The sequence below is a fragment of the Peromyscus maniculatus genome, chromosome 9 (assembly GCF_049852395.1).
Source record: "Peromyscus maniculatus bairdii isolate BWxNUB_F1_BW_parent chromosome 9, HU_Pman_BW_mat_3.1, whole genome shotgun sequence".
NCBI classification, from domain to species: Eukaryota; Metazoa; Chordata; class Mammalia; order Rodentia; family Cricetidae; genus Peromyscus; species Peromyscus maniculatus.
This window is the reverse complement of record NC_134860.1, coordinates 67,062,296-67,134,384: the sequence shown is the minus strand read 5'-3', so window position 1 is coordinate 67,134,384 and position 72,089 is coordinate 67,062,296. Positions and strand designations below refer to the sequence as shown.

General features: G+C 42.2%; 3 long non-coding RNA genes across 4 annotated transcripts in view; 1 reads left to right on the top strand and 2 right to left on the bottom strand.

The window, feature by feature from the left end:
- LOC121832339 (uncharacterized) overlaps positions 1 to 1,280 on the bottom strand; it is a 13,562-nt gene extending 12,282 nt beyond the window's left edge. Inside the window, exons 1-2 of one of the 2 annotated variants that reach the window (XR_006075986.2) lie at positions 1,074 to 1,280; positions 1 to 169 (exon numbers count right to left, since the gene is read on the bottom strand). The exon at positions 1 to 169 is cut by the window's left edge and continues 35 nt beyond it. This is a non-coding gene — a long non-coding RNA (uncharacterized LOC121832339). Of the gene's footprint in view, positions 216 to 1,073 lie in introns of those variants that run through there. The other variant, XR_013042506.1, reaches the window with a different exon arrangement.
- A 29,717-nt stretch (positions 1,281 to 30,997) lies between these two features.
- On the top strand, positions 30,998 to 49,241 carry LOC143267413 (uncharacterized). Its single transcript, XR_013042503.1, has 3 exons — positions 30,998 to 31,141; positions 48,107 to 48,188; positions 48,711 to 49,241. It is a non-coding gene; the product is annotated as an uncharacterized LOC143267413 (long non-coding RNA).
- Positions 46,666 to 58,046, bottom strand: LOC143267414 (uncharacterized). Its single transcript, XR_013042504.1, has 3 exons — positions 56,995 to 58,046; positions 48,140 to 48,244; positions 46,666 to 47,632 (listed from the first exon to the last, which is right to left on the bottom strand). It is a non-coding gene; the product is annotated as an uncharacterized LOC143267414 (long non-coding RNA).
- Between the last annotated feature and the right edge of the window lie 14,043 nt (positions 58,047 to 72,089).

Here is a 72,089-nt window from a genome sequence, read left to right as displayed (position 1 = left end):
AGAAGGTGAGGTTGTGAATGGCCGAAGGGTAAAACACGGATCCATGGAAGCTGCTCCACTGAAGACATCTCTTTGTTTGTGGGCTAGTGTTCTTGCTTTTATCAGCTGAGTGGTTTGTTGACCAAACATGACATCACAGACATTTCAGGTTCTCCTTGCTTGTTTTCATCTGCAAGATGAAGAGAGAGAGAGACCGGTTACCACCTTTTGTATTTCCTAGGACCATGGAATTCTGGAGTGTTCACTAGCTCAGTGGTCACAATTGCAGGTGACTCATGTGGAATTTTGAACTCCTCGGGGGTAACAGTTCAACAACTTTTGGTGGCTGACAGAGAGAGAGAGAGAGAGGAGAGAGAGAGAGAGAGAGAGAGAGAGAGAGAGAGAGAGAGAGAGAGAGAGAGAGAGAGAGAACCTCGTTGTAGATCAAGTGAGTTGCTCATGAGGCATGAGGGCAGTTTTATTGAAGCCAAGGCCTTTGCTGGTTGGGGTGTAATGTATACTGGGCTTCAGGTTGACCAAGGGTGGAAAAGCTTGGCTTCCATTCTCAGCTCTGCTAAGAGTGTCATCTTTGATTAGTCACATTCTTGTCCCCTTACATAGAAGTTAATGATGCTAAGAATGAGGGCTGTAGCCTAGATAGACATGGCTACACAAATATGTAAAAATTTCATGTGTTTTCAAATTTTCTTGCAGCCGTTTTTATAAAAATCAAAAGAAATAAGTAAAATGGTAGCCTTGTATGCCTCCCCACACATCTCAAATTATTTGTGTGTGTTAGGTGTTTAGATATTCCATCGACCTGGAAATGACTTATTAAGTGTATGTTGAGTGTACTTTTACTTGAAATGTTGGTGGTTAGAATAATAAAGATGTCAGTGTTTTGGATCTTGGAATATCTGTCTATATGTAATATGACACCTTGGGGATGGAACCCAGGTTTAAACATGAAATTAATGTATATTTACTATGTACTTTCCATATAGCTTGACGTCAACTTTATACAATATTTTTAGTGTGTCCAAGTTTTGACTGAGACTCGCTACGTGAGGTCAAATGTGGGATTATCTACTTACTGCAATCATGTAGGTGATCGAGAGGTTTTGGATTCCCAAATGTTTTGTATTTCAGGTTTTTCAGATTAGGGATGGCCTCCATAAATTTTTACATTCTTTCCTGTACGAACTCTGGTCTGGAATGGTGTTAAGCTTGTGATAAATCTTAAAGCGCACCTGTATGTTCAAGAGCTCAGTGGCTCTTCATTGCTGTGGTACCCCACACAGAAGCCCTAGATGGTGTCTGATGTTCACTCAGTTCTGACATCATATGATTCTATCACAGGCTACCCTAGAGACTGCTGCCATGTACTCAGTGATCCTACAGTTGTCCTCCCCATGCTCAAGGCCTCATGTGCCAATCTGGGCACTCATGAAGAAATAATTTGTGGCTAGGATTTCCTATTCTAGATAGGCACTAGGCCTTCCAGGAACCAAGCAATTAGCTCTCCTACTTGCCTTGGGAAACTGCTTTGAGATCTTGTGTGAAAGGAGATAGTGACTACATATGCACAGTAATTGGTCCATGAACATTTCTTCTTACGTAGGCACCTACGTAAGCTCCGCTGCAATACCCGTTTCTGCCCCAAGCCTTCAGAAGCCTAATTAATGATCTCTCGTAAAACCCTGCAAGATGCTGCAGATGAAAGGTGGCCACTGCCAGGCAAACATCCTCCCTCCCCAGCAGCATCTGATTGCACCCCTCTGCTGCTGCACCATTACCTCCCCGACTGACGTCACTTGCTGCAGTTAGCAGTCCTTCTGCCCCAGGAAAAGACAGGTGGGAGAGGCAGGCCCCACAAAGTGATTCATCAAAAAGAGCATCCCCAGATCTCTTGCTGTGGGGCCCTTGCCTGGTGGCAGGTTCTAGGAAGTCAGGTCCTGTATTCTGTAAATTGCACTTGGTGACTGTGCTCTGCTCATGCTGAAGTCAGCCCGTAGTGGATGAGTCAGAAGCAGCCGTGTGGGTTCTTTTGCTCTGAATGAAGCTGTTATTTTTCTTTGTTGAACTGAGTCAGTCTTGAAGAGGAGCTGTGGAGTTCAGGCGCCAAGACCCCAAGCCTTTCAATTTGGCTATGTGAGTGGGGGTTATTCAAATACCTGTTTATCCATCCATCCATCCATCCATCCATCCATCCATCCATCCATCCATCCATCCATTCATCCATCCGTGTATTCATACATTTCTCTCTCTCTCTCTCTCTCTCTCTCTCTCTCTCTCTCTATATATATATATATATATATATATATATATATATATATATATACACATATACATATACATATACATATACATATACATATACATATACATACACACATATGTACATGTATGTTTGCACACATACAAAATTTTCACTTCTGGAAGTTCTACTCACAATCCTTTTGACTCCATGATGGAATAAAAGTAAGACACATTCATGAGAAGCTATTCTTCTGGTTTTAGCTTTTTATATTATCCTAGGCTGAGCACAAGGGGATGCCTGTGGCACTTTTCTTGTGATGCTAGGCAGTGACATCAAGCTGTAGCTCCAGCTTGAGAACATGAGGGAAACAACTGGTACATCAAACTGACCCATGTTGCTAAGTTATGATGTTTGCTAAGCCTGGTATGGTTGATGCATTTTGATTTATTATGTTTTTACTTACTTTGGAATTATTGGGATATAATACCATTGTTAGTTGAGGAATATATTTCCCCTTCCTGAATGTGGGGTGTGTGTGTGTGTGTGTGTGTGTGTGTGTGTGTGTCTGTGTGATTTCCTCATTATTACAAAGTTTGAGAGAAATTATAATATGCCATTTGCAAACTGAAGAACAAGGAAAAAGGGTTGAGGAGGAGGTGCAAGTATAAATCCTACTTGGATTTCAAAGGCTGATGTCCAGGGTAAGGAGACAATGGACATTCTAGCCCTAATAAAGATAATGCGATGACTCCTCCACCACACTTTTGTTCTGTTTGGTCCTCCATAGCTTAGGCCTAGATGCCCGTATCACTGTTGAGCTCCCTTATTTATTCTGTTGGTTCAGATGCTATTCTATTCTAGATATACCTCGTGCTCTGAGAACCACTCAGTCCATTGAGACTGACATAAAATAGCCGTCACCCTGGCATCTCACACCAGTCCTGCCAGCACCACATCAGACCCTAGAGACATTTATTTCCTCTCTCATCTAATGGACGGCTATCTCATAGCTGGCATCTTATAATTTTGCCACAATCATTTTCTCAGTACTGGAAGCCATAATGCTTTCTTCTTCAGCCATTTCTATGTCATATTCCTCATTTAACAACTGGTTATTGCATCTTAATGACCAGTGTGTGGGAGGTCGTGAGTGGTGCTTTTCTTTCAATGATTCTTTGTTCTGCCTATCCCTTAAATCCTGACATCTCCTTGGGTTCCATATTTAGACTAAAATCCTCCCCATTCATTCATAGAACATTCCCTTCACTCCATAAGTTCTCCCTAGGGCTACTGCCTTGGAATGTGAAGGTTGTCAACTGCACAAGTTCAGGGAACTTGAGTGTGGAGTTGAGTGATGAGATGATGGCTTCTACTTTGCCTGAGAAGTGCTACCACTGCACTGCTAAGCAGAGTCCAGATCTGTGTCACCAGGGTCTCTCTCAGTCTTGAACACTAGACACAGTCTTGCTATCCTTCCCTCCCTTCCCTCCTGTTCTTTTCTTAGCTCTCTTCTCTCTTTCCTTTTTTATTGAGGTAGTACTTACATTTACATACAAGAAAGTATGTCAAGAGCATTGCCATCATCACTTTAGGCTGCCATAACAACATCATTGACAAGGTTGGTACTTTAAGTGATGCACTTTTTTTTTTTTTTTTTTTTTTTTTTTTTTATAACTCTGGAGACTGGGAACTATAAGATCAAGGTATTGGCTGATTCAGCTTGAGGTGAGTGCCCATTTATTGGATTGCAGATGGCTGTCCTCCTTATATGGAGATGAGAAAGGAAGACTAAGGACCAACTTCATCCTAATGGCCTCAACTCCCAAAGGTCCCATCTTCAAGTGGCATCATCCTGGAGATTGGGGTTTTGACATGGGAAAAACGGATGACATACACACACACACACACACACACACACACACACACACACACACACACATACACACACACACACACACACACACACACACACACACACACACACACACACTTTCAGTCTACAGCCCAAACAATCTTACATGTATAGAACTCTGCATTTCCTGTGCATGTATTTGTGTGTATTCTTGATCCTGCTCAAGAGAGAGACTGTGTCTAGAACATTATTAAGTCCTCTTTGTTTCTTCTCTGAGGTTGTCATCTCTGGGAGGTAACCATTTTTCTGACTTAAAAAAAATCTTTTTATTGATTCTTTGTGGATGTCATATCATGCATCCCGATCCCACTCATCTCCCTGTCCCCTTGCTTCTGCCCTTTGCCTTTGCAAGCTCCCCTTAAAACAAAACAAAATTTAAAAATAAAACTAGAAAACAACAGAAAACAAAAACAAAAAAAAAAAGAAAAAAAATTCTGCACGGAAGCTGTAGTGTGGCCCATTGAGTTACACAGTTTACACTTTAGTCCCTATATCTTTACTTTTAAGTATTTACTGCAGTGAGTCATTGGTCAGGTTCAAGGCTTCTGACTTCTGCTAAACTATCAATACTGGGCCCTTACTGGGCCCTGTGTCATGGAGGTCCTACAGCTTTGGATCTGCAGGTCTGGCCCCTTCACATGCTCCAGCAGATCATAGATGAGGTGAATGTTGGAGTGGACTAACTCACAGCCTTGGTTTTTGGTCTGGGTGGCAGCTGGGTTGGTCAGCCCACACCAACTTTCCCTCATCATCACCACCTGAGTGAGATCTCAAGCACTACCCTGCCTAGCTCACCCAATTCAGCAGGCAGCAAGGAGTGGGGCCAGTTCTTCTTCTTTCATGCCCTTGGGTTTGACTCACCTGCACTCACACCATTAGGGCCCACTTTACTATTTTTCCCAGGAGAGGTGCAGGCCTGGCTCTCCTGATTGGTGCAGTTGGTGAGGGGCAGGGCCACATCTTCCATTCTCAAGCCCCCAAGGCTGGCTCTCCTGCCTGCCACAGGTGGCAAGGGGCAAGGTGAGGAGGGCATCTTTCCCTCACCCATGCTACCACACAGCAGATGGGGGGGTCAGCTCTCCTGCTATCTTGCCCCCAGGGCCAGCTCTCCTGTGCCCCCGCCAACAGGGTCAGTTCTACTGTGCTGCCCTGGGTAAGGTGCCAGTGAGGGGACAGTGCCAATTCTCCCACTCTCAGGACCTCATGGCCAGTTTTCACACCTGCCATAGGCAGTGAGGGGTGGGAGAGGGGGGAACTCATCTCTTCCTCACCCATTCCACACTGCATGGCAGACGAGGGGTAGGGCCAGATAGCCCGTGCACATGTGTGGGGCCAGGTCGCCTGCATTCCTGTCAACATGGTCAGCTCTACTATGATGCTTGAGCAACATGTAGGGCTTGTTCTCCTGAGTGCTGCAGCTGGGGAAGGGCAGGGTTAGCTTTCCCACTCTTGTGACCTCGGTACCAGCTTTTCCCACCTGCAGTAAGTGGCAAAGGAGGCATCTCTCCCTTGCCCACACTACCACATGGAAGACAGTGGGACTTGCCCTCCCACTTTCACAACGTCAGGGAAGGCTCCCCTGTAACTACCCTGTAGCTGGAGAGCTTCTCTCCAGGTCCTACCAAGCCCCCCGCAGTCCCACAATCCACGTATAAAATAATTACTCAGATGCTTATATTACTTATAAACTGTATGGCCATGGCAGGCTTTTTGTTATCTACTTCTTCTATCTTAAATAAACCCATTTCTATTCATCTATAAGTTGCCACGTGGCTCGTGGCTTACCGGTACCTTACATCTCACTTGTCATGGCGGCGGTTAGCAGGTTTCTCCCTCTCAGCCGTCTACTTCCCCCAATTCTCTTTTCTTTGTCCCGCCTATACTTCCTGCCTGGCTACTGGCCAATCAGTGTTTTATTTATTACCCAATCAGAGCAACACGCGTAACATACAGAACATCCCACAGCACCACCTCCCAGCCTCCAACAGGAACAGCTTTACTGTGCTGCCCAGATGAGGTGCAGGACCTGCTTTCCTGAGTTCAACAGTTAGTGAGGGGCAGAGCCAGTTCTCCCTAATACTGTAGTCAGTGAGAAGCAGGGCCAACACTGTGAAGTCCTATTCTCACTGCTTTTGGTGATAATAGGAGCCACAGACATTAACACAGACCCTGGCTGTGGCAGGGCCATGTACCCAGACATGACCCTGGCCATAGCTTGGGCTCATATGACATCTTGGCCCCTGCAGGCAGTGCATGTCACTCAGGTCTGTATGGGCTTGGCAGTGGCACAACCCTCAGAAACAGTGACCACAGGTAGTAGCCCAGATCCTGGGCATCCATGTGGCCTTTGGTGGCAACATGGGCCAGGGACCCAGACATGGTCCTTAATAGCAGCCAGGGTCTGGATGTCATCATAGTCCTAGTTGATGTTGTAGGTTGCCCAGATCAGCATGGTCCCAGTGGTGGTATGGTCCTTGAAAGCCAACATGTCCCCAGAGGGCAGCCCAGACCCCAGGTATCTGCTTGGTCTTTGATGATAGCAGGAACCATGGACATCAATGCAGACCCTGGATGCTACAGGACAGGCCACCCAGGTTTGTATGGCCCCAGTGGCAACTTCAACCTCAAAGACCAACATGGCCTCAGATGTCAGCTCAGACTGTGGGCCTCTGTACATCCCTCAGTGGCAAGAGGAGTCACAAATGTCAACTGAGAGCCTGGTTGCAGCAGTCAACTTAGAGCCTGGCTGCAGCAGGACCAAGGACGCAGACATGGCCCCTGGCAGCAGTCTGGGCCCAGAGGTCTCTATGGTCCTGAGTGGCAGTGTAGGCCTCTGAGATAAGCATGGCCCCTGTCAGGGCACACCTTTGGGACACCAACATGGCAGGTGGTGGTCCAGACTCCAGACATCCTCAGGGCCCTCAGTGGTAATAAGATCTATGGGCATCAACACAGACCACCCCTCTGTGGCTGTGTTAGGGCCACAGACTAAGACATGGCACTGGGCGGCAGCCCAGGCCATACTAATATGGCTTTTTTGTGTTTCGTTATCCCTCCCCACATCCCTCTGCTACTCTTTCTTCCCATCGCCACCCCATTTAGTCCTTCCTTTCCCGTTATTCCCTTTCACCCTTTATATCACCCCATTCTCTGTCCCTTCCTTGTGTTCATTTTGTTTGGCTGGTTTTTGTTTTGTTTTGAGACAGGGTTTTCTCTGGTTGTCCTGGAATTCTCTATGTAGACCAGACTGAACTCACAGGGTTCCTCCTGCCTCTACCACCTGAGTGCTGGGATTAAAGGCATACTCCGCTATGTCTGACTTGGTTGGCTGTTTTTATTATGAAAAAGTAGCGGAGACATTTATCCTTGTATCTTGTATCAGTGTTTAGGCCTGCATTGCTAGTGGGAAATTCCTTTTTGTGCATCCTAATAGGGAACCCAATGTCACATATCCACCACAATAACACATGCCATTTGTTTTTGTAAATGGGGATTGAACTCAGTGCCTTATTCATGCCAGGCAAGCACTATAGCACTGAACTATATCCCAGCTTATTCCCTTTACTTTGAATTGTGAAAAAGGGTCCCTTTATGATAAAAATAATTGTTTTTATTAAGAAATTTTTTATTCATTTTATATAACAATCACAGATCCCCCTCTTCCCACCTCCTTCCCCTCCAGCCTCTTCCCCCAACCCAACCCCCATGCCCTCCTACAAGAAGGTAAGGCCTCACATGGGGAGTTAATGGCCATAAAGAGTTACTGGAATATTTAAATGAGAAATATATATGAAATTTCCAGTATTGTGCTCAAATAAATAAAAAAAGTTATTCAGTCTAGAATATAGGTGACAGAATGGAGAGCAAGAAAATACTTGGGTTAAAGGTTTAAGTGGGAATACAGATTTAGGGAGAGAAGAGGATGAGGGTGGTCTAGACAGAGTGAAGGAGGCATGAAAAAGCCTTTGGAAATCACTAGTTTGTAGGCTAATTTAAAAATTACACACACACACACACACACACACACACACACACACACAAGTTTGAACAGAAATGCTTTGCATGAATTAATGACATGGGTAATTTAAGGAAAAATCTCAGTGCCAGGCATGGAATACCTCTCTATGAGTTATTGGTTAAGGAGCCCCCAGGGACACCCAGAACAACATAGGCTATTGCCACTACTCTTGGTTTTCTACTCTAACTAGATGGTAAAACCATATTGCTGAAGACACCACTCAGTTTGGACACAGAATACTGAGAAATCAATTTAGAATGAGCATACATTAATTTTTTGGAACTACAGAACAGGCTTTGTTAGTGACTTAATGAAATCTGCAGTATGGGAAACATGACCCAAGTGTTTTGTCATCCTGAATTGTAAGAATTATATTTTTAACTCATTGAACCTTAATATAAATAAATAGAGGGGACACTCCTATATGTATCCTTCATCCCAAGCAAATGTCAGACTTACAATACCATGCAATGGGTACATAGTTTACGTTTTGTAAGATATAGATCACACTCTATGATCCTCCCCAAAGCTCTGCCCAGTATTCTAAACATCAAGACAACAGAAAAAGAAGGAAACAAAATTCTGGGAGTTGGGGACATAGAATTAAGAGTCTCCCATTATGGAAAACAGAACTAGGACCTGGGAACACAATGAATGGAAAAATGTATGGAGTCAGAAAAGAGATGTATGCTGTTGTCTTGGAATTCTATACAGTGAAGATGAATCCCAGATGGGAACGCCAGTCCCATTCATCTTTGACACAGTAGGCGTAGCCCTTGCAGCTTGCCTGCAACAGCACACACTTCCCTTGCCATTTAAAAGGCAAAATTTCCACTTCTTACACTCATCATGGTCAATTTAGCCTAACATGAAACTGTTATTGTAAGAGAGTGTTGCAGCTCTGGGGGAAGGTATCCTGACTCCTGGGGTGGGGGGATCAGGTGACACCTTGAGCTGCTAGGACACCTCTGGCCACTGGAGCTGCAACGGGACAGCTCAGCTCTGGACGGAAAGGTATCCTGACTGCTCAGGGGAGTCAGGAGATACCTGGAGTTAGGGTGCGGTGGGGGATGGTCTCCCTGCAGGATATAGCTATCCTGCTCCTCTCCTGGAGAGCCTATAACTGAGCTTTGCTCCACCTCAACTTAAGGGGGCTTCCCAGCAGATCTCTGCTTCTTCCCTGGCCCAAGATGTTGCTTCTTTTGCTTCACTCTGCTAAAGGGGAAACCCCTGCAGAAATGTAACAATCTCCTCTGGCTCCCGCAATAAGTTGTTATTTTTCCTGCTCCACCTTGCTGAATCCCCTAAGGGACATCTCAGCAAGGTTCTTCTGTTCTGTTCTTCCTTGCTCAGCCCCACTAAGGGAAAGTCTCTGAAGGTTTTTTTCTGCCCAGTCCCCTAAGAGACATCTTAGCAAGGTTCTTCTCTTCCTTTGCCTGAGAAGGAAGATCTTCACACCCAAGTCTCTTTAGAGAAAAATAGTTATTTGGGAAGGAGGAGTCCAGGTGAGTGGCTCCTCTACCAGGGTGGGAAAGAACAGCCCACAACTGAACAGGCAGGTGGTTTATATAGGATTTCTTAGGGGCAGAGTTTCTCCAGGAAGAAGACTTTCTGTCCTGGGGTTGGTTAGTTTTTTCTTTTCAGGGATTGGTTAGTTTTGTTGGTCAGGGGCAGAGATGGCTCTGATTTCAGAGCCAAACTGTGTTTCTTTCACTGGCCTTTCTTAGCTTTTAGATTCTAATTCTAAGGCAGGGCATATTTCTTTCACTGGTTGTGATTCTAGGGACAAAGAGTGTTTCTTTGGCACTGGTATCAGAGTCAGGGCATGTTTCTTTGGTTCTGGGTTCAGGAATAAAGTGTTTCTTACACTGGGTCAGGTTCCAGATCCAGGCTGTGCTTCTTTCACTGGTTCTGGGCTCCAGGGTCAGGGTGCTCAGGGATTGGTTGGTTTCCTGCTCTGTGATTGGTTGGTTTCACTGATCAGTTGGTCAGGGGCAGACAAGGTTCTGATTTCATAGCCATACTGTGTTTCTTTCACTGGCCTTTCTTAGCTTTTTGGCTCTAATTCTAAGGCCAGGCTCTGAATTTAGGGGCAAAGTATGTTTCTTTGGCACTAATTTCAGAGTTAGGGCATGTTTCTTTGGTTTTGGGTTCAGGGACAAAGTGTTTCTTTCCCTGGTTCTGGGCTCCAGAGTCAGGATGGGTTTCTTTAGCTACCCTCTTTTCCCTATAGTTATAGTAATTACACATTTAAAAAGTGAGAACAATAAGGAAATAAGCTTAACTCTACACTGACAAGGTTGCCAACATACTTAGGGGTCACATTCTAAAGACTATCTACAGGGAAAGGAAAACCCAATCTCTTTTTCTCCACATGTCCCATTTCTCAGCCACTTGCTTTTCTGTAAGTGCAACGAATAGACTATTGGGGTGACGCAGAGGAGAGTCCTCTAGTGGCCAAGTGGACCTGTTGGCTGCTGAGGCTCCAAGATAGCCATGGATCATCTGAATGTCAACAGTGATCAGGGAGGCAGGGTTCTCTTGAGCAGAGGCTGTCTGCAGGGACCCTCAGGACAATGAGAAAGAACCACTCCTCAACAAGACAATGAACAGAAAATGGGGTGAGGAATTATGCTGACCTCTGTGCCTCCTCCTCCTTCTTCAATTTCATGGTATTAATGTTATCATCCTCATTAGCTACTTTATTGTTAATTCATTGGATACATTTATGCTTATTTGGTGTAGGATGCTCTACTAGGTTGAACGACACAAACATGAGCCTAACATGGCAACTCTTATGTTATTAATGCTTTTGGAACCATGATGATGACTCATTCTTGAGAAGTGTTGGCTTGAAGATAAGCAAACCAAACTGAAGGCTTTGGGTAGTGGCTTATTGCTCAAAGATCAAAAAAGGAGAATGGGTGGTGAGAGAGACACTTGACTTGATCCTGGCAGAATGACTACAAATTAGGGTTGAATCCCAGGTGCGTGCCTTAACAGCCTATGGTCATGGCTGGGCACCCTTCGAGCTTCCTTTATGACTCAGATATATAATACACTGACTTCCTAGGACTGAGATCAAGATGAGGTGATACACTGAGAAAGCAGAGGAGAGGACAGGAAATGAGAACACTATCTTTATTTACCAGCCATTCTTCCAAGGATTCCACCCTCCCTTGCTTCACCATCCCCACCCCCACCCCACTTATTTCATGCTTGAGCCAAGGGTAAAGCAGAGAACAGGCAGTCTCCCCACAGAGTCTGCAATAGGGTACAACATGGCTCTTCTGGTGTTGTAAGAGTAGCTCTCATATGTCTTTGTGTTTTGAGGCCAGATCTTCCATGAAAAGAAGGTTGAAGAAGGCAGACCCTGTCAAGAATCGTCCTGAGTTGCTTCCCATGAGTTGGCCTCTGTGTTTCATCATTCATCCTTCGTTATCACCCTCCTATGAATGGAGAAAAACTGGTAGAGAGGGGACAAGACTGTTAGGTTGTTCACTTCGCACTGGTGTTCCCACAAAGAACATCATTAGTACTGGGGGACGTCTTTATGTCTAGATTAAATTCTAGTGTTTGGAGGAGCTTTATTTGATAAGTAACATGCAACTAAAAACAATAAACCCCAACCAAGAATATTGTTTTAGACCTACTGGGATGGTGGTGCGATATACATGCTCTGTCAGCCTTTAGCCTGTATGAACAATTGCCCCTTCCTTAATGCGTCATGTCTGCTAAGGTTATTCCTCTGGGACTTTCAACTCGGGCTGTTCAGCTGCAGTTGTAGATAAACTCAGGGTGAGAAGGTCAAGTCCCCCATAGCCCTGTCCCTTTTCAGGCTCCCAACAGCCACTCAGGCTCTCCCAGATGTTTCAAATTCCAAGAATATTTTCATTGATTAAATATTCTATTTTTTGCTTGTTTCTCCATTCTAGACCTTGAAAATGTCATTTGTACTTTTATTACTTGATATCAGGGCTATTTCTGGAAGGTGTGGGGTTCAAGGAAGAAAAAAAAACATTTTTTTTATTTGTGTGTGCAATTTTTCTCCTCTAGAGTTCTCTTCTTTTCACAAGGTGAGAGATAAAGTTACTTTAAGCACAGCTGAGGGTCCTGGAGACTCGCAGAGCACCAATGCTTGAAGGATTCTGCTGAAATGTTTCTTGAGTGGTGGGTGAAGAAATGCTGATGGATTCTCTGCCGTACATAAAGGATTTGCCACCTTTCTTTGAGAAATGGGTATATCTTGCTTAGCGGTGATGAGCTTCGTGTGTGAAGGGTGGGGTGGGCTATAGGGTTCAAGCCCTAATGTCCTGGGGAAAGCACTGAGCTTTTGAAAATCAACCAGAAATCTGTGTTTGCAACTCTACCTCACTTCTGTGACCTGGTCTGCAGATCACTGCCTTTAAGCTATGCTTGGGTTAGCCACCAGAGCCCAGTGTGACAGATGGCGTGGGTTTTGGGTTAGGAGACTTGAGATAAGATGGAGTTCAGCTATTTTCCAATTCCAGACATCTAGATAAGTTACTTAACCCCTCAGAACTTTTATTTATTTTGTTTGTTCGAGACAGGGTTTCTCTGAGTAGTTTTGGTGCCTGTCTTGGAGCTCGCTCTGTAGACCAGTCTGGCCTCGAACTCATAGAGATCCACCTGGTTCTGCCTCCCGAGTGCTGGGATTAAAGGCATGTGCCACCACTGCCCAGCAAAGAAAAATTTTTATTCATTTTACGTACCAAAGCTCCCCCTCTTCCCTCCTTTGGCCCCCTCCAGCCTCCCCATTCCAACCCACCTCTCCATTCCCCCCTACAAGAAGGTAAGGCCTCCCATGGGGAGATATATTTAGTAGAGGCAGGTCCAAGCCCCTCCCCTTACCCCAAGGCTGTGCCAGGTGTCCTATCATCAAAGTGGGCTACAAAAGGCCTGCAAATGCACCAGGGATGGACTCTGATCCTACTGCCGGTGCCACCCCCCATGCTCCCACCCCCCACCCCCCACCCCTGGGCAGGTCATGCTACACAACTGCCATAATATGCAGAGAGCCTAGTCCAGTCCCATGCAGGCTCCACAGATGCTGATCTAAAGTTCATGAGTTCCCACTAGCTCGGTTCAGCTATCTCTGTAGATTTCCCCATCATGATCTTGATACCCCCTGCTCACAGAATCCCTCTTCTCTCTCCTCAACTGGATTCCTGGAGCTTGGCTCCTCCCTCCCTCCCTCCTTCCCTTCCTCCCTCCCTTCCTTTTTTCTTTCTTATCCACTAAATCCATTTAGGTCTACTCACATGCACATAGGTATGGGACCATCCACTGGAGTGTGGGTGACCTATCAGAGGCCATATTTTTAAAGAAAATTTAATCTCCCTCCCTCAGCAGCTATCAGTTTCCAAAACTCCACAGATAGAGGTTAGGGGCCTCATGCGCCCCTCCCCCATCTACACTGACTTGATCTTGGGCTAGTAACGGCAGCAGCTGTGAACTCATGAGTGCAAAGGTCGTACCATGTTGAGAGGACAGCATTACACACACTTTCTCTCTGTCCTCCAGCCCCTACATTCTTTCTACTTCTTCTTTGTGACATTCCCCGATCTTTGCACAGGACTGTAAGAGTGGAGTTGATATAGAGCTCGGGCATTCCATTGTATGAAACGTCATTCATTTAGCAGGTGTTTATTGAGTGCTTACTGTACAACACGGGCTTGGCTAAACAATGAGACACAGGAAACAGTAATAAATTGTTTCTGTTATGAAGGAACTTCCTGTCCTAGGAAGAGACACCAAGCCTTGAACGAGAATGCTGAGACCGTGTGAACTGAATGTGATGTCAACCCAATGGGCAGTCTGATTTTTTTTTCTCTGACCCTTTTACTCCTGACTAGTGAAATCTAACAGTGTCAAAATTCACCTGTTCTAGTAGATTTTGTGATAGCCTTCCAAAATTCGTATCTATTCAGAGCCTTAGAATGTGCCTTTATTTTAAAATAACATCTGTGCATTTCTAATCTAGATGAGATCATTTTGAGTCAGGGTGGGCCCTAATAAATGGACAGGCTCCCCACGAGAGACTGGAATGAGGCTACCACAAACTAAGGTGGCCCTTGGGTTTCCAGCAGCCACCAGAATCCAAGGGAGAGGCATGGTACAGATTTTTCCTCTGAGTCCCCAGAGGGAGTCATCCCTGCCGAAACCTTAGACCCACGGTTTCCAGAAGTGAGGGAACACATTTCTGTTTCTATAGGCTACTCAAGGGGTGGAGGTTTGGCACGCAGCTTAGGAGATGGAGATAATTGTTTTCTGGAAACTGTGTTGTTGTCCATCTCCTTAGGTTGCTGTGAAATCACACAGCTGTTCTTGGTATTTGAAGACTACCAATTACAGATAAAAACCAATAAATGAGCAAGAGATGATCCTGTAGCTGAAGTTATCCTGTTCTTGCCTGGCTTCCACAGCCCTCAGACCCAAGCAAACACACAGAGACTTATATTATTTACAAACTATATGGCCTAATGGCTCAGGCTTCTTGCTAGCTAGCTGTTCTTATATCACAAATTAACCCATTTCTATTAATCTATAAGGTGCCATGTGGCTTGTGGCTTACCGGTATCTTAATGTTATTTCTTATCACAGCAGCTGGCAGCGTCTCCCTGCCTCAGTCTTCCACTTCCCAGAATTCTCCTCCCTCTTTGTCCCGCCTATACTTCCTGCTTGGCTACTGGCCAATCAGCATTTTATTTATCATCCACAGCATGATCCTAGATGTAGCATGAATCTTAAAAGTTCTTATTAATAAAATCAAACCCCAGGCCAGTTATTGGGGTGAACACTGGATGATCAAAGAAACAGAACAAGCCACAGCTAACCTCACCTGGCCAATTTCTCAGCTGGTCTTTTTTCCTCAGACTGGAAGCTTCTGTGTCCTCATCCCAGTGGCTCTCAGCTGAACTGCTGCTCGAAAGCCTGAAGCTTAACCAGCTAAAAACTTAACCAGCCAAATGCTTCTAGTTTCTGGTCTTCACACCTTATATATCTTTCCTTTCTACCATCACTCTCTGGGATTAAAGGCTGGCTTTCTAGGATTAAAGGCGTGTGTCACCATGCCTGGTTCTTTCCAATGTGGCCTTGAACTCACAGAGATCCAGAGGGATTTCTGCCTCTGGAATGCTAGGATTAAAGGCGTGAGTGCCACCATTTTCTAGCCTCTGTATCTAGTGGCTGTCTGTTCTCTGACCCCAGATAAGTTTATTAGGGTACACAATATTTTGGGGAACACAATACCACCATACCTAGATGTGTTTCAGTTGCTCTAATCAAATACGACGACCTAAGCAGTTTAAGGAAGACAGAGCTTATTTTGGCTTGTGGTTCCAAGAGATAAATTCCATCATGGCGGGGAAGGCATGGCATATGGTGGGAGGAGCAGCAAGCGGGCCAATCCATTTTTATCCACACAGGAAGCCCAGAGTGGGTTAAGACTATAAACCCTCAAAGCCCATCCAAGGTCCCCAGTGACATACATAAAGGCTCCATAACTGACCCAATCAGTGTTACCACTGGGGGAGCAAGTGCTCACATACAGAGGCCTGCGGGGGACATTTCCCATGCAAGCCATCTCAGAGGTGGTCTAGAAATGATGCAAACACTTGGTAGTTTCTGATCGGGCTAACCTGGCTGGTCCTTATCACTTCAGGGCTGGCGAACTTTCTCTTGGTCAGAGTTGTCTTCACCACAGTCCTTTAAGGCTATCTCCCTCCACTTTAACTACGTCGATATTCTTTCCTGAAAAACATTCCTCCCCCCCCCCCCCCCTTTGACGCTTCATAGTGGATAACCACGGGGATTTGTTGACTCATTTCACAATTACCATTCTTCGGTCCCACATCTCTGACACAAGCAAGCGAGTGAAAGGGCAGTGGCTGGATAAACGCAGGGGCCTTTTTCCAGTTGGACTTATAAGCCTGGTGCCCTCGTCTGTCATGCTGATAGAAAATCTGAAGTAGGTAAGCACCGGGGTTTGTCCAACACAAGAAAATTGCTGGCCAGTGCTGGAAATTAGATGAATCAAAATCCCTGTTGTCCACTTCCTACTGCATGAGGCAGAGACCAAGCGACCACTGTCCATTGGTGCCAGTGTTGTGGGAGGCAGAGGCTAGGGGGCTCTCCGTCAGGCTGGTTTATCTGGGAACATTTAAAAAAGCATCCTGCCTCTTTGCCCTTCCCCCAGCCTCATTACGAAGCAGATGCCAGATGGTGACTTGTGGATTGTGTTTCAGTTTCTCCCTTCACTCAGAAATTTTATGACCTTGGTTTCATATCCACAGGGAAAAAGTGTTTCAAAAGAAGCTTGAAAAATTAGTGAGGGATTGAATGTCCCCCCCTAGTAGCCCTCTGGAATACATTCAGGACTAAAAGTATCTGTTTAATCTGTTCGTTTTGCTAGGTCTATGGAAGCTACTGGATATATCATCCAAAAAGAAAAAGTAAGTTAATTTAGCAAAATAAATAAATAGATAAAATGACTCCACGGATCCTCCCTCATTTTCTTCACCATTTCCAAACACGGTGGCCTGTGACATTTTTGCTAGAAGGAGAACCCAGGAGCATTTGTGTGCCAAATGCCTATCACTATTCTGTGTTACAAGTCGGAGCCGCCATCACCCCTCATGCTGAAGAAGAGGCCAGCTACACCCCAAATCACCTCATGAGCCTGAAGCCCCCGTTTCTGCCTCCAACAGTGTGTCTGTGGGGAAGAACACTTTACTGAGTGGCTTCATCATTGAGGACAAGTTACTTCATCTCCGTGGCCTCAGTTTCCCCGTGTGTCAGATGGTGGCCTCTGCTCATGTCTGGAAGCCTCTGCTCATTATTATTACTGGAAGCTCATGAAGCAGTGCTCATCCCATGGTGTTCCATAGTTGACAACCATAAACACTGTGTTTTAAAATGGTTTTAGTCTTTTGAGTATATTTCTATGAAGTCTGGGACAAATGAACTTTGAAGGGAGGGGAAACTTCCTTTAGGCTCATATTTATTAATTTACTGATGAGGTAAGATTTCTTTGAGTTATTTCAGTCATGCTTAGTTGTGGTTTGCTGGCTTATTCGAGTGTGGACTTGCTGCAGTCTGGGAACCTGACCAGATGAAGGCCTTCCTGTTTCTACCTAGTCTCAGATATGGTTGTGCAGGCCTGGGAGCAGGAAGGAGGAAGAGGCAAGGAGGGGTGCCCACCAAGGCAAATGTCACCCCACAGAGCCCAAAGGAGATCTTTAAAGCCAGAGGAGAACAGTTCACATTAGACAAACAGGGACATCTCACGGCACCGTCTCACCCAGAAAGACATAGAATCTTCGCTCTGTGACAGTCATCTCAACTTTTTTTCCTGCTGTTTCAGAGGCTGTTCAGCTTGCTGTCTTCTGTCTTCTGCTTACTTCTGATGGGACAAGGCATTGTTTCCCTTCCCATTGAATATAAATCATGCTTTGTACCTCTCTGGTGGGAAGCGGGGGGAAAGTGTAGCCATATGACCCATGTCTGTATTTCCTTCTCTCCCTTTTCTTGAATATTTATTTTATTTTCTACTTATGTGCATTTGTGTATGCATGTCTCTCTGTGTGTATGCACATGTATGTGGTCAAAGAAGCCAGAAGAGGACATTGGATTTCCTGGAGCTGGAGTTAGCAGGTTGTTATGAGCTGTCTGACATGGGTGCTAGGAACAGAACTGTAGTCCTGGGCTTAACCATTGAAACATCTCTCTAGTATCCCTTTCTTATCTCTTGATATCATTCAAATGAAACCCATTTGTATAAGTCATAGGATCTTTAATTATTAAAAACTTGGTCAGTGGGAAAGATGGAAGGGGGTATATTAACAGTGAAAACATGAAGACTTAGAAATGAATCCATCTTCAGGCATATGACTGTTCGCTGGGGCTGCTGGGCAGCTGTGCTGGGAAGGATTCAGCATTTATAATCAGAAAATTTGAACTATGTTTCAGCTCTGTTTTCTACTACTGTAATTATATTGGACAACATCTGCCTCTCAGTGTCCTCATCTATAAATGAGGATGATAATGCCTACACTACTGAATAGACTAGTTACAATGCTCCAATGAGTTTAATGTCTGTGCAAGTACCCTGTAAATCACAGTGTCAAATAAATATTATTATCACATTATGATCCAATTATAACCCAATAAAATGAGGCTTCATGCCTATCGGTTTATACTCAGTGTTTATCTGATCTCATTCTCCAAGGAACCTGGGGTCAGCAAATGTCTACATATAGGAGAGTGTCCACAAAGCTGGAACTGTCATCTATGGGAGCCTTTTGTCATTTCTAAATGGATCTGCTCAGCTGAAGCAGTTTCATTTGTTTTCAAAACCTCAAGTTATCTGGAAAATAACAGAGTTGGAGCTGCTGGGAAGGCAAAGCCACTGAGGAAGGCATTGCGGGAGAGCCTGTAGCGGGCTCGTCCTGCTGAGTTGGGGGAGTCAACTAGAAGAACATTTTTGTGTTCAATCCCCAAATGCTTGAGGAGGAAGTTAATTTGCTCAAGGTTGCTCAGAGATTTTCTGATGCACAGGGGGTAAAGAAAAAATATAAATAGGGGGAGATGGAAAATTAAGCTTCTTTAGAGTCCCTGTGTACTGTGTGAGCAAGAAGGAGATTCACAGGTCAAGGAGAGTGGTATGTCCCTCCCTAGACTCAGTTCGTTGGTCTCCTTGGCAGGAAGTGCAGAATTTGTCTTGCTAATAGAGTTTTGAAATATTTCAGCCTATATGTGGGCTCTTGTAGGAAAGACACATTGAGAGGCTTTCCTTCATTACATGATAATGATGGATTTGTGTTCGGACAATGAGGATGTCTTTCATAGTGTGCACTATAGATGAAGTAATTTTGACAGGATTTAAAGAAAGCTTCATACTACTTTCCATCTCAGGGCTATGTATTTAGGAACCACAGGTATTATGAATCTCTACAAACTTGGGCAAGATCCACAACATGCCCAACATAATAATTGCTTAATTTATTTACCAAGTTCTATGTTTTATTCATGCATTCTCTATGCATGAGTTTTTTCATATAATCATCACAACAATTATAATAGAGGTATTATTATTCTAGTTTTAGAGGAAAAAAACTAGAATTGGCCAAATTTTTATAACAAACTAAAAAAAAAAACATATCACAGATGTCTGAGCCAGGGTTTGATTGCAAGTCTGTGTACACATGACTTCATGTGGCTCTAAGTGAGCAAAGATTTGCTAAGGACTCCTTAGTCATCAGGGCACTACTGAAGATGCCATGATGTCTGTCTCCAGCCTTCAATAGGAATTTCACCTCATAGGGAAAAAAATGAACACTAATAGCTAATAGCATAACCCTGAGCAGGGTCAGTGTCTGAAGAAGGGCTCATGTTCAACCAATGTTATAAACAGATAACTGGACAATTGGAGCAGCTGCTGGATGAAACAATGAGTTCAGCTATCACAGCCAAGAGACTCAAGACTGATGAAGGCAAGGACAACAGTGCATCATGGAAGGAAGGAAAAGACCAGATCTGCCTTGCTCAAGGCACCCAGCTTCATATTAAACCTTCATGAGCTCATCTGAGCAGAATGGAATTTTCCGATATAACATCTTTATGCCATTACTTTTTACTGATTTTATTAAAACATAGAGAACAGTGCTAAGCAATGGAAAATCTTTTAGAGAGCCAGACATCAACTACATATTTTATAAAGACGATAGTAGTCACCTGGGGGTATCCACAGAAGGGATTGAAAAGGGACCCACTGAGTTTTAAAGAACAATCAGGTTCAAATTTGCCAAAGAGAAGGGGAACTTAGTCTGTTTCTATCTAAAAATTTTTGATTAGAAAAATAATCTGTTTGGATAAAAATGTAACTGCAAGCCTATCTGATGTCTCAAGCTAAAACAAACAAACAACAAATCCAAAACCAAACCAGAAATGGGAAGTGCATTAGGCGCTCCAGGAAGAGAGTAAGGAAGGTGAAGAATAGGAGATGATGTTAGCATTTGGGAAAGAAGACTGGGAAGCGCATATGGCAATGTGAACAGAAGCAGGATATGACAACTGTCTTGATGCGAGTCACAAGTAAACAGGGATGAGAGTTGATGAGGACCATGAGTTTGTGAGACTAGGTGGTTTGAAGAACCATTAACTGCAACAGGGACTTCAGAGGTGGATTAAGTCAGGATGTGGGGACTCAGAGGGGATTTAGCTTGTGTCCTGCTCACCAACATATTAAAATCCTGGAGGTTTTGTATTTTCATCCTCTTGAGGTTAATCCTGCTGGTTTAGAGATGAGGATGCTCCTAACTATGAAACACCCTCAAGTAATGTCAGGACCAGGGCTATTGCTCTCTCATTCCCAGTAAATGCCAGGGCCATGACTACTGACCTCTCATCAACACCGTTAGGCAAGTGTGGTTCTTTCAATGTCTTTGCTCTGCCCATTTTGACATTTGGGGATGTACTAGCATTCACACAGATATTTAAGTCATCCAAGATGGTGGCAGAGGCAGCACTGACCAACAAATTATCCTACAGAAGAGAGATTCCACAGGGTAAAGAAGCAAGGGCTGGAAGGAGGTCAGAGAGGCTGAAACAATAGATATACAAGGATGATGTACTGGAGAGGACCAGTGGCTGGGCCATTTCAATGCTTCCATGATGGAGAGCATGGGATGATACCCTGTGTGAAGCCAGCCCCAATCCCCTCAAGAGTAAATAGTCGCAGTACCCTGAAAGGTGATTTAGTAGAGTAGCCTTATCTTTGAGCACCGTGTTTCAAGCACTTTATGCTTATGACTTGTTTATTGCTGCTGTAGTTTTATGGGGGAGGTATTAGTACTGTCGCTCTGGGAGCTACTTCAAGACTTTTGGCCCATGGGGGAACTGGGCTCAACTTCCAACTCTACATTAGTGATAGCTGGCCCTTAGAGTGGAAATTCTGAATTTTTTTTGAACCCTCCCTCCATGTTTTTTGGCTAGATCAGGTTCAGCCGAGAAGACTGAATTCACAGAGGCAGGTGATTAATAAAGAGTTTGTCAGTAAGAATTGCTGTGAGGTGGTTGGATGTGTTGTCTGTTGCCTCGAGCCTAGAGAAGCTCTGAAGACCATGCATGAGTCTCTGGCTCCGGTTTTCATGTTACCTGCAGCCAGCTGCTAAAATATCCCCCTGGCAGCATGGTGACAGGATCTGTGCCTGACTTCTTCTCTTTTGAGTGATTAGAAGAGAGCTCTTCTCTGGCACCACTTGCCTGACATATGCAGCCTGACTGACAGCAGAGTGGCTGTGGCACTTGGAGTTCCTGGAAATAGCCCTTGCATAGTTGGAGACATGTTTAAATAATAAAAATAGGCTGTCATCCCTGGTTTATGGGTGAAGGAGCTATTTATAGATATGCAAAAAAATCCCCAATGTGATAACTTACATTATTGTACAAGGACAATGGAAAATTCTCAAGAAGGCAGATAATACATAAAAGGATTTTAAAATTAACTTCTTCATGTTTTACGCATCAAGATCTTAAGTAGACTTTTTGAAATGGTAGCCATGTAATTTGGATTCCTTCTCCACCTCTTTTAAAAACTAAAGCAGCATTTCAATAATTACCCAGGGCCACACACTGTCCTGCTGGCCCTTCTTGCCTAAAACCCTATTTATTTTGCTTATAAAATTCTGGTTCAAGTTCGTCAGGATGGTCCTAGGCTTTCCAGTTCACACAGTCTGTGTCAGTCTTCATGTAAGTAGCTCAGAGGTGGCTTCAGCTCCCCGCCGCCCCCCATCCCCAGGCACCGAAGTCTGTAATGCCCATGGTTGTCTTTTCTGCCTGTGCCAATCACTGCTCTTCAGTGCCCTTGCCTTTGTGCCATTGGACTCCCTGTTAGCTCATTTTTCTTAAGTCTCTATTTGAATGTACATCCCAATGTCTCATGTACTGGTTCAAAGACATCTTAGGTTATTCGAGTCTATGATGACCTCTTTTCTTCCTGTCTTCTCCACACCTGTAATTTTTAAAATTCTTCTCTTATCTATTACATCCTGACAGCAGTTTCCCCTCATTTCCCTTTCCCCCAGTTTCCCTCCCCCACCTCCCCTCTCCCCTAGATCCACCCTCCTCTGTCTCTTCTTAGAAAAGAGCAGACCTTTGAGGGACATCAACCAAACATGGCATAATATGCCATTAAAACCAGGCACATACTATCAAATCAAGGCTGGATGAGGCAACTCAGTAGGAGGAAAAGGGTCCCATAAGTAGGCAAAAGAGTCATCAAATGCCCCCTACTCCCACTGTTAGGACTCCCACAAGAACACCAAACTACTCAGCCATAACATATAGGTAGAGGATCTAGGTCAGATTCCTATAGGCTTTCTGATCTCTATGAACCCCCATGAGTCCTGGTCAATGATTCTGTGGACCATGTTCTCCTGGTGTTCCTGACTCCACTGGTTCCTCCAATCCTTCCTCTCCCTCCTCTGAAGGACTTCCTCAGAGCTCTGTCTAATGTTTGGCTGTGGGACTCTGCATCTGCTCCCATCAGTTCCTAGATGAAGTCTCTCTGGTCTCTTTGATGAGGAGTCTGCTAGGCTCTGGTCCAGAATATTCTGCATGCAGGACAAGCTGTAGTTTGAACGTTTTGTGACTGGGTTAGTATCCCAATCTCTCCACTTGAGGCCTTGCCTGGTTGCAGAAGATCATTAGTTCAGGCTCTGTGTACCCCATTACGAGAAGTCTTTGCTAGAGTTACTCATATATTTCAGAGTTTCTGTTGCACTAGGTTTCCACCTTGTGCCTAAAATACTCCCCCACTCCAGTTCCAGTCATTTCTCCCAGTATTTATCCCCAGCTCACTTGATCTATCCTGTTCCCATCCTGTTTAAAACATGCATCCACAAACATAATCTATCATCTATCTATCCATTCATCCATCTCTGTATCTACCTATCAACCATCTTATACCTATATCTACCTACCTATTTATACATCACCTATCAGCTATCTATATATCTATGCACCATTTATCTATCCACCGTTTATCATCAATTGTTTGATAATTTTGAGACAAAGACTGGCAGAGAAAATGTGATTACCAAAAATGTTAGGTGCCAGGCATGGTGGCATACATCTGTACTATCAACACTCTGGAGGCTGAGACAAGAGGATGGTGAGTTTGAAGCCAACCTGGGTTACACAATGAGTTTCAGGCCAACCTATACTGCATAGTGAGACCCAGTCTCAAGAAAAGTGTTCTAATAATATTTAAGGTCTGTGAGAGCAGATCTTACCATGTCGTCTACCCAAAAAATGAGTAATCTATTGTTTGGCATGGCTTGCATCTTGGATCTCAGACTGAAGAACACTTTAGGGTTACCTGGGACATTTGTCTTGTCACTCCAAATAGTGGGTAAGTAGATAGCAGAAGGAAGCAAAAACAAAAAACAAGAAACAAGAAGGAAGAAGGAATATAGAATGTGTGAGTGTGTAAAGGAGAGGAATTGAAAGAAAGAAGGAAAGAATTGGCAGCAATAAAATAAGATCATTGGATCAGATCTTAATGGACATTTATTGACCTTCCCTTATTTTATAAGACCACAGAGACAGGGAGACACAGGGAGCTGCAGTGACTAATACTCTGTTAATTTCCATAATGGTGTCAGTTGTCTTTCTCCCCCCCCCCCTCGATGTACATGCACACATGTGTTATGAATGCGCGTGTGTGCGTGCGTGTGTATATGCATGCGTCTGTGTGTATGTGTGTGTGTGCGCGCGCGTGCGTGTGTGCGTATGTGTGTGTGTGTGTGTGTGTGTGTGTGTGTGTGTGTGTGTGTGTATACTCTTCTCTATGTACACTGCTGTACATGGGATGCTTTGGAAGTCTGTCTGTTAGGAAAGCCCATAGACATACTGTTATGCTTTTCACGTTGATGGACACAACTTATGATGTAAGACGGGTGAACATACAGTTAACTGGAGAAGAGAGTTTGGCAATGCAGATACATTTGGGAACTTTGTCCCTGGGAGTAGTTAAACAAAAGCTGGTGTTTAAATGAGTAGGCAGCCATTCTGTGAGCTGGGAAGCTGGACTGTAGGGATCTGTCTCTTTCCCCCAAAGTTTACAGAAAGTGAAGCTTTTATTGTATTTCAATTAGTTAACAAATGCGAACCACCAGCCCTTGCCGGTCTGAGTCTCTGGAGGTGGGGGTTGGGGGAGGCTCCAGGTGGACAGGGTGCCCTTGCAGAGTCTCTGCCTCGCTGGCCTCCTGGTGCAGGGATTGATAGGCAGCTGTTCTCCAGATGCGGCTCTCCCCAGAAGCAGCTGCATCTCAGCAGGGGCCCTTCCATCAACGTGACAACCTGCTGAGGGCTTTGGATCACCTCCAGATGTGAGGCATGTTGAGGCTATAAAACAAAATCATTAGCATTATCTCCGTTCTTGGCCCGAGAGTCTCAGCTGTGAATGTTTCTTGTACAGATTTAGGGCTTTAATTATTCTCATTTTTCTTCCTGGGTAGCTTCCTTTAGACAGCATGGGATCTTCTCTCGGAGCTGGTTTTCCTAAAAAGAAAGATAGAAGAGCCATGAGTAATGTTCCCGGCTATGGCAGGCAAGAAGGCAAATATTAGAGCGTGACCTCTCCCCAGCTGCAGTTAGATGCCTGTCTGTGAGCTAAACAGAGTGGCCCAAGAATGGCTTGTGCTCTATCACAGGCTTGCTTTTGCTAAATTCACTTGAAACCAGTTTCTTCTCTCCCCACCTCCCTCCCCCGTTCTACCTCCCCTTGCCTTGTCAACCCAGCTCTTATCTATCATATCTTCTAGGGAGGGCCTAGTTATGTCATCCTCCCTGGGACCTGCCTGTTATACAAAAAGGATGATACAGATTTTAGGGGAGGGTGTTACTAGAAGCTTACATATTTCTTTATCAGAAATGACAAAGGACTTCATATTGAAGGTAAAGCACATTCATAAGATGGAGCTTGAAGGTCTGTGAAAATAATAAATGAAAAAGTAGATAAAATAATGACTTTGGGTGACCTTGCCTGTTTTGTAGCTTAGACTTATTCATTCATTCATTCATTCATTCATTCATTCATTCATTTGTTTGCTTGTTTATCCATTCATTTATTTTTGCCTTGTAAATACACTGTTTCAGTGCACAGCTTCAGTATCACACTGGGTTTCCATGGTAGGACTAGAAATAATCCCTAAGCTACATGCTTGTTCTCATAGTTTACAGCATCTGCAGACAGCATCCTATGCCAGTAGCTGCTGAGAGGCATTTGTTCACACCAGGAGCCCAAGAGCTGGCCAGAGAAGAAAGTCTTGTGCATATTCTCATCTGCACTTCCTCTACATACTTTGAGCTCAACATTTAGAAGGTGCCTGTCACCTTCCCAGCTTATAGAATGCTATTCAGGGGGATCTGCTGGGGATCTTGAGAATCAGATCTTTCTGGAGGTTAGAGGTGGTAAGCTCATCTTCAATAGGTTCCAGTTTGTTTGAATTAAGTTGCCAAATCTGGATAGAGTGCTAAATTTCAAATCAGAAATATCTTCTTTGTGCAACCACCTGGAAGAGGAGGTGTAGTAAGATCCCGTTTTAAACATGCATCCACAAACATGATCTATCATCTATCTGTATTCATCCATCTCTGTTTCTACCTATCAACCAGCTTATATATCTACCTATTTATATATCACCTATCATCTATCTATATATCTATGTACCATTTATCTACCTATCCACCATCTATCATCAATTATTTATCTGTATCTATTTATTATCTCTCTCTTTTCTATTATCAATCTACCTTTTATCTATCTATCATCTATCTATCTATCTATCTATCTATCTATCTATCTATCTATCTATCTAAATTTATCTGTCATGATTTTTCTACTGTTATCCATGAATGATCTATATATCTATTTATGTCAATTAAAATATACTGAAAAGATTATAAGACACAAAGCTGACTGATTTGGGTTAGGTAATAACCTCTTTTTCATATATTTGTTTTTCTTTTACAGACAATAATTACCTTTATAATCAGAATATCTCTACAGTTGTGAAAAATTTCTATGAAGTATACAAGCCCCAAAATTATGCTGGGACTTGGACATGATTGTAACATAAATCTTAAAAGGTTTTATTAATAAAAACAAACCTGAAGCTAGGTATTGGGGTGAATGCTGGAAGATCAGAGAAACAGAACAAGCCACAGCTACCTCACCTTGCCAATTCCTCAGCTGATCCGGTTTCCTCAGACTGGAAGCCTCTGCCTCATCCAGAATGAATCTCAGCTAAACTGCTGCTAAAAGCCTAAAAGCTTAACCTGCTCTAGTTCCTAGTTTTCATGCCTTATATAACTTTCTGCTTTCTGACATCACTTCCTGGGATTAAGGGCATATGTCACATGCCTGGCTGTTTCCAGTGTGGCTTTGAACTCACCGAGATCCAGATGGGTCTCTGCCTCCAGAAGGCTAGAATTAAAGGTGTGAGTGCCACCATTTTCTGGCTTCTATGTCTGTCTCGTGGCTGTTCTGTTCTCTGACCCCAGATACATTTATTGGGGTGTACAATATATTGGCCACACATGATTGGTACCAACGGTCTTTTTTCTCCAACTCCACTGAAATCTTACTGACTTGGGAAATAGCCATGCATACCCCGCAGTCTAGTTTAGGCAGAAGCATTCTGGGAATAAAGAACTGTCGTTGCAACATGGTTGTTGCTGACAGGTTTCTCTCACACTTGCAATGTTGTAATGTCTTGTTTGGGCTACTTCTTTGGCCAATTTGGCTTACAAAACTCTGAACTCTTTTAAGATCTTTGCCTTGCATGCGTGTTAATTATATATATCAACAAAAAGGAAAGAAATGTGGGGGCTGGAGAGATGAATGTTAAAGACATTAAAAGTACTTGCAGCTCCTGCAGAGGACCTGGGTTCCATTCCCAGCATCATTTTGAGCCAACATCGTGCATCAAAACAGCCTGTAACTTTAGTTCCAGGAGAATTGGATGCCCTTTTCTGGCTTCTGTAGGAACTGCACATATGTGATGCACATATATACATGAAGGCTCATATGTATATATAATAAGAAAGAGAGACAAAAATTAAAAATTAATGTAAGATGAAATACACTCTTCAGATCTTTGTTATTTCTTTTGAGATTATTACTTATACAAATCAAGTGACCTACTCAGGAGGATGCCTGATGGGAGGAGAACTGATCTTCAGTGATGTTCGTAGAATCAGTCTCTCACCCCTTGAAACAGCAGTCCTAGAAAGGTGTCTTTTTAGGGGAGTCATTTGGTGTTATGGTACAAACATGTGATGCTGGCAGTGCCTGTTGATCATCACACAGGCCAGACTGCTCACACACATCTGAATCCCATGTGTGACCCATGGCAGGGTCTGCCTCATTACTGAGCCATAGCAAATAGATGAACACAAATGAAAAGATTAGTGCACAGTATAAACTGGACTCTGATGAGATGCCAGGTGAGCTGCCTATATAAGCGATAACACGCCTAAGGCAGAAGAAAGTTGAAAGGGACGGTGTTCTTAAGAAAGATTGCTTATGAGCCTAGAAGTGTGCCGGATCCTGAGGTGGTGTCTGTGTTAACGAGAAGAATCCTGTGTATGCTAGTTCTTCTAGTAGAACATCGAGCACATTCATCCTGGGGAGTTCATTCAATGATTTTTGTGATTTCTTGCTTTCAGTAGAAACTGAATTATTGTCCTTGCCTTTGTTCTCTGGCATTGGGAAGAGAGGGGTTTGGATTCCAGTTCCACAGCTTCATGTGTTATAGTTATCAAGGTTGTAGACGATGCCTTCTTAGACTGAAGGACCTTACCAATTTCTGAAAGTTGCAGATGAACTGATGTACAATGTATAATGAAGAAAGAAGACAGTGGCTGGAGTTTTAGACCAAATGATGGAGGGATGAAGTTCCCATCTGTTGAACATAAGGAAACCAGCAAGTTCATAATGTTTTGGAATAGGAAGATTGAAGGTTTAATTCCAAATAGGGATGCTGAGTGGCCAGTTAGATATACCAGCCTGAAATATAGAAGACAGATTTGGGAGGGAGGTAGAAACTGAAATCACTAACACAGATATGGCCTTTAGAATGAGAGGAAATGATAGAGCCATGGACTTGGGTAGTGCCAACACTCTCAGAAGCTGGCTTAGTAACTGATGTTCCTTGTATCCACCTCCAGCCATGCACTGGGGTCCAGTGAGTTACATTCACAGACTGATACTTTTATCAGCACTACTGCAATATTCGGGAGCTCATTGGCTTCTCCTGTGGATGGCTGCACCCTGTGGAGGCCTTAGAAACTTGAGGTCTCAGAGACAGATGGAATGGTACTGGTGTTTTTGTGAGTACAAAAGAGTTCACCAAAGAAGTGCAGATTGAATCCCCAAATTTAGCTACTGAAAACTTTCAATTCTACCTCTACAACATCCATGGGACAAGCACCATGATTATCTTAGGACTGTCCCTTCGCTGACCCTTTGGCCATGTGCATCTGTTTGTACTTTATTCTTGAAATGATTTCTCTCGCAAGAGGTTCTCCATGCCTCATTGGAACAGAGGCTAGGCAAGTCTAATGCATCAGTTCACCAGATAGGCATTGCTTCTAGCAGTGAGGCTTTAGGCTTTTATAGCAAACTAACGTTAGACTCTGCTTCCAGTGAGAGTATCTCATGTATTAGTTACCGAAGCCCAGGGTTACAGTATGCTATCCATGGAATTTACTGTAAAATTAGAGAAACTAGCATCTTCTGGTGTGTGACGAGTGTGTTTTCTGAGACCTTATTTGATCATTAGCTTCAAAAAAGCCAAGCTTCATTTGGCTTTAGCGAAAATAAGGACCCGTGGAGCAGGTGATGACATTTGATATTCAGGTGACATTATGCAGATGTCTAGACGGTCACAACCTTTTTACACAGAGAGTGATGCTTATAGAAACATGAGAATGGAGCAGGTTCAGTCATAGTTTCATCTGTTCGTGCTCTATTATATTCATACTTTCTTTGTATTTTGGTCAAAATTTTAAAATATATTACTTTTGTATATGCTATGACAACATATGTATTCACTTTATGAATGTATGTTTACAGTTTATTTATGTGTATAGCATATGTATGCATGTATGTATTTAATGTCTGCATGCATGTATGTACTTTTGCATTCTGTTGATAAGTGCATGCTCACCAAAGATTGTTACAGCAGTCAGTGTTTGCTGACTGATAGCTGTCTAGCTAGTGTTAACCAGTGTTAAACAGAAGCTAGGTATTTACAGAGTTCTGCAGATGGTGTTGATATGGGTGTCACTCGTAGACTTAGGTATCAATATTGCTATGTGTCTACAGATATAGTAGCTCACATTGTGTAGAGTGGTTTTATAGACTTAGCAACTTGGAGAGTTGAAACAGCCTTCTGAAGTAGATGGCAGCAGATGTCATATTCACTACTTTTGTTTGAAAGTAAACAGTGAGCATGGCCTCAGGAACACACTGAGAAACATCACACAATCTTCAGAACCCGGGCCTCTGCACCCCGGAAAAGTGCATTCTCCAGCGATCATTTCTTGTTTTCAAGGTTATTCTATCCTTTAAATCATTGTCTAAACACTCTAGGATTTCTCATTAGAAGTAAGAACATTTTTTTGCACCTATTTTTCTATCCCATATTTGTGTTTGTGTGTATGTGTGTGTGCACATTCATGGGAAGGGCAGAATTCAGTCTTGGGTGTTATTCTTCAGGAATTGTTCATCTTGTTTTCTTATCCAGCCTCTCACAGGGACTTTGGGCTAACTGACTAGACCAGGCTGCTGGTCTAGGACTTGGGGCTTTGTTTCTCCAGCATGCTACCATACCTGGATTTTTGGGGTGCTAGGATCAAGCTTGTATAGCAAGCACTTCACTGACTAAGGCATCTCCCAAACCCTCCAGTTTTTGTTTGTTTGTTTGTTTTAAGTAAGGATGTTCCCTCCTCATTCTAAGTTCACATGTTTGGGAGGGAATTTCTTATCTAAATGGGAAAATGATGATGTGAATTTATAAACTGATGTGTAGGGTGAAGGAGGGGTGTTTGGTAGGTGATGACAGGTGCATGAGGGATGTGAAGTTGTGAGCAGGTGTGGGAGCCAGTATGGTGGAGCAAGGCGCTGTCAGCCTGAGTCACATTTCCTCTCACAGGGTGATTTAGTGTGGGACATTTGACACAGCAGGAAATGGGGAGCAGATGGTGTCAGAGCAGATGGAACACCTGTAGAAATCTTAGACTTGGACAGAACTGTGGATTCGACATCTTCATTTGCTTTGCTACCTAGAATGGTGAACTTTTTTTTTTTCCCTAATTGCACATTGAGCTTCCAGATGGAAGAAATGGCTCTTTGCCTTATTTCCTCCTGCAGCCTCTGACATGGTGCTCTGAACAATGTATGTGTTTAGAACCCTTTGTTAGTTGATTGATTCCTGATGTTCCTTGTGGTCAAGGAGACATAGTTTATTGCTCCACAAGCTTCAGTTAAATTAAAAAAAATTCAGGGACCCCAGTAAGTAACATGCTAATAGTCATGATTTCCCTGCAGTCTTAAAATGTCAAAACACTGTGGTAGTGTCGTAGGGATCTGTAAATAGATTCCTTTGTGTGTGTGGGGGCAAACTTTAACAAAAAATAGAATAAATGGTTTAGAAAGTTTGTCTAAGCTGGGACATTTCAGGAAGAGTTTGCTCATCTTGAAATAACCATATAAACCTGGTCTCTTCCCTTTAAAGAATCACCTTACCTTATCGCCGATCTTTCTACGGGTTTCTGAATGGATCATTTTCTGGCAGTAGAACTCAGTATCTGAAAGATTAAACTGCAAGCGCAACAGAAGTAAGAACTGAATATGAAGAGAGACACTTGTGGCAGACCACAGGTACAGCCTCACCTTCTTCTTCTTCAGCATCTCTTTGCTATTGACTTTCAGCCTTTCTCATCATGTTTGGAGTCCCATTCTCCATTCTAAGCCTGGGGGATTTAATCTTGCCTGTGGGACATGAGCTAATGTGATACATGCCAAGACTTGAAAGGGCTTTTTCAGTGAGCCTTTGCCATTTCCTTACTCTACAGCGGTGGTTCTCCACCTTCCTAATACTGTGACCCTTTAATACAGTTCCTCATGTTGTGGTGACCCAACCATAAAATTATTTTCATTGTTGCCTCATAACTGTAATTTTGTTACTGTTATGAATTGTAATGCCAATATCTGTGTTTCCTTATGGTCTTAGGTGACCCTGTGAAAGAGTTATTTGATCCCACAGGGGTTGAGCCCTACAGATTGAGAATTGCTGCTCTGTAGTCTCCAGTTGCCATGTGAGCTGCAGCTCATTGACCACATGAGAATCAGGTGGCCCAGTGCCTCTGTTGTCCTAGTTAGCAGCCAGATAAACCCAGAAAGAGAGTCACCTTAGTTTATTGGTAATTGGCAAAGACAGCTTAGTGAGCTTAACAGAGACTGGCAAAGGAACCCTGCCAAGCCTAACTCAGATTACCACTCTGTGGAATCAGGAGCTAGCAAAAAAAAAATGCTTGATGTTTTAGATACTAGGTATTGGGGTCATTATACAGTAAAAGCCAACTAAAATAGTTTGAATGAAAGTTCTAGAATAGGCAGATATGTTGACGTAATGAATCGAATATGTAGGTATTTATTTATTCAGTCTTCCCATTCCACAACAAAAGAAAGTGAATTCAGAGTGGCAAATAACTTGGCTAATATGGGCAAGCTGAGTTAAAAATTGTAACAAGTCAGATGAAATAAACTAATATTTCCTTCAAAATTACTACTTGTCTTCCTAAGAATACTAGAATCCCCTGAAAACCATGTTTCTGAGCTGCTGAAAAGGCTCAGTAGGTAAAAGTGCTTGCTCTCTAGAGTGATAGCTTTAGTTCAATCCCCGGGACCCACATGATAGTAAGGCAAGGATTCTTGCAAGTTGTCCTCTGACTTCTACATGCATCATGCATGCAAATACTCACACATGTACACACATGCACACACTAAATGTACACACACACAAACAAACAATAAATGTATATATATGTACATGCAAATAAATAAATGTATGCACACAAACAATAAATGCAATTCAAGTTTTTTTTTAAAGAAAAGGAAACAGATTGTATTTCCATTACTACTTTCTATATCAATAGGATATAGAAAAGTATTTTATGCGTTTTCTGTTACAAATGACCTTTTTGATCACTAGTTCATGGCTAGAGCACACAGGAACATGGCAGAAAGGCTGTAACCCTTTGTTTCCCTTGCTCAACTCTCCAGCTCTCCTTGGAGGTATGTATTATCTAACATACCCTGCAGTGTTTGTATGCTTGTTTTGTCTTGCACACTATCAAAAGATTTTTATGTGTTTGATATAGATGATGGTAAGTAGCACACAGGGCTTGTTTCCAAAAATCATAGAAAAGAAGCAGAAGAAACAGAGGGGACAATAAACACATCTCATCCCATGCCTTCCTCTCAGCCATCTGGTATACCACCTACAAAGCCACAGCATTTTTTTTTTTTTTTTAGATAAAATCAGGTAGAAGATAATCAAAGCCGATGAAAATCTTCAAGGTGATATCTTCTAGCAGATTGTTGTTCATATCTGCCTTAATCAAATCAAAAGAAAACAAGAGAAATGTGAAATTGTGGGAGACTCTCTGGATATTAGCCAAGATCCACATCCTTAAATGTTTTTCCTGGATCAGAAACAATGGAAATGGATCTCCCAAGTGTAAGATTCTGAGGGATTTCTTTGGTTTAATACCCCATGGAGAGCTGTGCAAAGACAGGAAACAACAAAGGAAGAAGGTTGAGACCTGAGAACAAGTTGGGGGTAGTAAAAGATGGGTGTCTGTGTCAGTTGAAGATGTAGTAGAGACATTAAGGATGATGTGTGAAAGGGAGGTTGGATGTAGTTGAAAGGAGGCTATCATTCCAGGGAGGTACAATATGTTTCTGCAAAGACAGGGGGTAGAATCCAGACTGCTGGAATTAGGAAATCAAGGGAGACAGAAGGGAAGAAGGACCTGTCTAGAGACTAAAGGCCATAAGTGTGCAAATTTTTTTCTTTTTCTCCTATAGAGAAAAAAATGAATAGCAGGAGAGGAGAGATGAAAACACTGGAAGATGGATGCTTTTGCAATGGCTTTATTTTTATTTGTGTGTATGTATGTCTGTGTATGATGCACTTGTGTGGGCACCATGGAGGCCAGAACAGGGCTTTGGACCTCTTGGAGCAGAAGTTACAGGCAGCTGTGTATTGCTCAAAATTGGTGCTGGGAACTGAACAGGAGTCCTTTAGAAGAGCAACACATACCTATGTTCACTGAACCATCTCTCCAGCCCTTTAGGAAAGTTTAAATATAGAGGAATTCAGAGCATGTTTAAAAATGGAAAGAAGTAAAAAAGTAAGATTCAATGAAAGAAAGATCATGGGAAAGAAATTTTGGTTAATGAGGAATAATTCAGCCATTTCAGTAACATCTTGAGTATAGTATATTATTTTTTCAAAGAGCTTCAATGCAGTTCACATCACAGGTGAATCTTGTTATAAACACGTGCCCAAGCTATATTAATTTTTATATAAAATAAAAATGAAATTATTATTATGTTAAAAATTATTTTCTTCTGTCAACAAGACAAGGATTTTTTATAAGACTGTTGTAGAATATTAGTTGAAGATGTGTTACATTTGTTTTTGCTGTGGAATATTTGTTTAATGATGAAAAGATGTGTTACATTCTTTTATGTTGCATTTGTTTAACTCTGTGAAGTTTACAACACCTGATTGGTCTAATAAAGAGTTGAATGGCCAATAGCAAGGCAGGAGAAAGGGTAGGTGGGGCTGGCAGACAGAATAAATAGGAGGAGAAATCTGGGAAGAAAAGATTGAAGAGCAAGAAGAGGAAGAGAGGAGGATGTCGGGGTAAGACACCCAGCTACACAGCAAGCCATGGAGTAAGAAGTAAAGAAAGGTATATGGAATAGAAAAAGATAAAAGCCAGAGGCAAAAGGTGGAAGGGGTAATTTAAGAATTACCCTTTAAGAATTTCTGGCTAGAAACAAACCAAGCTAAAGCCAGACATTTATAATAAATAAAGTCTCTGTGTGTGATTATTTGGGGGCTGGGTGGTGGGCTCCCCAAAGAGTAAAAAAGAAAAGAAAGAGCAACATAAAAAACTAACATCTTACAATAGTAAAAAACAAAAACAAAATTGAATTGTTGTTTTCTTTCTTTCCCTTTCTCCCTTTTCCTCATTTTTCCCCCTAAGTACATGGTCCTCTAGTGGTCACCTCTTTCGTATATACCTGATATCTTTCAGCATTGGTCCAGCTTTTTGCCAGAGACCACAGAAAGCTACTTTCTGCCCTTATTCTGTTATTTTCTTTCAACACAACTTGGTAAACTCGCTTTCTCCATGTTCTGTTTCTTCCAAAGTTTTTCTGTCAGAAGTTCATAGATAGGCTCCTTACAAAGGCACACTTCACATACATTGTTTTTTTCTACTTTGTAGCAATATAAAATTTCCTCAGTTGTGGGGTGTATCTGATAACATACACCATCCCTACTCCATCCAGCTCTTCCTTGTTCAGTCTCCACTGGGACCAAGCTTTGTCTACCACCACCCACTATCACTTCTTTATTTTGCATAATGAATAATGGGATTTGGGTCCCAGTGCTATTTCCACAGGGACCATTGATGATGCTTCATGACAGCAGAGCTAGAGTTCTGGAGAACAAGTCCCTGTCAACATCTCCCCATATCTGCTCATTCTGGTCTTTCCCTTGTATCTTACATTAAGGTCCTCAAGTGCTTGCAGGTTTAACCCACAGCACAGCATGTGAAATCTCACCCAAGGAGAAGACTCTAGGACAGAGCCAAAAGATCTGGGATGTGGGGGTGGGGATGGAGGTGGGGTGGATGGTTTGCTTTCTACATTCTTCACACTCTAAACACCCTCCCTTAAAGATTTTGCTATATTTTGTTTCACTTTTCCACACAAAGTACTTCTGATGGTACTTTCTTTTGTGTTATCAGTATAATTGGAGTTGTAAGAAATTCCTTATATAAAATATATAGACACTTAGCTATGCATCATGTATGAAATATGTAGCTGTAAGAAGGTGTGAATAGCTTCAGGAAGAACATGAGACTTGATCTGACCCTTGATGGAGGACTTCTTAGGTAGTGTATAACTTGAGGAGGGGAGAGGGCTCACTGGCATTTTCTATTCCACCCAGTGAATTACCACTGTGCCTGCTTGCTCCCAAAATGCTGCTTTTGGAGGTGACTTTTAGTTTCCATGCAAAGGATTCAAGCCACCTTTTGGACAGTGACTCCACTCCACCTTCACTGTCTCACATGTGCCCCTTCTCTGACGTAGTGGCCAAAGGTCCATTAAGGTTGGTTCAAATCTCTATGTTCTGTCTCTGGCAACTTTTGATGGTTAACTTCCCTGAATAACTGGAAGAGGTTAAAAAACCAACCAACCAACCAAGAAACATCACCCCTCCCCCAACCCACCTAGCCCCCAACTCTCTTCATTGAACGTTCATTCCATTACCCAACTTGCCTTTCGGTCCCAGTCCCTTCCCACAAGCTTCCTGCAACTGCCAGCCTGCTATCGGCATAGCTCAACTTGGTGTCCACTTTGATAAGGGCTGGAGCATAAACAGAACAGCTTCAGTTTTCTGGCTCTGATTTCTCCCTGTGGCTTCTGCATTCCTGTTGATAATTAGAGGAAGCTTTCTTGCCCTGCTGAAGGCTATATAAAATAAGTTAATAAGCAATGAAGCAGCTGGCAGGGAGCCAGAAGCTTGCCGCTGCTGGTGTCCTGCCTACTCTGTGTTACAGCCACTGGGGGTTGGGGAGCTTGGCTCTCAGAGGCTGCCTTTTGAGTTGGTTAACTGGGAGAGCAAAATTGGCATTGCAGGAGAAATTTGCATACTGTAGAGAATGCACTGGAAGAGTGCTTGTAGGGCTCTGGCCTTTGAATAATAGAGACCACTGGTTTCTCTTCCTATCTTTCTTCTTGCATGCCTCTCATTTCAAGCTTGAGATTACTTAATTTTCCTTACCATTTTTGGTACCATACAGCTCCGTCCCATTTTATTAAGTTTAAAACAAATTCTGTGTGGGTTTGACTGCCAAGTTGTAAGTGCAACCCAAGCATTCGTTTCTTCTCCCCCATTTCAATGTTTTACCTGACCATAACATTAAAAACCAAAGCTTGGAGAGAGGGCTGTGTATTTTAAGGCCACTGCATGCTCGCTTGTCTTAAGTGGGCATGTAGATACAGAGCCCTAGACACCCATATCTAGTCATCCCTCGGTATCCATGGAGATCCTTTCCAGTATACATAGCTCAGTGGCTATTAAATCTCTTGGGTAGTTAAGTTCCGTATATAAAATGCAGTTGTATTAAGTGCTTTTCTGTTGCTGTTATAAATACTGTGATCAAAAGTAGCTTAAGGGAGAAAAGAGTTTATTTTTGGTTTAAGGTTCCAGAGGGAACCATCATGGTGGGAAGGCATGGCATGGTGGCTCGGGCAGGAAGCTGGCTGATCACATTTTCTCCACACACAGAAGCAGAGAGAAGGAAGTGGGTTTGGCTATAAACCTTCAAAGTCCACCCCCCCAGTGACAAGCTTCCTCCAGCAAGCTGTACCTCCTAAAGATTCCCTTACCCATAAATACACCACTAATGGAGGACCCAATGCTCAAATACACGAGCCTTCGGGGGACTTTTCTCATACAGTCTACCATAGTTGTATTTGGATACAGCCAATGAACATGTTTCAGTATACTCTGTATCCCTTTTCATAGAGTTGTATGGAATGGTGTAGGCTTGTAACCCAGCTCTTGGGAGGCAGATGCAGGCAGATATTAGTGCGTTTGAGGTCCACAGAGTAAGTTCTAGTTCAGCCAAGAATATATAGTAGGGAGGCTTAGTTCAACCCTCAACATCTCAGAACCTGTGAGGATGAGGGACAATGCTTTTGCCTTTTGTTTTATCTGGACTCTACTGACAAGGCGGCTTTTTCTTACTTGGTCCACTATTTGTGATGTTAGTGTTTTTACAAAAATGCATGCACACCCACACTTAGAAGCAGTGCATTTCTAGTTGTCTGGGTAGCCCTCGATCTAATCACACTGATATTTAAAATTACCCACCACACCTATGTTCCTCCTACATGACTGGGGCCCATTTTCGGATTTCTCATTCTTCAAAGCCTCGCAAAAGCCCCCTGTAATGGTATTAGGCCCCATCACAGCCAAGAAAACTTTGATGAAATGTTTGTGCTTGGAGGAGTGGGGAGGTGGTAAGGCTGCTTTGATTGGTTACAAATGGCTTGGTGGAATTCAGACTGCTTTTTGGAACAAAGAAAGAGAATGGTTGAGGTCACTGTTCAGGTCATTTGGGTTAAAAATAAAATAATTGCCCTTGTTGACTTCTCTGTCAAAGAAGAAAGTGATATTTGATTATGGATGGGCCAAGATGTCTGTTTCAATGAATGTTCAAGACACATACTTGCTTTTATGAGCTGCCCACACTAAAAAAGGCACAATAATACTATCCTAGAAGGGTAGTTCCAGGAGCAACCCATAGCAACCCTTCTGAGCTCTCAGAGCCTCAGATCTACTGGCATCTACATACAACCTTAGCAAAATTACCTCTTTCATCCCTAACTGTTCCTCTGATTCTGGAGTTGGTTTGGTAATTACCTAAAGGCCATCCCTGGCTTCTGTCCTTGATACTGAGTTTCTGGTTTCATACCTTTTTATCTCTCCTTTTTTGTCTTGGAAACTTACTTCATAGCTACATTTGAAACTTTATCAGTTGCATTTTTTCCCTTCCTAAGCCTTGTTGCATTATCCCATATTGGCCACATATTCTGTCCCAGCATCCTTCTTAGTTGATTCAGAATTCCTCCTTGGTATTATACTCTAAGTTGGCTCCTGACTTCAGAATCATATAAGGTGATTCACTCTGAAATTTGACTGAAGGGCAAGTGATGAAACAGTTGCCACCACACAGCTATTTGCTGACTCACCCTAAGATTCCCAAAGATATAATTACAATACCTACCATTACAATTAATTAACCTCATTCTAGACCAGGGTTGCCACAATATACAACCGCAGGGCACTGTTCTCATAAAATATAACATGCATGGTACCTTCTGAGTTGTGCTGTTGTGAGGACTTGAATTAAAACTTTGGCCATGTGGATCAACTCTTCCTTCCACTCTAGCATGCAAAACTAGATTTGAGAAAAGTCTGAAAATACTGGTGCATTTAATTATTGCAGGAACTTTAGGATCAGTCTTGTTAGAGTTAGCTGATCTATTCCTGTCTTCTGTGTCTATATTCTAGTTATAGGAGAAAGAGCCATCTTTGGTCTGGTCATGCAAAACATTATGAAAACATAAAGTGAATTATGAATTATTTGTGCTCACTGTACTTTCTGCCACAACTCTATCCCTAGCTTCCCTGACATTCTTCTTAACTCATATCATTTCCTACTACTTAGGGTCTTTGTTCTATTCTGAGTTAGCCAATCCCTATCCCAATACACACTGCACATAGTTTCCTCCTCTTCTTCTTTTTTTTAATCAAACTTTATTTCTAGGCAGGTTTGACTCATTGAATTTCTTTGCTGTTAGTCCTTGGCCAGTCCACTGGTTGGCTAAAGACTCTCTGGGATTCTTTCATTATTGGAATACCGGGAGAGAGAGGACCTTTTGTCATCAGGAAGACCAGGGGGTGAGTAAGTCAGAAGTGTGTCCTTCCTGCATAGATAGATTGTATGATGTGGGGAACTTACTACTGCCCTTTGTTTCTTCACTGTGACCGAAAGGGAGTGGGACAAGCAGTCCCAGTTACCTGACTGATCACTGAATGTGCTAGACATGGTGTGCAAGTCCTTGAGAGGCTGTGATCCGTTAGGTTCTATGCTAGGACAATAGTAGTAAACGAGGGAAATTGGGTCTGATGTCTTATGAAGGGAGCCAGATCTTTCACAACCAATCACAAATTATTTCACTATAGTTCCTTTGAAGTGTCTTGAGAGAGAATTTTAATCATTTCGATAGGTGATCAAAGGGGAAGCAGCTGACCTTGAGGGTCAGAAAAGTCTTTGTTGAACTGGAGTTGAGATTTGGATAAGGAGTGAGAAGTAGTCGACAATGTGAGTTGAGGGTGCTGAAGGATCTGGGAAATGGAGAGGAGCTGGCATTAGATCTCTAGGTAGAGCCCAAGGTATGTAAAGATTTAAGGCATGGGAGAAAAAAAATCTGTATAAAAGGAGCAGAAAGAAGTTTAGAGTGACAAGAGCTTGGGAATGCAGCTATAGAGATGAACAGAAGTCAGATCTCATTTAGTCTTCTAGATCATGCAGAAGCTGTTACATGGAGAATGGGTGGAAAGACTGCCTCCAGGGGGAACTATTAGGAAGCGTGACAATAACTCCAGCCACAGACCACCACAACTTAGTCTGGATCATTGTAGAGGAGATGGGTTGGTTTTTTAAAGTAATGACTGAAGAGATATGGAGAGGAAGAGCTGATAGGAGATTGGTTGAAAAGGTGAATGATAGATTCAAGTACAATTATAGAATAACTGGTTTGCAGAAATATAGTGACGATGCCATTTGCTTGACTACACAACAAAGAGAGAATCTTGAATTCAAGTTAGGAAGCTGATTTTAGATACCCAAGAGACATCTGAGAATAAACACAATTGTATAGACAACCCTAGAGATCAGGAAAGATGTGTGAGCTGCAGCTATGAGTTTTCGGATTGCTGCAGTATGTGATAGGAGAGAGGGGAGAGGCTGAAGGGGACCTAGCAAAGCACATATAGGACACATTAGTTACATTTCTGTTGCTGTGATGAAACATCAAGACAAAGTCAGCTTATAGAAGGCAGAGTTTATTTGGGCTCATGATTCTAGAAGGATAAGAGTCCATCATGACAGGGAGACATGGCAGCAGGCAGGCATGGAAGCAGGAGAAGGAATCTGGGTGCTCACATCTTGAAACATAAGCACAAAGACAAGAGTACAAACTGGAAGTGGTATGAGGCTTCATACTCTTAAAGTCTACTTCCAGTGACATACTTCCTGCAGCAAATCCACACCTCCTAACCCCCAAAAACAGAAGCAAACGTTCAAATACTAGAGGCTCTGGAAGACATTCTCATTCAATCCACCAAGGAGGAACTACCACATTTCAAGATTAGGGGGAAGATAAACAATGAGCCATTAACACAAATGGGAGAAGACTGAAAGGCAGGAGGAAGGTCAGGGCCATGTTTGGAAAACAAGAAAGGTATTAGGATCAATTTACCAATACTCCTATACAGCAGGTGTGTTTTAGGTATTTTCTACACTGTCAAAAAAATGCTGTCATCTGAAAATACAATAAAGTATATACATATGTACTCATCAGCATTTTACTGTCTTCTGGAGGCAAAAGCTACTTCATTTAAGTTTTTAAAGTTTGGTCCTATATCGTGTTTTATTAAAGAAATTTACACCGATGTAAGGCAAGAATTGCTCCTGAGTTTTTGTTATGTTGCCCAGGATGACAGTTGGTGAGGATTCATGATGAGTACCTACTCTCCAGCATCTCCCAAATGCATCCACATTCGTGTTGTCCAAGGCAGAAACCTTTCTTCACAAGAGACTTAAACACACTCAACAGATGAGACCGGCTGCTTCAGCTATGTCTTTATTGCAGAACAAACGGTGCTCTTGGGTAGGAAGAGCGAACATCGCCCGAGAGCCCAGGAAAGGCTCAGTGGTGACATTCAAGTTCCAGTTTGCTTCCCAAGGTTGGGTCAGGACTGCATGGTGAGAAGGATACCACTGCTAAAGAGCAGACATTGCCTAAAAGTGGGGAGACTGGTATAGGCGAAATATATTTAGGAGATTTTAATAAAGTAAAAATGTGGTACTTGATTGCTTTTTGAAGGCACTGTCATATTTTAAAATCTTTAAAAAATGTATTTTATTTTACCCGACACAATTACACTCATTTATGTGGACACAGCATGACATTTCAGTATTTGTAAACAAAATGTAATAATCAAACTAAGATAATTAGCGCTTTGACTACCTCAACCATTTAGCATTGTGTTGAGAAAATGAAAAATCCCCTCTTCCAGCTATCTTGAAGTACAAAGTAAGTCACTAACTGTAGTCAACCCAGACTAGAAGTGCTCTTTCCCATGTAATTGCATCCTTGAACCCCTTGAGCGACAGCTTCCTGTCTTTCCTCATGCCCTTCCCTGCTCTTAGTAACCATTATTCCACTCTCTGCTTCTGTGAGGCCAAGTGTCTTTATAGAGAACATACAGAGTCATTCTGTACCAGGCGTACAGACTCCAAATTCTAACAGATTCTTTAAATACCTTGAGAGTTAGAACATATATATATATATATATACATATACATATACATATATCTTCTTAAATTAGATGAAATATTTTCTTTTGCATTTTAGTCGTATTTGGCTTTGTGGTTTGTTTTTTTTTTTTTTAAATCTCAGGTTGGCTAACTTTGACAATCAAGCCCTGGAGGAGGCTTTCTCTGAAATGTGATCCAGTTACACCCACATCTCATTTCTTTTTTTTATCCCACCCCACCCAAAGAGATCACAGTGTGTGTTTCCCCTAATGAATTACAGATAACAGGTTTGGTGACGGCTGAGAATCCAGGTGAGTAGTTCTTTGAAGCATATAAGCCCTTTGATTACACCATTTCTGTATTCATTCAGACTTAATAGGCTATAAAAGAGGGAACCATGACGGCACATATATGCTGTCCCTTGGTGTGCATGGGAGAGTTGGGCCAGAACTCCATGGAATCTGAAATCCATGGTGCCGTAAGTCCCTTAAGTAACATGGGTCAGCATTGGGATATAACTGACTATTCTGAAGATGCACAGATAGCGGATTACCCTAATGCTGCTCGATCTAACCCCCTTTCCCATCTCTTTATTGTGCAGTGCACAATAAAGTGATGTGTACCAGTTCTGTAACCCTCCTAAACACTTTAAATCATCTCCAGATGACCCTAGTACAGTATAAATGTTCTGGATATAGTCAGTGCTCCCTTGATTGGGGAGTGTCACAATCCAACCAGATGCTTGGGATTCTCTGGGTATTTTTGACCAGTAGTTTGTTGAATCTGCAAACAATGAATCTGAGGACATGGGGGTTCATTTGTACGCTGAGATCCTAAGTAGATAAGAGGTCTCTTGTATTATTCATCTGAGAGATGAGCTTGTTCATAAAGTGGCAGATGTCTGGCTTTCCTGAGTATATGACACTGAATATCATTTTACGAGTTTGTGATCCTCAGACAACTGTGACTTTTCTGAAGATGAACAGTCCCAGGTAGCTTCACCCTCATGCTGCTCAACGTAACTTCCCTCCCCCACTTCCTTATTGTGCAGAGCACACAGCCTGTGCTGTATTATGGCAGGTAGAGGAGATTGATGCCTTGACTGTCCTCTTCTGGTATAGGTTGCTTCTGGCAGCCTCAGCTAATCCTACTGCATAACCTTGTATGACATGACTGAATAAAGATTTCAGGGTTGAAATGAATGCTCTCGGAGAGTTGGGAAGGGTTTGTTCTATTAGCATCTGGCTTATATCTCTGTTATCTAATACCTAGGCAGCATTGAAAGTCGAAGGCTGTTGTGTTTGACTCCGGAGTCTTTGTGTATGATCTGTTTTACCTTTTTAGACACGTTTTGCATCTTTCTTTGTGTCTAATCATATAGAACTTTCTGACTTCCGAGTTATCCTCTCCCATCTGCTTCTTTATTTTGGTGAAAGAAGAATCTTGCGCAGAACCTTGGTAGGTCACTTTGCTGACACAGTACATGTCCCCAAATGTCTTTATTTTAGTTTCTCATGTGCTAGTTTGCCTAGGTATAGAATTCTCCCTAGATAATAATTATCTTCTCAAAATTTTCAAGAGACTTGGTTCCTTGTCTCAGAGCTTCCAGAGTTGCTGTTGACAAGGCTATTGTTCTGATTTCTACCCTTAAATGCGAGTTCTATTTTCTTTTTACCTTGGGAGTTCTGAAATTTTATAGTGATATACCAAGAATGAATATTTAAAGAATATTTGTTAGCCATTAGTGAGCTATTGTTTTAGAAACTTGTGATTTGTAGTTTAGGGAAATTGCTCGTGTTGCTAATAAACTACTTCTATTTCTAGCTATCTATTAAATTTTAAACATTTTATTATTTATTTATTTATTTATTTATTTATTTATTTATTTATTTATTTATTTATGTGTTTGTGTGTGTCGGTGTGTGCACACGCATGCTGCAGAGCACATGTGGAGATTGAAGGACAATTGGCAGGAGTCAGTTGTCTCCTCCTACCACGTGGGCCACAGGACTAGACCTCAGGTCCTCAGGCTTGGCAGCAAGTTCCTTTACCCGCTGAGCCATCTCACTAGCCTGACACCATTTAGGGGGTAGGGATTGAATGTGCTGATACTATTCTTCAAATTTCATTTCTTAAGTCTCAGAGGTTTTAAATCTGGGTTTTCTTTACTCTGCAAAATGTTTTATCTCCGCTTTTAGCTTCCTTATATGGAGTACTTTATTGAACTCTCGTATTTTTAATTTCTAAGAACTCTTCTTGTTCCTGGAATGTTCTTTTTTAAAAATAGCATCATGTTCTGCCTCATGGATTCGGTGTCTTTTCTTATCTCTGTGAGCACTTGGATGATCAGTGCGTTTTTCTTCTTGAATCATCTGATTTGCTTCACAGGCTTTTCTTGTTTGTTTTGGATTCCATTCATTTTTCAGAACTTGTCCAATATTGGACAACCCCTGGCAGCAATTCACGTTTGAGAGTGAAACCCTGAAGGGGAACAGTGTGCAAGGATGCCCAACCAGCAAGGTCACTCGCGAGTGACAGTGCAGGACTGTTGCATCAGACTGCTAGATTATCCAGGAATCCTGGCATCTTTGGGATGGGGGAGACCGGGGGACTGCTGTTCTTTAGGGAACGGGTAAAAAGATGGCGTTGGGAACCTCACTGCTCAGTTTTTATACTTTCCCACATCCTGGCACTGAACCTTCAACCGTGGGCATCCTCCCAGATGACTCAGGACACATTCAATCTTCTCACAGACAGGAGCAAGGAGGATGGCGTTTTCCTACTTTTCATGATAGTTGTTATAAGTATTTCAGGGCACAGGGAACCCTGCAGAAGAGGAGGCAGGAAGAGCATAAGAGCCAGATGGGCCTAAGGATCAAGAAAATAGGGCCCTCTAAATCCACATGATCAAAGCTCATATGAACTCACAGAGACTGAGACATCATGCCCTGGACCTGCACGGGTCTGCACCAGATCCTCTGCATATATGTTATGGATTCCAGTTGAATGTCTTCATGTGATTCCTGAGTGTGAGAATGAGCGGGTCTCTGATTCTTATATCTTCTCCTGGGCTCCTTTTCTTTTGTTTGCTTTGTTCAATTCTGATGTGTTTGTTTTTGTTTTATCTTATTCCAAATTTCTTATTATATTTTATTTATTGAGGTTTCTTAAAGAGGAATTTGGACATGGGCACACAGGGAGAATGCCTGTGAGGTAGTAGAAGTGGAGACTTGCTGTCACCAGCCAATGAACACCGAGGATGTTTGACTCACCAGAAGCCAGAACAGACAAGGGAGAGTCTCTCCTGGGCATTCTGGAGAAAACATGGCCTCTCTCTGCCATCCTGATTTCTAACTTCTAACTTTTAGAAATGTGAGAGAATAAATTTCTGCTGTGTTATGTAAAAACAAACAAGCAAACAAAAACTGAAAACCAAAACCAAATAAATAAATAAATAAATAAATAAAACCAAACCAAAACAAAACCCCACCAAACTAGACATAAAACTCAAGAAGAGAGAAATCTTGTAATTTTTCCAATAAATTTGTTTTTTAATCATGAATACAAATTTGTTACAAATGTTTGAACTTTGATGCCATTATACCTTCAAAGTAGACCCCAAAGGAATTGCAAAATGCCTAAATATTGGACTAAAATATTGAGCATCTTTCTGTTGTTGGGCAGAGAAATATTTTCACCTTATTTTTTAAAGTAAGTTTATTTTCCATGTTTTCCCTGAAGTATGTATTATGTAGTGGGCACACCCTCCCCTCCCCGATTCTTCTGTTTGTATCTTCCCTGTAGCCCCAACCTCACTTCTGCTTTAATTTCATAGATAAACACATGATTTCATGTATGCATATAAAGTCTAGGATGCCACAAGAGAAAGAAAATGGAGTTCTTTCTGAGACTGTCTTAACTAATGTGATTATCTTCATTGCATAAATAGCCCTACAAGTGATATAACAACTGGCTGAAAAAAAATTTCATGGTGTATATAAACCATATTGCCTTTATCCCATCAACCCTGTCATTGACACCTAGGCTGATTCCATAATTTAGTCGTTGTGAACAGTGCTGTAATGAACACAATGAGTGAGTCTCTTTATGATGAGCTGATTTGGAGTCCTTTGTTGACCTTGTCATTAATAGAGTTAAAAAAAAAGCATTAAAAGTGATATTTATTTTTAATTCTCCATAAGTAACTCATGTCATGGCACCTCATCAGACTCCTGTGACCGCTGCCTTCTCCAGACATGGCATCATTGCATCCATTGTGAAAGTGACCTTGAAGATCACTGCTGTTGTCTTGGCTGGAGCAGACAGTGCCTTTGCCTGTGGAGTTTGTCAATCCCTATCTCTGTCTCCTGGAGCCTTTTGGGAGTCACCAGCAGGTGGTCTCCCCTAGGCTCTGTTTGGATTGCAAAGCAAATGAAACCTGTGGTCTATTAGATGGGTCACATGTACATGCTACGTATTCACTCTGCCTGTGGTCTGAGGGGGCCTGCCACCAACAAAACCCTGAGGCCTGTCCAGCCTTGCTTGCCCCAATTTTGACTCATTCTCCTACAAAGCATCTTCTCTAGTTTCTCATCTGCCCAGTCCCTGCTCTTCTCACACTTTTGATTATCCTGTAGCAGCTTGCTCACCTTCTCTGTTAGAAATACCACTTTGCCATCAACTTATATTTAAAAAATCTTCAGTGTCTACATATTTTTTTCTTAACACCTTTTCTCACCTTTACTAAATTTCCCCACATTTTTAAAACTCACAAGCTCTTTTTGCAATACTACATAATTCCTTTTACTAGTCCCATTGTTTTTTGGGAGGGATTTGGATTTGTTTGGTGAATTTTGCACAATATATGATAAGGCAATGCTTTTTTTTTTATTAAGAAAAAATTTTTTCCTTCATTATACACACTTATCAAAGATCCCCCCTCTCCCCTTTTCTCACCCCCACAACCAACCCCCCACTTTCTCCAACAAGAAGGCAAGGCCTTCCATGGGGAAGCACATCTAGTAGAGGCAAGTCCAAGCCCTTCCCCCTGCCTCAAGGCTTCATGAAGTGTCCCATCATAGGTAGTGGGCTCCAAAATGTTGCCTCATGCATCAGGGATAGATTCTGATTCTACCACCAAGGGGTCCCTCAAGCAAATCAAGTTACACAATTGTCTTGCCATGCAGAAGGCCTAGTCTAGTCCTATGCAGGCTTCATAGCCATTGATCCAACTTTCATGAGTTCCCACTAGCTTGGTTTGGTCATCTCTGTAGATTTCCCCATCATGATCCTGATGCACTTGCTCATAGAATCCCCCCTCCCTTTCTCTGACTGGATTCCTGGAGCTCTGCCTGGTGCCTGGCTGTGGATCTCTGCATCTGCCTCTATCATTCAATGGAGAAAAGCTCTGTGATGACAGTTAGTGTATTCACTGATCTGATCACTGGGGCAAGCCAGTTCAGTTCAGGCACCCTCTCCACTATTGCTAGTAGTCCAAGCTGGGGTCATTCTTGGGGATTCCTGGCAACTTCCCTAGCACTGGGTTTCTCTCTATCCCCATGATATCTTCCTTCATTATGTTCTCTCTCATGGCTTTCCCACTCCACCCCAGTTCCAGTTGACCATCCCATTCCCTTAAGTTCTCCTCCCCGATTCCCTTACTCTCCATTGCCTACTCCTTATGCCTACTTTAGTCATGGAGATCTCATCTATTTCCCCTTCCCAGGGTAATTCATGAGTCTCTCTTTGGGTCTTCCTTGTTAGCTAGCTTCTCTGGAGTTGAGGGTTGTTGTCTGGTTATCCTTTGCTTTACATCTAGTATCCACTTATGAATGAGTACATACCATGTTTGTCCTTCTGAGTCTGGATTACCTCATTCAGGATGATGTTTTCTAGTTCCACCCATTTAAGGCAATGCTTTCAAGCAAGATATTTTGCTTATGTCAGCATGCTGTTAAAGTTCATATTGCAAATCTCATTAAAATATAACCTTTGATGTTGAATTTTTAAACCAAGCAAAGTAAACATTAAAATTGTATGTATAATATAGGTTATTCATTAATATATATACATATTTTAACCTTTTATCATATGTACATTTCAGCTTTTTCTGTACTTAAAAGGGCATGGGTCTTTAATTTATAATTAATTAATACATAATGCTAAGCAAAATTTGCTAGCAGGTACTCAAGGAATGGATAATTAAGACATACATATTTTGAAAACTAATTTAAAGGTACCCCATACTAAAAGCAGCCTATGGTCTGATTTGGAATTACTCTACTCTTAACTTTAACTGTAACCCAGCTCTTCTAATGATGCTTTCTCCTCAAAGTTCCCCATCTCACAGGCCACAGATAAGAAATTCACAACTACTCCATTCCTACCTTTTGAAAACCTAACATTATTATTATCCTAATTTCAGAAATTCTCTTATATTTTTTGAAGCTATTGTTACCTGGATCACATGGCCATTTCCATCCTCAATAGGATCTTGACTATGATGGGTGAGTTGTCCTCCAGACTGTTGGGGTGGGATATCCCATATGTCAGAAAATATTAGCTAGACCAGGTACAATAGAAGATAACATTTGAAGTGTCTTCTAAATGTGTAGAGAACCATTTTACATTGGTAATCACATCAAATTTAGTGTGATGGTTAACACTGACAGTTTCTAGGATCATTTAAGAGTCAAACCTTTAGGCATGTTTGTGAAGGAGTTTGTGGATTGAGTTAGTCAAGGTGGAAAAATTCACTCTAAATGTGAGCAGCATTTTTCATTTGGGCTGGGGTAACGGGTTCAAAAAAATAGAGAAAGAAAGCTGAGCATTCCCGCCTCTCTCTGCTTCCTGACTAGAGATGAAATGTAACCAACTCTCATATACTCCTGCCATGATAGACAGTACCCTGAGACAGTGATACCAAATAAATCTTCCCTTCTGTAAGTTGCTTTTGTCTGGTAGTTCATCACAATATCAAAAAGAAGTAAAGAAAAAAACTGGATAATGTTGTTATTTCTGGTTTACAGGTGAAGGATTGTTGTAGAAGACATAGAGTCCTTGGTCCAAGAAAGGTGGCTGGAAAGGGTCGTTCTGGGTTTCTGTGTAGTCCAGATGCCATACGTGGTCAAAGTGCTGTGCTGACACCTCAATCTCCCGTCTTGCCATCGTCTGATTGTCTCCTTGAGGACTACAATTACTCCTGAGATAACTGTCAGCGCACTCCCTTAGCCCGTTTTGTCATCTGCTTTTCTAATCTCCTACCAGGGAATCTGAGAATCATGAGAGGAAAGTAGCAGCCCTCTAAGTGGATCGTGCTGTGACAGAATCATCTGGGCTTTTCTGTAAGAGCCGTTCTTGTGGATTATATCAGAAAACATTTCTTTCCCAAAGTGACTGCTTAAAACTTGTACAATCTCAGGACCTTCACCTCAACCCAATCATATTTACTCTTAGTCAATAATTTTGAATTCTGCCCCTTGATAAAATTGCACTGGGCAGTTTTACAGTACCTTTCTTTTTTGCCTGTACACTGACAAGTGGGGTTTTATCTGCAACCACTTTGGTCTCTTTCTCTATAGCCCAAGAAAGGATGCCTCTGTTTCAGGGTAGTCCTTATTTTGGGCACAATACTATGTATTTACTGAATCTGAGAGAAGGGACACAGAATGCATTTATTACTCTTCCTGGTGTACCTCCTGTGTCCTCATCTCCATCACCACCTTCATATTCTCTGTCAGCTAAGGTCCAAGTAGGAAGCAGCTGATATATTTAACAATCTCCTGAAGAAGTTGGAAAAAGGGATTAGTAAAGTTCTGAGTAAGGAAACAACATAATAAACATGCCAAGCTGAATAGCAAGGGATGGGAGTGGTAACTCCTCCTAAGCAAAGGAGTTCCATTCCATTGGCAACATCAACTTAAAAGGAGAGCTTGTCTAAGCTGACTCTGAAGGTTGCTGAGAAATGAATCATCCCACTCCATCCATTTCTCACTAATGTCCTGGGAGAACTTCTTCACTGTCCAAATGCAGTAAGAAACCAGAAGACAAAAGTCTCTTTGATATCATTTTACATCATGGAGAACAGTTTCCTCGCAGAGGTGTGATGGGGAAGGACTCAAAGTTGGTTGATCTAGGGACACAGGACACAAATATTGTATGTAATCATGTTTTTCTGGATAGTCTTTAATTTTCATTGAAACAAGAATCTTGAAGAAAAGTGCCGATTATCACTATTTTATGTTTAAATGCTTGGGATGTATTCAATTGTTTGGAATAAATTTCAAACAAAACTTATTACCAGAGAAGAGCAGGATTTCTATAATTTTTTGTATGATTGTAAATGGCTGTTCACATATGTAACACACACACACACACACACACACACACACACACACACACAATGACATTCAAGTGATTGACTAGCTTCATTTTAAATATACCATTCTCTATTTGCTTGTATTTATGTTGCCTTATGATTTTAGAGGCTGCTTTTGTTAAAAAAAAAAAAAGAGTAAAAGAAGAGAAAAGCAACACAAATATTCAGGATCTCTGCTGTGGGATGGTCTGGATGCTGTGAATGTTGCTCTGATTGGTTGATAAATAAAATGCTGATTGGCCAGTAGCCAGGCAGGAAGTATAGGTGTGATAAGCAGACAAGGAGAACTCTGGGAAGAGGAAGGCTGAGATGAGGAGATGCCAGTCTGCCATCCAGGGAGCAGCATGTAATGGCACACAGGTAAAGCCACAGAACACGTGGCAACATATAGATGAACAGAAATGGGCTGCGTTTAAATGTAAGAGCTAGTCAGTAGGAAGCCTGAGCTAATGGCTGAGCAGTTTTAATTAATATAAGCCTCTGTGTGTTTACTTGGGTCTGAGCGGCTGTTAACTGGATGGGACATAGAAAAACTTCAGCTACAAATGGCGTACTAGTTTGTGTGTATTTATTTGGGTCTGAGTGGCTGTGGGACTGGTAGGTGAGAGAGATTTTTCCTGCCTGAGAGCTGGGCAGGACCAGGAAAACTTTTAGCTACAGATCTCCACTATTATCAGAAAACCTAAATGAACATTAAGCAAGCTATAGATTGTTACACATTGTGAAAAAAAAAAGTGTAGTTTCAGAGGTAAGGAAGCATGTTCTTCTGCCACACTTAGCTGTGGTAAAGCTGAGGTCCTTCATGGTGTACTTTATATGACCAGGGAAGAGCCAAAGGAAACTCCATTTTTAGTATGCTGGCACCAACTTTGCAGATATTGTGTATAAGACATCATGTATAAGAATGGGTGATGACTCTTAGACTCACCACATTCCTTCATCAGAGCCTGCTCGTCTCTTTGCTGGAATATTCTGGAAGGGATATATCTGAGGCTTTTCCCCCCACAGTTTTAAGTAGAAGGAGGGGAGCACTTCCTTCTCAAATTGATCAAAGCAAGTCCTGGCTTTGGCAACACTGGGTTTGGGGATACCTGGCTCAGAATCGCTGAAGTCCAGTGTCCTTGTTGGATCTGTCTGGACATGCACCTCTGTCTTATATTTGGGTAGCATGCATGGTCATGTATTATTTGTCAGTGTTTTGTTCTGAAACCATGTACCATTGCCCCTGGGCACCACAAGCAGATCTGGGAGTAAACTGACAGTTGGCCTGGAATGAGAATGGCACACAACTGTTCTTTTGTTCTGGGGTCAGGCAGACAATTCTCAAGACAATTCCACCATGTTTAGAAAACTCAAGTTATTGTACTTCCTTTCCAGCCGCTATATATTCCCTTTCAGTTTTCTACTCCACTTTAGAATTCCCCTGAAAATGTCTCCTGTTGTCAGGCATGAAAAAGGCAGGCATTTGTCTGGTCACTATCATTTGGTGCCTGGGCATCAGTCCCAGTTTACAGGTAAGGTCAGTTGAGGAATGACTTCGTGACTAAGTAGATTTCAATTATGTGACAATTCCTGTAGAACCCACTGCTATAAGAAATTATACCTTCCCTTTGGGTATGTTGCTAGGTAAGCAGTGGATTTGGAGCTATTCTGAATACACAGTGATTGGAAAACTGCAAAGGGCGAGCATGTACTTTTCAATAGGCTCACTCATTCCTGTATTATTAGAAACTGGATATTGCCTCTGCGTTTGAATTTTAATAAGTCTGTTTCCAAGTAAGGCTTTTATTCCATATCATTATTTTATAGCCATCATTGTGTTCATTGTCTCCATTGATATTTACTAAGGGCCTTTGAAGAGCTGGATTTTGTTTCAGATTCTGAGATTACAATGAAGCATAATAGGCAAAGTGCCTAAGTTCACAGAGCTTATGTTTGAGTGTAGCAGAAGTGCATGTAACAGAGCAGCATTAGAGATAAGGCTTATGAAGAGAAGTTAAAGCATTTTGAGTGAATAAAGGTTGCATTTATCCAGGCCAGTCAGGGGTTCCTGTGAGAAGGAAACTTTTCATAGAGATCTGAGTTTTGTAGAGGAAGTAAACAAAGAGACCATTCAAGAAGAGTGTCGTAACAACTAACTCTTCAATCTGTGTGTCAATGCATGGTTAGAGGAAGTGATACACAGTTACATGGCAAGGCTATATACTTCCTTGTTTTTCTTTTCTCAGAATTCATAGCAATGTTTCACTGCACTGATATCTAAATAACTATAGCCTGGTAGCTATCAGTCCAGGATGCTACAAGTGTATTTACAGGATTGATTGGATCCTGTTCCACAAAGTTACAAAAACTGGAAGAAGGAAATAAGGACTAACCAGCTTCATTCCCCAAGAACCAGGAGACCATTATTCACTGGGTTAAATGGCTAATGTGGTCAAGTTTGATTGGCTACCATGGTGAGCGTCCATGGACCACTTGTGGTCATGACTCTCATAGAAGCAGAAGGTGCTTTGGAGTCTTTACTTAGGTCTGTGAACTCTTCCACAGGCCCTACCTTTGCATGGTTGGCATTCTGTGAAGGCCCTGGGAAACACATTCAACAGTAAGGGTGGGGTGATGTAGCCATGTCTAGAGGCGTTAAACAGGCTAGTTTGTCTGGAATGGAGGCTTTGAAGAGAAGAACCAGAGAAAGTTTTAAGAATGCAGGTTAAATGGTGGAGGCTCTTAAATACTGTGCTTTCAGTGAGTTTTTATAGATGAGTAAGCATTCATTACCTCATGTTTAAGATGAGATAATCGCACACATCTCTAAAGGTGAGCATGAGGTGATATCATTCATATAAAATGTTGGGCATTAGGTTGCACACATATTAAATGCTTAATAAAGAATAACGGCTACTATGATGATGTAGCCTGTGTTTAAGTATGACTAATGTGGCAACCACGGTTCATAGCATTAGTTGGAAGAGGGAGGCAATGGGATAAGAGGTCCAGTTATAAGATCATTTTAATGGTTTAGAAATAAAGATAGTGATAATGAGCCTGGGAGGGAAGGAAGAGACCTATGAGAAATCACATGAAGGAAAAATCAGAAAGACTAGATGTTGCAGGAAATTTGATCACATTCTGACACTCCAAGACTGTTAATAAAGTTAACCTTGAATCAGGTGGCAGAGTCAGTGACTAGCTGACCAGAACTGGCCATAGAGAAGCTAGGAATAAGGATAGGGAAGATGGACAGGAAGGAGAAGGGAGGGACTTGGAATTCACTTGCTCCCTTTGATCTGGGAAGTGTAGAGAGAGAGGCAGTCACTACTCTGCTGCTTCTTCGTTTCATCGGGTATTTACCCTGATATTTGACTCCTGAATTTTATTAATATTAGAACAATTTAGATAAACACTTCAACCTGAAGATTGTTGGGCATGTGCTGCAGAGACGGGGAACATGCAGTGAGTTTTAAATCTGGATGATGGCAAGAAAGATGGGCAGACCTTCAAAGCATGGAAACATACTGATCCGAATGACATTATGCTGCTGGATGGTGGGCTGTGAGAGAGGCCCTGGATGAGAGTTAGACTGGAGGAAAGAAGTTCAAGGAGAAGAAGCTAAGAGTGGGGAGATGAAAACAGCCCAGTCTAGAGTAGCATTTCCAGTAACAATACCTGAACACCATAAGATGCAGTAGCAAGATGCTCCACCCAATCACCTGTATAGCATAGACTCTAATCTATATGGTTCTCAAATTGTGGGATGCATGCAACCTCTTTGGAGACTTGAATGACCCTTTCACGGAGGTAGCATATCAAATATATCCTGCACATCAGGTATTTATGTTATAATTCATAACAGTAGCAAAATTATAGCTATGGAGTAGCAGTGAAATAATTTTATGGTTGGGGGTCATCATAACGTGAGGACCTATGTTAAAGGGTCTCAGCATTAGGAAGGTTGAGAACCACTGACTAGAGTCTAGAAGTTCAAGCATTCTTCCTTGCTTTGTCCCTTCTTTCTTATTTCCTCTTTTTCCCCCTTCTCTTCCAGTCCTGCTGTCCTTTCTCTTCCTTCCTTCCTTCCTTCCTTCCTTCCTTCCTTCCTTCCTTCCTTCCTTCCTTCCTTCCTTCCTTCCTTCTTTCTCTCCCATCCCCACTTCCTTTGCACTCTCCTTGTTAAGGAGTTGATTAGACCCTATGAGTAGATCTAGATGTATAAAGGTAAATAAATGGAAATAAATAAATGGAACCCATGACTCAAGCTGTCCTGTATTAAAGACAAGTTAGAAAAGGCTGGCTTGGAAATGTGGGAGTGAGTTCAACAAATGCAGTTTGCTTATTCTGGGTTGGGAGAAGACTAAATACTGACTTTGGTTTTTCTCTCTGAAGATCTATGACATGCTAAGTAAAGTATATAGATGGATTTGAAAATTCTTTTTTCTACATATGATCTAAATGAATTTTGTTCTAGTCTTTCTTCTTAGGATAAGACCCATATATTCTTGTATTGATTTTGAGTTTTATCTCAAGAATGTTGAATTTGGACTGGGGAGATGGCTTAGTGTGTCAGAATGCTTGTTGTACTGGTGACCAGAGTTTGAATCCCCAGAATCCGTGTAAAAGCCAACCATAGTGGCAGACACAGTAGCACAAGGGTCTGGAATCCCAGCATGCCTACAGGAATAGGCAATGACATCAGAAGCTCCAGAAAGCCTGATAGTGACAGAGACCTTGTCTCAAACAAGGTTGACCTCACACATGTGCTGTGGCATGCACACTCCCCACCCCTACACATAAACACACGCACATACTCATGAATCACCACCCCCTCCACTCTCTCATACACACACACACACACACACACACACACACACACACACACACACACCACAAATATCAGAAAAAAACCAAGAAAATAATGGTATGGAGACTTGAATAGTATGAAATTATTTCATAGTTAGAATGGTATTACAGAACATTATACTCTTAATTTCTGAAGTGAATGGCCTCAATACAGCTCTTCTTTCATATTCACCCATTGAAATCTTTGCTCCTAAAGTGGCATGGCCATCTTGCCATTGTTGGAAATACTAATGCCAGAACTACTGAGTCAGAGTTTCTGGGGGCTGGCCCCAGCCATCTTCACAGTCATAAGTTGTCTCTTTGATTCTGAGGTCAGCTAAAGCTTAAAGTTGCTGCTAGGTTCCTAGCCTGGAGCCTAACATTGAGAGTAGTTGACAGTAATACATGTTGGGTCAAATTAGGAGTACCTGAAGCTTTTCTCCCTTCTGCCCAGGAAGTGGTAGCAGGCTCACAGAACACTGTACTCCATGAGGTCTCTTAGGAAGCTGAGCAAGCACAGCTTGAGTCATGGGTTCCATTTACTTATTTCCATTTATTTACCTTTATACATCCAGGTCTACTCATAGGCTAATCAACCCCTTAACAAGGAGAGCACAAAAGGAGTGGGGATGGGGAGAGAAAGAAGGAAGGAAATAGGAAGGACCCAAAGACAGGAAGAATGGAAGGAATGAAGGAAGAATGGAGGAGGAAGGGAGAGAGGGAGGACAACGGAGCTGGAAGAGAGGGGGGGGGAAAGGTAAGAAAGAAGGAACAAAGAAAGGGAGGATGCTTGAACTCCTGGACTGTAGCCAGTGGTTCTCAACCTTCCTAATGCTACAATCCTTTAATACAGTCCTTCATTGTGCCCCTTTTCCTTACCAGGCTGACTTTCCTCTTTAACTGTGTCCCAGCAGTTATCACTCAGCATTCTCTGTGTGGGGCTTGGGTTAGAAGAGTTTGAGGGGAGCAGTATTCTGTGTTTATGATGACGTAGGGAACAATAGCAGCAGAAGGGAGTTGTGGGGGTTGTAGTCACTCTGTGATAGCTTCAGTTTCTCAGCATCACTTGGCTCAGAGAAAGAATACTTTTTTTTCTTTATTTAATTTATTCTTCTCTCATATATAACATCCCAACTTCAGTTTCCTTTCCCTGCTCTCATCCCAGTCCCCCCACCCCCACCCCATCCACTTCTCTATTTCCTTTAGTAAAGGGCAGGCCTCCAAGGGATATCAACCAAGCATGGCATATCAAGTTGTAATAAGTCTAGGTGCCTCCCTTTGTATTAAGGATGGATAAGGACACCTAGTATATGGAAAAGGGTCCCCAAAACAGGCAAAAGAGTCAGGGATAGCCCCTGCTCCCATTGTTAGGAGTCTCACAAGAAGATCAAGCTATACAACAATAACATGTATGCAGAGGGCCTAGGTCAGTCCCATGCAGGCTTCCTGATTGTCAAGAACAGGTTTCTTCTTTAGATTTTCTTTTTGTTTTAGATCTCTCTCTCTCTCTCTCTCTCTCTCTCTCTCTCTCTCTCTCTCTCTCTCTCTCTCTCTGTGTGTGTGTAAATACTACATTTGTGTGGGTACTCATGGAGTTCAGAAGAGGACATCAGATCCTTTGGAACTGGAGTTATAGGGAGTTGTGGGTATCAGGAAATGAGTTTATGTCAATTTGTGTCCTCTAGAAGAGCAGCAAGCATTCTTAAATGCTGATAAATTCTTAAATACCTTTCCCTGACCTTCTCTTATAAAATCATAGTATTTGATCCTGCTGATGAATGATACTTTCTTGGGACTTCCTCTTTCTTTACTTCTACTTTGAGCTCTGAACTTAGTCCTTTGTGAGTTATTTTCCTATTCCTGATTCTTCTTCTACTTCCCATGGCTCCATCCCTTCTTCTCTCCCTGCCCCTCCCCTCCCCTCCTCTCCTTTCCACTTTCCTACTCTCTTCTCTCCCCTCTTTCCTGTCCTCTTTCCTCTTCTGTCTTCTCTCTCTTAGTTTTCACCTCCAACGCCTTTCTCCTTCTTTTCCTGCCTTGGCAATGCCAATCTTTTACATGGCTCCAAGCAGTCTTTCTAAAAGGACTTCTCCCACACTTACCTGTCAAGCACAGCCTTTCATCAGAGTGCTACATCTCTAAAGCTAGCTGTTCTCATGTCAAGAAGCCTGCACAAGCATCTTTTGGTCATTAAACTTCACTTTTCCAAACCACAGTTCTGCTTCTTCACCCCATCCAACTTCCATTTCTGTTGAGAATGCCACAATCTTTCCAGTCCTAAATTCAATGCTAGAATGATTTTTTAGTACACAGAGTCAATGTCAGAGCAGGATTAAGAAGACACAAAGGCTGTTGCTTCTCCTTCACATACCCCCTGCTCTTCTACCTCATCTCTTTACTACCTTTCGCTTGGGCGATCACCACCACCTCCTGCTTTTTTCTCTGTGTGAGACAGGAGGACTCAGAGAGACTGCCCCAAGCCTTTCTGTTCTCATTTTCAAATCCCCAAATCATTATTGAAAACGAGAGAAAATGATCTGCTCTGCAGTTGTGTGTGATGAAGCTCTCTGTGGCAGCTTGTTCAGCGTGGGCTGGGGGAAGGAAACAAATGGAGGTCATTTTGCCTTCTGGGAGGTTATTTTTTAATATCCAAGAATTTTGTTGCCTGCTCATTCCCCTTGCTTCTTGCTTCAGAAACCCCTCACAGCTAAATCCATTGAGAGCTTTCACAAAACATAAATTTCACAAAAGAATGCATAATTTATTCATAGGTGAGCCCCTTGGATCTTCAGTCAAGACAAAGATATCAATCAGGACACAGATACTGATGCCTTAGACACGTTCTGACCTGTGTGGTTCTTTGGTTTTGCATGTCACATGGAAATAGCAAATGAGATTTCTGCAAAGATAAGAGGGGTGCAGATAGTGTTGGCATTTTCTGAATGTCAAGGGCAACCTTACAGAAGGATCACTGGCAAGAAGGCAGGATTCCAGGGTTCTCTTAGGTATTTTCCACTCATTGTTTGCTCCATCTGGCAAGTTTTCTTTAACTGGTGAGGATATAGACCTGGGGATGATTAGTGATGCCCTCAAAGTTGCATTTCTTCAAGAGCTAGAGATGTTGACTGAGTCTCTTCAACATCCAAAGCCAGTTTTCTCTGCAAGGTTCTAGAATTACAGATAACACCGTGGAACAGGCATTCTTTGGAACAATGAGGCTTCTCTGTGTAGAAAGTCAGCAGGGCTCCATGGAAATTCCATTGCTTCTCTTTAGGCTGGCCCTCTCTTTACTCTCAGCCCTGGTGAGCAGCCATCTTATCTCTGTTCTGTACTTTGGTGTTTTCTATGCAACCTGTAGCTTTATGGTTTCTTCTTTCACTGAGAAACATATGTTTGCAGCGATCCTTATGGGGTGTCAATGGTTTGTTCCTTACACTGCTGAAGGATATTTCACCATTCTTCTATTTGCTTATCTTATCAGTTGTGGGGTTGAGGACATCTAAGTTGTTTCTAGTCATCATAAATAATCACATAATACTTCTTGGGCAACTTTTTCTGTCATTTTCCCTTCATTTTTCAATGCTTTCTTTTTTTAATTAAGAATTTTTTTTATTCATTTTACATACCAATCACAGATCCCCCTCTTCCCTCCTCCCATCCTTCCAGCCTTTCCCTACCCCTCCCACTCCCCATTCTCTCTTACAGGAAGGTAAGGCCTCCCATGGGGAGTCAGCAGAGCCTGGTACATTCAGTAGAGGCAGGTCCAAGACCCTCCCCCTGCCTCAAGGCTGTGCAAGGTGTCTCACCATAGGTAATAGGCTCCAAAAAGTTGGGCAAATATTTATTTGCGGAATTATGGCTGGATGCAAATTCCTCAATAGTTCTCTCTCTTTAATGTCAGAATGTTAGCTGAATTCTTCATAAAGACATCTGGTTTACCTGCCACACACAAGCAGAAATGGAGTTTTGTTTCTTGGCACCGTTGTCTTTTCCCATATTGCTGGTTAAGTTGGTTACTCTGAAGCCTTAGCTCTTTGGTGGGTTCATGCAAAATTATAAATTTTCACTTTGTTTAGCTTTTACTGCTGCTATAACTGGGAAAACAATCCTTTAAAAAACCTTTATATGTCTCAGGTTGAAAATCTCCAAGCTATGGTTCTCTCTTCCCATTAATTCAAAACAAAAACCACATTGAATATAAGCAAATATAAACAACACTATTTAATAGATCTCAATGACTCAAAATGCTGGTGCAGTTTTCTTTCATGATTGCTGATATATGGGTTTATGAAAACCTGGGAAATTTCTTTGTATTTTTTTTTCTTAATCTGTGAACACAGAAATGTGTCTTTTAGGTGTGTAAGACTCCAGTCAGGTAGAAAATGAAGACTAGCTAATATGGTACCTCCATCCTGCTTATTTTCCCATGAAACTCAGAGGTTCTTCAAAAACATTGATCCCTTCTTGAGATTTTTGAAACTATTCTCCAACTGCTTCCTTATCTGACGACCCCTCTGCCTACAGCTCAGAGAGAAGTGGCATCAAGCAGCATTGCCAGTGTTGCCCCCATGCCCTTTGGTGGCCTTGACCTTCAGTTTTAGTTTAAATAACTTGTTTTCTTTTGATGTAAAGTTAATCTGCTTCTCAAAACTAAATAAATTTCCTGTAAAATGCAGATGCAATTGCCAACTTTGAGAAAGAAAACAAAAAATTCCATTGAATTGGTACAAAACCCACACCATTAAATTAATAATTATTAGATGTAGTGGAGGTCCCTGCAGCCTTGGTGTTGTGCTGTAGGGGAAGAGATGGATTTGTAGACCTCAGAGTGAGGTTCTGCTTGCCAGAGGCTGCTGTGGTGTGGCGACCGCTGGGTGAAGCCACCATCACCATGTCTGACCAGAACCTTCAACTGAGGACATAGGGGATAAGAGGAAGGAGAACATATTAAACTCAAAGTTATTGAATAGGATAGTGGTGAGATACATTTCAAAGTGAAAATGACAGCACCTTTCAAGAAACTCAAAGAGTCATATTGTCAAATGTAACATGAATCTTAAATGGTCCTATTAATAAAAAAAAAAAAAAAGACAGAGCCAGATATTGGGGTGAAAGCTGAGAGATCAGAGGAATGTAACAAGCCACAGCCAACCCCACCTTACCAACTCCTCAGCCTCCAGAGCATGAGTTCCTGTTTTCTCACATCTTATATTCCTTTCTGTGTCCTGCCATATTATTTCCTGGGATTAGAGGAGTGTGTCTTTCCCAAGCAAAAGCATGAGCTCTCAAGTGCTGGGATTTAAGGTGTGTGCCACCACTGCCTGGCTCTGTTCCCAGTGTGGCTTGAACTCACAGAGATCCAGACAGATCTCTAGGATTAAAGGCATATGATACCACTACCTAGCCTCTATATAGTGGCTGGCTCTGTCCTCTGAAACCCAGATCAACTTTATTGGGGTGCACAAGTAAAATATCACCACAGTCAAAGACAGAGAGTGCCAATGAATTCACTCAGGTTTCTCTTTGAAGGGCAGAGAATTACTGATAATCGTACTCAGAAAGAACTGGGAATGGAAGAGAATGTGGTTGAAGTTTACCAGGATCAGAATCAAACTGGGGGCAGATGTCATTTGATGGCTAGATAGTTCTTTTTATTTTTTTCCTTTTCCCTCAACCCTTTTTTTGTTTTTAAAAATAGTTATTTTGTAATGTGTTCAAAGTGATTATTGAATACTGGCACTCCATCTCTTTAGAACATCTGGCAATCTGAAGTCTAGTGTTCAATATTCATTATTGGTTGTTTTGATTGTTCTGATTTTTGGTGATCAGACCTCAGTCCCCTTAATATAATGTTGCCTTTCTGTGTTGTTGTTGTTGTTATGTGTGGACAGAGAGACCACCCTTTTCAGGACTGTGCATTTTCAGTTTTATGATGATAAGAAGATCGATCGGCATGAGCTTTCCATGACCTTCCAATTAGCCCTGAAGTTCCAGCATGTGGTTGCTTCACTCCTGGACTGTGATTTTCAATGGGAGATGGAAGGTTTTCAGGGAACTGAACTGTGGGAAAATGACCTTTTCTCAGCTTGAAGCTACTTTTAAAATCTGAGGGTCTGGACGGAAAGAAGAGGATTGTGTTTGTAGTGAAGATGGGGGGCACAATGAGGGTAGCAGCAGACTCTAAAGGTGGCTTTGCTGGAGAGAAAAAAAGAGTCACAGAGTAAGATGGTGTGCCCGGGAGATCTCAGGAAAGCTGTAATTCATCAGCAGTTGATAATAAAGTCACTCATGCAGACACATACGCAACCAACTCCTTTTGATTTTGTTTATACTTTTTGGCCTGGGACATGGGTTTTCAAGGGACTTCATGAAAAGAAACAATATTTATAAAAACTGTAAAAAAATTAATAATTGTTGACATCCTTGATAATCTTTTTTTTCAAGTTTAATTTTATGGAATTAATATTATGATTCCAGTCCTTTCATTATACCTTTTCTATGTCTCTAAATGTTTTTTTAATATTTTAATTGTTTTTTTTTTTCTTTTTGGCTAGCAAGATGATGTAGTGGGTAAAAGTGCTTACCATGCAGGCCTGGCAGCCTGAATTTGATCCCTGGAAACCACACAAATGTGGAAGGAGAGAACCCATTTCATAAGGTCGTCTTCTGACCTACATAGATCCATAGGTGTACCATGACACTTTCTATTTCTCACTCCCTCTCTCTACCCCAAAGCTCTAATAATAATAATGATTAAATTTTTTAAGCTAAGGTGAGTTTTTATTTTTTACTTATTTATTTTTTCAAGGTTTCTTTCCTCATTTCTTTTTAGATTTTTTTTTTAAGGTGAGCTTTTAGTAGGCAAGTTGGAGGCTTGCAATTTAAAAGTGGTTGGAATTTAAATGTGATTTTTTTTAAATACATCTACCATTTAGTAGATGCTGACTAACTAACTTGGAGTATTTAGAACATTAAAATAATTAAATTTATTCATTTATTTTACATCCTGACCACAGTTTCCCCTCCCTCCCTTCCTTCCATTCCTTTCCCCCACCTCCCTCCTGTACCCCCTAATCCACCCCTCCTGTTTCTGTTCAGAAAGGGCCAAGCCTCCCATGGGTGTCAATAAAGCAAGTTGAGGTAGGACTAAGCTCTTCCTCTTGCATTAAGGCTGAGCAAGGCAACCCAGTATGAGGAATAGGTTTCCCAAAGCCAGCCAAATCATTAGAATATTTTTTTACTAATTAAAACAACTTGATATATATTTTTACTCTGTTTTCTGTTGTTCCATTTATTTTTGTTCTATTTTCTAATTTTACCTTCATCTGTTCATTTGATTCAGCATTGTATATGACTTCATTTTATCTTTATTATTGGATATTCTGTGAAACACCTTATTTTATTTCTTCAGTAATTGTTGCAGGGTTTACACTTATACATCTTCAACTTAGCATCACAATCCACCGTTTGGTGATGTGATTACAAAGCATATTCTCATCTTTTTCATTCTGTCTTTATTTGTACTACACTGTGTACATTCAGTTTTGATATTGTGCTCAGAGGGTCATTTGCACCACAGAATTTGGAAAGGTTTTCTAGTTAGGGACCCTAGCAATGCCAAGATAGTCTCAGGACCCATGTGCTTACCCAAGAACATGGAATAAGGTTGAATGAAAAATAAATACAGTAGGGTAAGAAGTGTGTGGCAAAAACCTAGGGACCAGAACCAGTGAGTGACAGAGAGGTCAGCATGGCTGGAAATCATCAGAAGATTGAGCAGAAGACTAGAGCTCAGGGAAGGGCTTCTCAGGAAGGAGGAGTGCAGGAACTGAACAGATGTGAATAAGATAGTGAGACTAGGGTATGTTCAGGTCAGAGGAAAATGGGCTGAGCTAGAAGGAGTCACAGGAAGAAGAGAATTTCTGAGAGCTTGGCATAATAGTTCTGTAACACTTGCTGCAGAGAGCTGTCTCTTTATTTCATAGACCAGGCTTTTACAGCCACGTCCCTTTGTGTCCCTCTGTTCCATTCCACATTTTTGAGGTAATGGTGAGCTTTGCACAGCTTTCCTAAGGAAAGTGTCAATTTAATAAATATAACATCTAATCATGCTTTGTTGATGAATTACTGAGATGGGGAACGCAGAGCTGGGAGACGGAGATTTAATAAGGGAGGGAGAAAGTAATAACACATCTTGCAGCAAACAGCACTTTTGGTCTAGAAGGAATTCTACTTGCAAAGGAGGAGCAACTGTTTTCTGAGCTGCAGTCTCCCTCCTGCGTGGTCCGTCTTCCTCAGAACATATAGATTTCCCACCTGTGAATTTACCTCTAATTATCTCCGTGTCACAACCTGTGTTGCCGCATAAGCCTTAATTACCACACTAATGACCCACTCAGTGACCTCACTCGACGGTTGTGGGCAGCTAGATGTGGGGATCCTCTGGGTGGCTGGATTCCCTCCTCCACTGTTTTGCGGCTTTTACCAGGAGGACAATTTTCAGGGGCATATGGTGATGATCATCCCTCAGGCAGTCGTTTATTGCCCCTCTGTAGTCAACAACATGCAGACAAAAGCTCTGTGTTGTTCCTAGAATTGAAGTATGACTGTCACTCCCTCTGTCCCAATCCCGACCAGTATTCACACTGCCGTAGCCAGTGTGGCTCCTGTTGTTCCCAATACCATGCCCATCACTGATTGCTAAGCTCCACTCCAGGCTGAGTGTTTGGCTGCCCCATGCTCAGCCCTCCCAGAATCCCGTGTCATCTTCTTCATTCTACTTGAGGACACTCATTAGCAAATAGGATATACAGCTTGTCCAGGGGTTTGATGATTAACCCACAGAGAAGCCTTTGTCTGCCTACCTCTAAAGTGAGCATGCTTTCCATACAGACAGCCTTCCAAACACACTGTCCTTTAAAATAATTCATATTCAAAGCCCCCCCCCCCCGACCTACAGTGCCTCAGTGTGTAAGCCTGTTGCTGACATGCGCACAGCTGTCTTTCTGACCATCTAACTATTGATGTCTCTCTTTTCCCTGCTTAATCCCAGGTAAACGTCTTATCTTGTGGACCCTCAACCCCACCCCTGCAGGTGCCACTCAGTGAGCACCAATCTTCAGCAAATGTCTTCTAAGTTGTGCTTAGCGCGGTTTCCAATGTCAGCTCATTTTTGTATGATAATGAAATAATCGTAAATCTGGCAATTCACTGGTTTAATGTTCTTAGATGCGGTGGCATATGTCATCTCTGTCTAGATAGAGTCCTCTTGGGGGAAGATGTGAAGGTGCTGGTGCTTTGTTTAAACATAGATATGATGAAGTGCTTCCACACCTCCCAAACTGCCAATAGACCCTACTCTTAGCCTGCGTGAGTTTACGCTGAGGCATAACAGCCCGTCATGACCGCCGCCAGCTGGACTGTTGTCGCCTTTACCCAGCCTAGCTCCAGTTGACACTTCAAACCAGATCAGACCCCCCCCCCCCCAATCTCTTGGCTTTCTCTTTGAGTTCAATGAATTTGGGATTGATTTTTCAATCCTATGAGAATTTCATTCGTGTATATAATGAAATTTGATCATCTCCTCCTTCACTTCCCCTCACTCTCCCCTGCACCTCCCCCACCTTCACTGCCCCCACACCCACCCTCCAACTTCATTGTGTTTGGAGGTTTTATTCTGCCCCTGTCAAATCAACAGCACAGCTGGCTAGTCTTCTCATTCCTTGAGGCAGGGTTACAAGTTTGGCTTCTGTGAGCATGCACGAGTGTGTGTGTGTGTGTGTGTGTGTGTGTGTGTGTGTGTGTGTATGCTCATGCGCAGCCTTGTGATATTTGTGTGTGTGCACATGCATTGGAGGATGAAGGTTGATGTCATGTGTCTTCTTTAATATTGACTTTCTATTGTATTTCATTTTCTTTATTATTTTTATACTGGTGTTTGGGATTTAAATTCAGGTTCACATTCTTACTCATTGAGAGGTTTCCCCAGCCCCCGTTTTATCTTTTGAGACAGGTGTTTACTTAACCCAGAGCTTACCAATTGGCTAGACTGGCTGGCCCATGAGCTCTGGGCTGCACCTGGCTCTGCCCCGCTCCCTCAGTGCTAGGGCTACAGATGTTTGCTACCATACTCAGCTTTTATGTGAGTGCTGGGGATCTGGCTCAGGTCCTCCTGCTTGCTGGGCAAGAGCTTACTGCCTCAGTCATCTGCCCTGCTCTGCAAGCTTGGCTTTATCCAAGCAATAAACAATGAAGCTTGACTAATTTTAACCAATCATAGGTCAATTTACTGTCCTTGACAGTTAATGACATTGGCATTTAGTGCAATATTGAATAATAAGCCATGAAGGGATGTCTGGTGAGTGATTATTATAAAAGCATTTTTTTTTCTCATTGGGAATACTCATGGTAGGGGAAGCCTTTCTCTGTCTTCTGTCCTCAGTGTTGTGCCTTTTGGGATGGAAGGAGATGCTGCAGCAAATCTTGCAGTATTGCAAAGCAAGCCTGCAGGTGAAGACAAAGATAACCCAAGCCCCATGTGGTGTTTCTAAGTGACTGGGCTAATAAAGTGCAAAGCTCAATGGTAACACCTTAGGAGATCATACCAGGCGTGCAACTGCTCAGTGTTTACAAGCTGCTGAATTTTGAGAGTGGTCAGTTCTTTTTTTTTTTTTTTTAATTTCTTCCTTACTCCCTTTTTATTTTTATAGTAGCTTTGTTACAAGTTTCAAAACAGAAAGATAACAGGGGAAGAGACTCTTGGAGGTGAAGAAATATTTTTTAATTGTTAGGCTGTAAAGATCAGCAACCTTATATTGTTATTGCCATGTTGAGTTCATTTTAAGCACATGAATTATTAGTAGATGTAATCTCATTTTTTCTGGGCTTTATTATTCTCATGAGGATGAAAATCCATGAGAAATGATGATGAAATTCTCTGCTGGCTTCAAAAGAGCATGGGACTAGGCACAATGATTAGACTGATTACCCTTTTTCCCAGAGTTTTTCCTTTCTTTTTCAAGAGACAACGCTATAGAGTTGCTATTTATTATTCTTTTTTTTTTTTTTTTTTTTTTTTTTTTTGGTTTTTTCGAGACAGGGTTTCTCTGTGTAGCTTTGCGCCTTTCCTGGAGCTCACTTGGTAGCCCAGGCTGGCCTCGAACTCACAAAGATCCGCCTGCCTCTGCCTCCCGAGTGCTGGGATTAAAGGCGTGCGCCACCACGCCCGGCTGCTATTTATTATTCTTTGTGATAAAACTCCACATCCAAACTTGAGTTCCACTGGAAAGTGTAAACAAGAATGACATTTTTTTTTTCTGAGACAGAGTTTCTCTATGTAGCCCTGGCTGTCTTGGAACTTTTTCTGTAGACCAGGCTGTACTAAAACTCAGAGAACTTCCCACCTCTGCCTCCCAAGTGCTGGGATTAAAGGTGTGCACCACCATGATTGGTTGATACTTGATGTCTTAATAAATGATTTTGCCAGATTCAGCAAGAATGTCTGAGATTGCATATAAAATAATAATGGCTAGGGGCTGGAGAGAGGGCTTAATGTTTAAAAGCACATGCTGCTCTTGAAGATGACCTGGTTTTGGATGTCAGAGTCCACAGCTGGTGGTTTACAACTGCCTGTAACTCTAGCTACAGAGGAAGCTGGTCCTTTTTCTGGAGTCCACAGGCACCTGTACCCACATGTGCACACCCCTCCCCCCAAATACATGTAATTAAAAATAAATCTTTAAAAACAAACAAAAATTACCAAGTGTACTTTATCCTTCTGCACAGGACATTCCTTCCAATTATCTTCTTGTCCTCCATTAAGGTCTCAGGGTCTAACTCCTTTTGGGGAAAATTAGAGAAAGACCCCAAGACCACACCTTCCCTCTTGTTCCTGGAACTTTGTCTGTTTTGTTCCTATCCTGTCAGATGCCATAATCTGCTGACAAACTGGAAAAGAATCAGATAAATTGCATGAGCATCTCTGTACTAGCCCTAAGACCTGAGTAGTTTGGACTCAGGGACATATTTGGTGGGCTGGATAGCCACAGTCACACTAGGTAAATTTGTTTTCTTATTTTCTGTTTAATAAAAGTCTAATTGATTTGTTTTTTTCCTTCCTTCCTTCCTTCCTTCCTTCCTTCCTTCCTTCCTTCCTTCCTTCCTTCCTTCCTTCCTTCCTTCCTTCTTTCCTTCCTTTCTTCATTCCTTCCTTCCTCCCTCCCTCCCTCCCTCCCTCCCTTCCTTCCTTCCATTCTCCTTTCATATTTTTGTATACACCACAGCATGTCTGCTCTATGTTAACAATGAACAAAAAGAATCACTGTAAACTCAAACTTGTCTTGCTTCCTTCTCAGTATGAAACTTCATACTGTTTGCTCATCGTAGATTGTGAGGCTCTGGCCCTTCAACTGATAATGCTCAGGCATCGCTAGCGAAGCTAGGGTCTGGATCCCCGGGGCTGGGTAAAGCTCTGTGCTCCACATGGACATATGGCATTGTACTTGTTATGCTTAAACGTCTCCCAGCTGTGTTTATTAGCCTTGTTGCATATCAACTTGTTATGGATAGCTGTGCCAGGGACTGTTGAGATGAGTGCAAGATACAGAGCAAATGTGTAGATGCCATGTGCGGATCTGCGGGTGATGGCGCAGCAGGGACACGACTTTCCTGCTGCCTGTTTCTGAGCTAACTGATGACTTTGGAAATGGCACCCGATCCATATTTCTCTCGGGCCTCCCCACCATTGATTTAGAACCTATGGTCAAGGGTTGACTTGGTGAGATTAAATTAAGCCTTCCAGAGAAGGAAGTCGGCGTCGCTGCGCTTGAGAGATTTTTATGTCACACCCACACTCTGGACATCCCACGTTAAAATCAGCTCCATATTGCTGGGTTTCTCTTGTTGACTGTCCCAGCCTTTGCTGGCTGCAAGGGTTCCAGGGTCAATGTCAGACTGGAACAGTAGGATGTGTGTTCTTTTTTTTTTTTTTTTGGTTTTTTTCGAGACAGGGTTTCTCTGTGTAGCTTTGCGCTTTTCCTGGAACTCACTTGGCAGACCAGGCTGGCCTCGAACTCACAGAGATCCGCCTGCCTCTGCCTCCCAAGTGCTGGGATTAAAGGCGTGCGCCACCACCGCCCGGCTGGATGTGTGTTCTTAAGGACTGTACAAGCTTGCTTACCTGTCAGGCAAAGAGAAATTTAGAAAGTAAAGGAGAGATGAGGATTAAGGAAGAGGGAAGGCGGTGTATAGGCAGGTATGGTGCCTGCTACATCTTGATCGGAAGGCAACAGGAAGTGGACTGTCACTGGGTATGACGAGCATATATGAGACCTTGAAGTCTGCCTCCGCAGTGACACACTTCCTTCAACAAGGCCACACCCCCTAGTAGTGCCACTCCCTTTGGGGGCCATTTTCTTTCAAACTACCACACTCTACTCCCTGCTCCCTAAAGGTTTGTAGCCATATCATAATTCAAATATACATTCAGTCTAACTTCAAAAGTCCCCATAATCTATAATAGTCTCAAACTTATTTAAAAGTCTAAAGTTCAAAGTCTCTTCTGAGATTCAGGAAATCTCTTAACTGTAATCCCTTGTAAAATCAAAATAAAAAAAGCAGATCATATACTTTCAACATATAATGGCACAGGATGTGCATTACCATTCAAGATGTAGGGAAAGAGTGAAAGGTTTAAATCTCCCAGTTATATGTAATGCCACCGATGTAGTAAGTCAAATCAGGATGAATTAGTAAGTCCAGGTTTAATGTGAACAGAGCATTCCTGGGTGGCCCCACGAGAAGAGGAGAAGCCATGAGGGGGAACCACGAGGGGCAGTCTTGGGCAGGACCTTAAATACCCTTTGGGTGTGGGGCCTCTGTGTGGTGGGCTTCCTCAGGGGCAGGGTTTAGAGGGGGGGCCGCTGAGGGTGGGGTTGAAGTGGAGCTTCCACCAGAACATTCCAGACACTTTAGGATCCCAAGGGGCTGAGGTGGAGTTTCCACCAGAGCCAGGAGCATAGCAAGGGAATACTGGATTAAAGCAAGACTGAAAACCAGCTGGGCAAACTCCAAACTCTGCATCTCCATGTTTGATGTCAAAATGCTCTTCAGATCTCCAACCTATGGTTATTTTAAGAAATTTCTTTAAATCAAGGAGAGGGAAGCATGTTTTCACCCATCTTACTACACACAAGTACACAATTACTTGCATACTTTATACAGCTCTCCATACCTTTGCCTAATCAGTTTTAGAGTGATTTATTTATACTGTGTGGCATAGACTGGGTGAAATAAATAGCCAGAGAGAGGATCTCATTTACTTGGCCAAATAATATAGCAACTTCTTTATATATGCTTTTAAAAATTAAATTGTGTATGTGAGAGCACACACATGCATATAGTTGCATATGGAAGTCAGAGGACAATTTCCAGGAGCTGGTTCTTTCCTCCTGCTTCCTCAAGGCAGAATTTCTCATTTCTGCTACTTGATTGCAAGCTCCATGGTAGCTGCCCTTCAAGTTCCTATGAGAGTCCTCTGTCTTGTACTCTTATCTCGCCACAGGGTGTGACCAACTACAAGCATCTCTTTTTGCATGGGTGCTGGAAATTGAATTCAGATTATCAGGCTTGCCTGGCTGGTACTTTTACCCACTGATACATGTCTGTGACTCCTAAGACAGAAATTTCTAACAAGTGATAGAGAAATGAAGAATGGACTTCTGGAATGATAGATCTCAGGGAATTCAATAAAAATATGGCCAAAGCAGCAACAACAATAATTTCAGAAATTTGACACCATCCAAACTCATACAACAAATTGAAAACTATGTATCTAAAGGAAAATTCTGGAGCTCAGTAAGATGGAGTCTTTGAGATTTATAGCTGGAGTTGTTTTTGTTCCTCCTCTATTCTAGTTCAGCAAAGTGAAAGCTAGACATGGGCATCATTGCACAAAAAGGAAAGCTCTGATTGCTTTTGGAACATTGTCAAAAATATCATCTCCACAGCACATGCGATATTTTGTCTGAACTTGAAAAACCCCAGGGAAGCTTTTTTCTCAGAGTGTAGTGTGTGTGTGTGTGTGTGTGTGTGTGTATGTGTAGAAAACTACCTCCAGGCATTACTGCAGCAATAGCAAACAGTCTTCAGTATCTCAGCTGCCTGGGGCTGTGATTTCAGTTGGGCAAACCAGAACCTGGCTGGGTAATTGAAGGGAAATGCTGGAACACTGGACAGCTACAGGGGCTTTGAGAAATTCCAACATGTTCCCGGAGATCTAAGAGGCTTAACTTGTGCAAACTTGAGCAAATGGGCAGGGAAGACCTGAGAAAGGAGAAGACTGACCTTGAGCAAGTGGAAAGACAAAGGAAAAGATCTTTGAAGTCATCTGAGGTTTGGAGGATGACCTTATGCTATGGCGAGATAGTTACACATTGGAGAAGCACCATCCTAGTTTGTATTATCTAGCATGTAATGCTCTTGGTTCTTGTGCATCACTGGAGTATTACACAGTGCTTGCAAATGCCAGTAAGGGAATAAATTCCTTGGCCACAGTATGTAGATCACAGAGAAGATGAGACAGAACTCAGGTCTAAGTAGATATGAAGAAACAAGATCAATTAGCTGCCTTGACAGGAATGAGGATAGTTGAATGGAATACTTGTAACTCCTCCCACACACTTGGGCTATCAGACTATTAAGATAATGTACTCAAAGGAATTGGAATTTTCCCAATAATCTCCTGCTGGGAAAAGACACCGTCTACAGGCTCTGGTGCCAGCCAAGGAGGAGCTTGTTTCCTGGAGAGCTTTCACACAGTTCTGATAATGTACCAGATTATCTTGCAAGAGGGATTGGGGCCAAGACAATGATGATGGGCAGGACAATAAATACCTTGACCAGAATTGCTTAATCATTTATAACTTTAGCCCTCTATTTGAACCTAAGGTTCATGTCAGGATCCGAAAGGTAGACTTGGAGAACAGACATAGAAACCCTTTGTTTCATTCCCAAATGTGGCCACACTGAATTGAGCACATCTCCCTTTTCCATTTTTCACTATATCTTTCTGTCTTTAATTGGCTGATTGAGGATGGTCAATCCTAGATGGAGAGGGCTGCCAGACACCAGATTGTACCTCTAACAACAACTCCAGTAACAATCGGATACAGGTGAGAAGATCAGAGAAATAAGTGTTTCTGTAACCTGTTTGGCAGGGATAAATATATTCCAGGACCATTTTTATTTTTCACTTTGATCATCAGACTATTAAAGAAGTGGACTCCTCTGCAACCCAAATTAGAATCTCAGAGAAAAAGCCTAATAGACTGGCCAGCCAGATGAGAAACTTGTCTCCACGAAAGATTTACAACTTGTTAGAGCACCTTGCAGAAGAGACAATGATGGACCAGTGGCAGGTAGGAGCACACCTTGACCAGAACTTCTTAACTATGTGTATCTCTGGTCCTCTACATAAACCTTAATCTTTCTTCAGAACCCTGAAGAACCTCAAGAGGAGAGGGTACTCTGTATCTCTTTGTCTCTGCCACATTAAAAAAATCTCATTTATCTGTTTTCTATTATTAATTTGGCTGTTTTGATGGCTTATTGAGGACAGGTGGTTTAATCTGGCTTAGGACACGGCTGTGACCCTAAGTCTGGTAACAGAGAAAGGAACCAGAGAGAGTTCTCCAGTTGCCAGTGAACCAAATCTGTGTGAACCAGATTGTGAGGCACTGATATTTAGGATCATGGACAATCTACCATGGGTCACACTGTTGAAGATAATGGACTCACACTCCCCAGCCATCAGCTGCCAATTTCTCCTGAGTTAGGTGTGAGGTCTTGGACCCTTCCCTCTGCATGCTGGAGTGTTGACTAGCTTGATATTGTTCAGGGCTTGTGCCTGATTTTGACTGCAAAGGCCTTGTTATATCCAGAAGAAATTATTTCAGAGCAATATTCCCTGGCCTCTGGCTTTTACACTTTGATGCCTTACAACTGGGCAATGGGAAGAGAAAAAGTGACTAGGGAGTGCTCAGCCACAGATAAGGCATTTATACCACACTTCCAAAAAAGAACATCTCAGAAGAAAGTCACAATTTTTTTTTTGCCGTGCCTAATTTATTTCATCCAACATAATATCTTCTATGTTTTTTTATGCTGTGAATGACCTAGTTTTTCTCTTTTTAAAGAGTGA